General features: G+C 42.3%; 3 protein-coding genes across 3 annotated transcripts; 1 reads left to right on the top strand and 2 right to left on the bottom strand.

Moving 5' to 3' along the window:
* Window positions 1-11,990: 11,990 nt before the first annotated feature.
* LOC114570235 (phenylethanolamine N-methyltransferase) lies at window positions 11,991-23,275 on the bottom strand. The gene is made up of 3 exons (XM_028600481.1): window positions 23,238-23,275; window positions 21,621-21,863; window positions 11,991-12,803 (listed from the first exon to the last, which is right to left on the bottom strand). Exons 1-3 carry the CDS (start codon window positions 23,273-23,275, stop codon window positions 12,380-12,382), a joined length of 705 nt encoding a protein of 234 aa, XP_028456282.1. The 3' UTR covers window positions 11,991-12,379.
* Window positions 23,276-23,923: 648 nt separating this feature from the next.
* On the top strand, window positions 23,924-29,365 carry LOC114570236 (zinc finger protein 862). Its single transcript, XM_028600482.1, has 8 exons — window positions 23,924-23,961; window positions 26,345-26,659; window positions 26,759-26,985; window positions 27,202-27,566; window positions 27,661-27,817; window positions 27,934-28,059; window positions 28,153-28,455; window positions 28,689-29,365. Exons 1-8 carry the CDS (start codon window positions 23,924-23,926, stop codon window positions 28,988-28,990), a joined length of 1,833 nt encoding a protein of 610 aa, XP_028456283.1. The 3' UTR covers window positions 28,991-29,365.
* A 21,931-nt stretch (window positions 29,366-51,296) lies between these two features.
* On the bottom strand, window positions 51,297-57,463 carry LOC114569203 (phenylethanolamine N-methyltransferase). The gene is made up of 3 exons (XM_028599001.1): window positions 57,081-57,463; window positions 56,397-56,607; window positions 51,297-52,029 (listed from the first exon to the last, which is right to left on the bottom strand). The coding sequence occupies exons 1-3, from the start codon at window positions 57,253-57,255 to the stop codon at window positions 51,591-51,593; spliced, it is 825 nt and encodes a 274-aa protein (XP_028454802.1). The 5' UTR covers window positions 57,256-57,463; the 3' UTR covers window positions 51,297-51,590.
* Between the last annotated feature and the right edge of the window lie 14,626 nt (window positions 57,464-72,089).

The raw sequence follows: 72,089 nt of genomic DNA on the forward strand, positions 1-72,089 counted from the left end.
ACGCAAAGGTTGTGATTTATAAAAACAAACCTGATGGGAGAATATGCGGTCCTCCACGCAAACTCTGAAGACAATGGGAATTGGCGACGCAGATGGTGAGGTGGTGAACTGAAGTCAGACTGCAGAAAGTAAATGTGGGAATAATGATTACTCGTAATATTTTCAAGTATGATTCTGCAGGCAGTCTGCCCGCCCCAGACGGACAATTCACTGTCATTCATGAGCAAATGGCCATGATTCTCCTGGCTCTGACTCTTCCTTGTCGCCGGCAAGCACACAGCCGCCACAGTCTGGCAGCCTTGATTTTTACAACCCTCACAGGTCTTTCCTTTGCTCGCTGAACACAAGCGATGCACCGCACCGCACCTGTATGGTTGAAGGTGCACCCTTTTGGCGCCACGCCCACAGACGTGCCCATATCACTTTGGCCACAGAATCCTGCCGTCAGGCCGGACTTGCACCATTAATTGTGGGACATAAAGACAAGGTGGCTGGAGCAGGTGCCTTCTCTGTACTACAGGGAAAGGGGGTCATACGCTTATGGCCCCACCTCCAGTTAAACTGGATCAGACCAGTTACCAGAACTGGGCGAGGTAACCGTTACCTCCTCACTGTCACGTGCACTCTCACCACGTGGGATGAATACCTCAGCACCCAACTGCACAGCTGTGACAGCCGCGATTCTGCTCCTGAACTACATGTTCAGCCAGACCGACTCAACATGCGGTCCTCACGCCCCCCCCCCAAGAGGATAAAAACACAAACCAGTTGAGTCATAGGGATAGCGGCATGCCTCACCTCACTCTGTTGACATGCACTCCCATCCTAAACTTTTCCAAACAGTAATCAAACTACCTCAAAACTCCAGTAGTAAAATAATTTTAAAGTTCCATTCTGCTCCTCAAAAACACTGTGCGTGATTTCAGGTGTCACAGAAACACAACCCAGGTGCGAGTAGCGAGATTTAATGCGAAGCATCGGTAGAGAAGGAAGCTCTTCGGTCAACTAACTCAAGCCTTAAAAGGATGCCAGCCGGCCTGGTTTCCAGGGACCTCATTGTAGACCCATAAATCTGCTACTAACCGTATTGTAAAATCTTCACAGGTACCCCTGACATATAGTCTTGGCAGTGCAATTCCAAATTTCTGTAGCTCATAAGAACGAGAGATAGGACTCATTTTTGACCTATGCATCAGAAAATACAATGTATACAGACTAGAGTCTGTATTGAGTGTTTGTTTTGACAGAAAACATACCAGTCCACATGTACAAGCACACAGTCACATGTACATACACTGGCTAACTCCTAATTCTGTTCTGGAGTGAACCTCTTAACCCTTAACTACTTCACTTTTCTTTCCTATCTTCCTTAATTTTTGTTTCACTATATTTTGGGTTAATGTCACATTGAAACAGCAGCAATGATTGTACAAGGGATAATTCAATTGTCATTGTGATGTTTTGCTTAAACATTATGTGTTTAGCTACAGTTAGAAGTCATTTTAACCCTTTCTCCCATGAACTGTACGGTCCTTGGTTGCTCCAAAGATCGGGAATCAACTACTCTTCAGAGCAAAAAGGGGGACTGTTGGGACCGAGAAAGTAAGAATTAAACTGATCTTAAACAAAGGAGCACATGTGCTCAGAGACAAAGAGGCTGAGACAAAAGACAGGCCTACTTGCAGAGCTCCAGCCTGGAGAGTTCACACCCCTACGCGAAAGTCCGAGCCAAGGGGGAAGGAGCCTCACAACTGGCCAGAAGTCCCAGAACTACCAGCATGTAGTTCAAGAACACTCAAAAATCCCATTGGCATGGGCCTTATCCGGTGCGGCAAAATTATAAAACTGTTGAGCACCCAAAAACTCATGTTTTCCGTCTGCAACAGCCGTTGCTACAGGGAGTGCGCAAGCGCTTGTGCTGAAATTTCCATTTTCTGGAAAAAGTGGATTTCATTTCTTTGTCCAAGGAGCACCGTGGAACCTATGAAAAACGCACCAGTGTTTTTCATATCTGCAGGAGAAGGACAAACAACGTTTTTCTTCTCAAAGTCGACAGAGCTCCCCTCCTTCTGCCCTTGTTGGAGGGAAAGTTTATCTGTGGCCGCTGACAAGTGACACGGACCGTTTCTGTTTTACCGTGGAAATCTATGGACAGACACAAACGGACTGAACACACAGTAAGAAGGCTTAAGGTTTTCTGGGCAGAGGAATAGTGTATTTTATTAATGTGTAAAGGCTAATGTTGCCATTGTTTACCATTAATATGTTTGATTAATAATGTGCTACACTACTGGTGCGCGTCTGATTATTAATCTGTGATCAGGACCGAATGTCCCATTAATTTCTGTGAATTTATTCTGATCACGGTGCATTTGTTGATATGTTGTGTTGAATATGTAGCTTGTTCAGACTGCAAATGCAACTCTGCTTCTCCCGCTGCTGAGGGGTTTAGTTACTGTTCCGCGAGATAATAATCTTCGTCGGTCCGTCTGTTCACAGCCGTGAGGCGGCAAGAACGCCACCCAGCAGTCTACGTAGACCGGCAGAGCAATGTTATCTCCGTGGAGAATCAGTTGTTTAGCACACCGGAGTGGTTATAATGAACGTGCCCTCAGTCAGACGAAATTCTCAGAGTCTGCCCTAATTTCACGTTGGGCCAGACCTGAGTGACTGAGCGGGCTGGTCATTATTGATAACTAAGATCTAAGTGTGTCTCTTTCTTTTCTTTCTTCTTTCACTAACTGCTCACACACACACGTACGAACAACTGCGCTCCTCTTTTTGTCAGCAAAACGTTAATTGGAGAGCTAACTGGCTAGCTTAGCCACGTGGTGTTACACCACAGCCCAATACCGCCCTCTTGAGGCTAAATAGCTTTTGTTCAGCTACCACATAGCCTGGCTCGAACAAGCTAATGGCTAGCTAACAGCTAATCTGGGATGTAGCCTAGCGACCCCCGGGTTTCGCGACCCTTCCTCCTCGCTCTCTCTCTCTCTCTCTCTCTCTCTCTCTCTCTCTCTCACACACACGCACGCACACACACACACACACACACACACACACACACACACACACACACACACACACACACACAAACACAGTGTCTCATCACATGCTGGTTTGTTTCTGCTTTGTTTTGGTTGTAGTTTAAAAAAGGTATATTGGTTTTAATTGATCAAAGGATTATTGATTGGCCATTGATCATTTTGAAGTTATTAAATTCTACTATATTTTAAATAGCAGTTGTCTGTGATTGTTTTGTGTAAGTTGTTGTAATAATTGCTGGTTGACCACAGGTAGTGCTCTAATATATCCTTCCTTTCTGTTCCTTTAAAGAATACCAGATAGATAAACCAAGTTAAGATCTGTATTTTAAAGGGACCACCTAATGAGACTGTTTCACAGTTTGATTATTGGTCCCTGACTTCCAGGGTGCTGCCCTGTTTTGATTGTTAATCATTTTGGTGGAGTTATGAACACACATTCATAACTTTATTAATATTGATAAAACATCTTTGATAATTAGACAATAATTTAATCTGTACCCTACGAATTCCCAACACGAGGCTTTCATTTCACCTCATCTCCTCCCATGTGCGGGGCAAGATTAGAAATTGGAGCACCCAAGTCCACCCAACCCCTCGTTCCTACTGTTCCCCCAGATTTGTTCCCTCTGAGTAGCATGACCTAGCCCAGGTGTTCAGTAAAGATCAGGCCCTGTCCTTACCGACACCACTACCCCTACGACTGCTCCTGAGCCCTCCTCCCAGACACACCTCTCCCATCAAGCCATCTGTTCAATCTGTGGCGTCCAGAGAGGCTATGTAGCAGTACATCAAAGACTCCCTAACAGCCGGTATTATTCGTCCCTTCTAGGCGCTGGTTTCTTTTTTGTTACCAAAAATGATAAAACCCTTCAACGTATCAATTACCGGGGGCTCAACTCCATAACCATCAAAGATAAGTATCCGCTCCCCCTAATGGATTCTGTTTTTGATTCCGTCTCCCGGTCTACCATTTTTACTAAGTTAGATATTAGAAAATCCTACCATCTGGTGCAGATCCGAATGGAAAATGGCCTTTAATACCCCATTGGGACACTACAAATAGTTGGTGATGCCCTTCGGCCCCACAAATGCCCCCACTGTTTTCAAGCCCTCATTAATGAAATCCTCTGCGATTTTTTACATTGATTCATATTCGTTTACCTTGACGACACCCTGATCTTCTCCCGTGACCCAGTCCAACACACCGAACACGTCTGTTTAGTGCTGCAGCGGCTTCTGGAGAACAGGCTGTTCGTTAAAGCAGAAAAATGTGAGTTCCACATCCAGTCCATGCAATTTCTTGGTTTTATCATTGAGAGCGGCCGGCTCCATGCTGACCTGGCCAAGATCCAAGCTGAAGTTGACTGTAGTAGACTGTAGTTGTAGTTTATCCGCAACTACAGTTCCCTGGCTGCTCCCCTCACCCGTCTCACCTCCGCTTCGGTCCCCTTTGCCTGGTCTCCAGAGGCCGCTGCAGCCTTCTTCCTCCTCAAGACCCGGTTCACCTCTGCCCCCATCCTCACCAACCCTGACCCCTCCCTTCAGTTAGTGGTGGAGGCGGATGGCTCGGACGTGGGCGTTGGCGACACCCTATCTCAATACTCCCCCTCAGACCAAAAGCTCCATCCCTGTGCCTTCTTCTCCCGCTGCCTGACTCCCACAGAGTGGAACTACAGAAAAACTGGCCCTGGAGGAGTGGAGGCAGTGGTTGGAGGGTTCTGACCATCCCTTCCTGGTATGCACTGACCACAATAACTTATCCTACATCCAGAACACCCAGAGACCCAATTCCCGCCAGGCTAGGTGGGCCCTGTTTTTCAACCGATTCAACTTTACCCTGTCCTACCAGCTTGAATCCTTCAACACCAAGCCCGACGCCCTATCCCGTCTTCATTCTCCCGATGACCCAGATGACCAGCCAGACACCATCTTACCCCGTTCCTGCCTTGACGCTTCCGCCGTCCGCCGTGCCCAGTCCACAAACCCCGACCCTGTTACCGGTCCCCCCAATCGCCTTTACACCACTCCAAGTGTCCGCTCCCAAGTCCTCCAGTGGGCGCACACCTCGAAGTTCAGCTGCCACCCAGGAATGGCCCGAACCCTGTTCCTGCTCCGACAAAGGTTCTGGTGGCCCCCAATGGAAAAGGACTGCTGGGACTTTGTGGCAACGTGTGAGGTGTGCGCCCGTGCCAAGGCTTCCCATCAACCGCCCGCCGGTCTGCTCCGCCCCCTCCCCGTGCCCGGTTGGCCTTGGTCCCACATTGCCTTGGACTTTGTCACTGGTCTGCCCAACTCCAATGGCAATACGGTCATCCTCACCATCGTGGACCGGTTTTCCAAGTCTGTCCACTTCATCCCCCTGCCCAGGCTGCCTACATCCTTGGAGACTGCCCGCCTGCTCGTCTACCACGTCTTCCGCCACCATGGCATTCCCCTGGATATTGTCTCCGACCGGGGTCCCCAGTTCTCTCGGTGCCACCGCCAGCTTATCCTCTGGTTACCACCCCGAGACAAACGGGCAGACCGAGCGGGCAAACCAGGACCTGAGGTGTACTTCGTGGATTTCCTACCTCCCTTGGGTCGAGCACGCCCACAACTCCCTCATCGGTTGAGGTGGCAGTCCCTTCCGTCCAGATGCATCTCCGGCGGTGTCTATGAGTGTGGAGGGAGGCTAGGGCAGCTCTGCAATGCACTGCCACCTGAAACAAACACCTGGAAGATCGCCATTGAATGCCTGCCCCCGCCTACCGGCCAGCTCTCCTCCTGTGACCTCTCTCTCCAGTGCACGTCCAAGAAACTCCCTCCCCCCTCCCCCCCGGTTCATGGGTTGTTATCCCATTGAGGCTGTTCTCAACCCCACTGCCGTCAGACTCAAACTTCCGTCCCACATGAAGATCCACTCAGTATTCTATGTCTTCCAGCTCATCCAGTCCCCCTCATTGGTGTTCCCTGCTCCATCCTGCCCCCGCTTCCACTTCCAGCCTTTCCCTCCTCATCATCTCTGCCTCCCCTAACTCCAGTGCCTCCTCCTCGGACTTCTTGGTCCCAGTTTCCCCACTCCCCTGGAGCTCCCTCTCCATCTCAATCTCAGCCCTCGTGTCCCCGCTCCAGTCTCTGGCGTCCACCTCTCCACATCCCTGCTCCTGCTCCCCTGTGCATTATCCCAATACACCTTTTTCCTCTGAGCCTTGCATTTGGGTCTGTTCTGTCCTGTCCTTAACAGGTTTCATATTATGAACAGGCTTTTTTGTAACACGGCGATTGGCAAGCATGATCTGTTTGTGACGGCAGAGATGATCGGTGGGGACTGAAAGAAGACCTATACAATATATATGATGAATGTAAAGGATCATTATTGACCTTGTATATGAATGTTTTTTTTGTTGTGGTTGCTAATCAAAAAATTATAATGGGTTGTTGTTAGTATTTGTGTGATTGTATGTCTCTAAAAGAATAAAAAGAAATATGACTGGAGCATTTTACAGTCCTACAGATTAGGAATGTAAAATGCTCCAGTCATATTTCTTTTCTAAGAAAAGAAAGACAAAAGGCTTTATTTTAGTTAACACATGGTCAACATGTAATTTGCACGTATGACAAATGTGTTTGGATATTGCAAATGAAAGCAGACCTATATGATCTTTGTTCTTGTCCATTACACTGCATGAAAAGTGGGATTTTCGTCAGTATGCGGCACTGTAGATTGTCGTGGAACTTCAGGTTTACAGCTGTACACGGCAATTTACAGGCAACACCGAAAACTGCCGTAAATTGTCAGAAATTGACGTGGGCCTTGCTTGGCAGTTGTCCCCCCATGTCCAACCCCCCTCCCTCTAATTCTAAGGGAGGCTTTAACATGTAAATGAAAATGCTGTGAGCTATACAAATGCAAATCAGGGTAGCAGCAGGGGGTGTTTTACCCCAGGTGACATTTTTCTAAAAGGTATTACCTTAATTTTAAGAAAATCTCTTAAAATAGATCAGACTCAGTATAGCCTAATTGTAGACTCTTCAATTTTAGCTTGAATTGATTTATTTAATGAAAGTATGCTAGATTAATTACTGTGTATGTCATTAGGAATGACCAATGTTATGTAAAAAAGATACACAAAATAATTTATTTCAACAATTAGTTTTAATCAGGCTTTGCCACAAAGGTAAAATGTGCATTCCATGCAAACAACATTACAGTCTCCTAGGCAAGGCAAGGCAAGGCAGCTTTATTTATATAGCACATTTCAGCAACAGGGCAATTCAAAGTGCTTTACATAAAACATTAAAGAGCAGTTAGAAAACAATTAAAAAACAATAATAAACAAATTAAAAACATTAAAAGACAAGAATAAAATTGATAGTGCAGTATAAGAATAAAAGTTACAGTGCAGTATAAGAAATTAAAGTTAATAAAATAGATTATTTAAAGAAAAGCAACATCAAAAAGATAGGTCTTTAGCTTAGATTTAAAAGAACTGAGAGTTGCAGTGGACCTACAGGTTTCTGGGAGTTTGTTCCAGATATGTGGAGCATAAAAACTGAACGCTGCTTCCCCCTGTTTAGTTCTGACTCTGGGGACAACAAGTAGACCTGTCCCAGACCACCTGAGAGGTCTGGGTGGGTCACAGTGTAGTAGCAGATCAGAAATGTATTTTGGCCCTAAACCGTTTAGTGATTTATAAACCAGTAAAAGTATTTTGAAATCAATTCTTTGAGGCACTGGAAGCCAGTGTAGAGACTTCAGTACTGGAGTGATGTGATCCACTTTCTTGGTTTTAGTGAGGACTCGAGCAGCAGCGTTTTGAATCAGCTGCAGCTGTCTGATTGATTTTTTAGGGAGACCTGTAAAGACACCGTTACAGTAGTCAAGTCTACTGAAGATAAAAGCATGGACAAGTTTTTCCAGATCTTGCTGAGACATAAGCCCTTTAACCCTTGATATATTTTTAAGGTGATAATAGGCTGATTTTTTAATTATGTTAATGTGGCTTTTAAAATTTAGGTCTGAGTCCATGACTACACCAAGATTTCTTGCTTTGTCTGTTGTTTTTAACATTGTCGTTTGAAGCTGGGCGCTGACTTTCAATCGTTCCTCTTTTGCTCCAAAAACAACCACCTCCGTTTTTTCTTCATTTAATTTAAGAAAGTTCTGGCACATCCAATCATTAATCTGTTCAATGCACATATTTAATTGTTGTATTGGGCTATAGTTCCCTGGCGATAAGGTTATGTAAATTTGTGTGTCATCCGCATAACTATGGTAACTTATTTTGTTGTTTTCCATAATCTGAGACAGTGGAAGCATGTAGATGTTGAAGCGCCTTCAGAGCTCAACCACTGTACATAGTGACATGACTACAGTCTTTGGTCTTGCTCATCCAACATTGTCTGGTGGAATGGAGTCAGAGACACCACAGTACAGGTTTTTTAAGACACCAAAACACTGTGCTTCACATAAAGCATATCAGCTGTGTCATTGCATGACAAGGTCCCGCCCATTTGTCTTCTTAAAATACTGGTAAATTCAGCACCATATTCACATGTTCGTGGCATATGAAGGTGTTGGCTCTGCTGAAATGGCCTCATAATCTAATTCAATTGTCCTATTGTTATTAAGCTTTTCCAGTATTCCATTAAAACTCACTGTAATTCACCTCGACACCAGTGTGTGCGCTGTTCGCGCCCTAATGGTTAATCTGCCTCTCTTTGTCCTTCTCTACTCTGCCCCGCCCCCTACCCCCGCCCTCACTGCTACCATTTGAAAAAAAGCGGCAGGAGATGAGTCCGAGAGTTAGAGCAAAATCTTCCAAAATATGGGAATGCAATATTTCATGCCAACTGGTAAAAGAGTTGTCTGTACAACGTAAGTATATGATTATTAATGAAACTGTACTGTTTATTAACTCTTGATCGTACAATGACTGTATTTGGATGTTAAACAGACTACTTAGATTTGGCAGTAATGTTTTAAACCCCACCAAGTTTAAACGCGAGCAGCACAGAGCTGTGTGTCTGGGCAGCCATGCTGCTTTCAGCGCCATTCATTACAGAGCTAAGCGGGTGAGTTGTTTTATAAAAGTTTTTTTTTTTTTATCTTGTAATTTCTAAGCAGTATGCCGTCTTCACAACTGTAGCAGGCGCCACGAACCGGAGCAAGGGTAAGATTTAAAGAATATGCTTTAATTGAATGAACTTCATTACTTCTTCTGTATAAGGACATAGATACTTTAATAGATACCGATCTTAACCGTACATTTTTTATTTTTTTTTTACAGACTAACCTCGCCTCATAACGAGGCCGTGACCTATATTTGCTCGGAGCTGTCTGCAAGTCCGGATTTACATGACGCTGATAATGACTTTTTTTTTTTTTTTTTTTTTTAATCATACCACTCTCATTTAATTGTTTTCCAGCTGCCTGTAAGACATATTACGAATAAACAGCACGTTCCTGGCAAATCATTTTAATTAGGATAACCATGACATGAATATACAACATAGCTTATATGAAACATATATATATATATATATATATATATATATATATATATATATATATATACATACATATATCATTTTATTATTATAATAATAATAATGGCCCAGGTTGACCAATAGCCTAACCCATGACAGACCTGTCAACTAATCACGAGAGATTTTTCTTGTTTAAAAGTAGGGGTTTCATCCAATAGCGAGTGAGGAAATTCCATCCAGGCCAGACGTTCTCTGGCCAGGCGCCTATTCATATTCTAATTAGATCCATTAACACCTCTGCGGGGGCTCTCCACATACGTCATGGTTCGTTTCCAACAATTTGTGGCACAGACGAACGTGACGTTTGCAGCCTGTAATTTGTCGATAACTGCCAAAAAATTAGGGGGATTTCCGGGCGTTAACAGGCATTTATGGGGATGGAAATCCCACTTTTCATGCAGTGTTACAGACTATATATGTGTTATTTACCACAGCTATTAGCAACAAGTATTAGCGAAATCAGAAAACATTTACACATTTTTGCCTTGACATTTTAGGAGCACCTCAAGATGGCAGAGTAATGACACCTGGTGTTCAGTACTTCTAATTACACAGTCATATTCTCAGATGGAATCTAAATTTAAAATAAAGCTATTTTTTCAGCTGTGTTATAAAATTTATACTGCTTCCAACAATAAGTTTTAATCAATATAATGCTATTATGCAATATAAGTCTGAGATAAGAAATACAAATTGTTTCAGCATCCTTATTCACAGTGGCGCAAAAGGTGGGTATGCGCTATATGCGGCGCATAGGGGCGCAGCACCGTGTGGGCGCCAAAGCGATGGTAAAAAAACAAAAAAAATATATATATATTTGTTTTGGTGTTTTCTATATGTAGCTGCTTTTGTGCGTTTCTAAATGTTCTTATATAACATTGTAGAGGACTAATAGGCTTGAGTAGGCGCCCTGTCTCATAAGATTCCATCATAGATGAGAAGAGGGAGCGGGGGACACTCCCGTTTATTTATGTCAATGGGCGCTCCCTACTATGGCCACGCCAAGACCCGGGCTATTGAAGGGCGGGTCCGGTCTTGGCCTCGCCATAGTAGGATTCGTAATATCGCGAGTGGAGGCGCCGTGAGCGCTGAGCGAACAGGTACAGTAGTGAGTTGTCGTCTGTGGAAAAGATGGATAAAGCAAAAAAGCTGTCGGGGGCTAAAAATAGAAAAAGAAAGAGGGAAAAGGAGATGACATGTCAATGGATGCAACAGCAGTTAAATAAGTGGATGGTGAAAGGCAACAGGTAGGATTTAAAGTGTGACGTCTGTGCTTGGAGGCATGCAAATATTCATGTTAACAGACTAGCTAGCGTTAGCTAACACTGGGAATGTAGCAGCCAAATGGGAGTTTACAACCTTTATATATGTCAATGTTTACAACTAGCTTAGAATATGCAGAATTGAGGTTGCTGAGCTGAAAACTGGAAAATATAAGGTAGCATGTACAATAAATGACAAGAATCTGGAAAACATAACTTCCATGGTAAACTATAACTTTAGTTTACCATGGAATAATTAATATATTTTGTGTTACCATTAGCTGTCAGACATACAGGCTAGGCCTATACATCTGTACATTTGTTGGGTGACATGGAAGCTGTAATTACAGGGTCACATCTCTCTCTCTTTCTCTCTCTTTCTCTCTCTCTCTCTCTCTGTCTCTCTCTCTCTTTCTCTATTTAAAGGTCTCTGTGCTAAGTGGCTCTCCATATTTGTACTTTTTAAAATCCAAAAAAACAGCAGCACAACTTTACTGCATACTAGTTGTCTTATCAGCTGCCATCACTAGGCTGATTTAAGAATTGAATTGAGGCTGCTATATTTAACAGTGAGTTCATTTCATTCAGGTGTGAGGATGGTCAAACAGGAAAGACAGGGGAAGGCAACAGGTAGGTCTAACATTAGGTGGAAGTGTAGGGGGAGCCACTAACAGATTAATTTCTTAATATTATGGAAAAACTAATACATAATGTTTGTTTGACAATGTGTCTTAGTGGAGAAGAGCACAGGCAGGGAGTGAATGAGACAGACATGAAGTCGGCGATGGCTAGAGATGAGCCCAGTGATGAAATCAGGAAAGAGTTCAATTAGTTAGACTACACAAAAATAAATGTCCACTATGGTTTGAAGTTCTGTTGACCAACCTATTCACTGTGTCCTTTTTGGGGAAAAAAATAGTGCAGACAGAGATGGAAAATATAACAATTAGCCTATGTCTGACATTGGGGACATAGTAAACATATCAGAATGGTGGGCACACTTATTTATTTATTTATATGTTTTTTGTGGGGGGGCGCCAAAATTGTTGTTGCATACCCCTCTGACACTGGGTAGTTGCGCCCCTGCTTATTCATATTATCAGAAGGTACAAAACAACACGCAACTCAAAAAAATGGCAGCGTGACATTCTTGATGCTGTAGTTTCTGTATTTGAACTGCAGGGGGCAATGTGTAATTACATTTCTAACAGAAAGAAAAAGGAAACATCTCCTTATTCACCCTCACAAAAGACATTCACTGGACCAAGGAAATGAAATAAAACATTTAATTTACATGTTTTTTTGTCTATGCATTCTTTTCCATTTATAGTCAGTTTGAAAACAATTCAAATGATGGATGATCAGAATCAACCTCTCCTCCCCAAAAAAACAAATATGTGTGAGTATTAGTATTAACATCACCAGTAGCCCATTTTCTCATTGACTAATGTGCTAAACCTTGCATTAACCTCGGCATAATATAATATATACCTGGATACTTACTTTCTCACTTTCAATAGCCTTTATCCTCTTTTCTCACACTTACTTCCTCAATGCTTTTACAAAAAACACCCCAGACTCCAGACAGTCCTGAGGCAATGTGTAAACCTCCAGCCTGATCAGGGTATAGCCACTCTCCTTCAAACTAGCACAGACCTGGACCTCATTCACTGGGACCGTAGGGATCTTTACCCCAGGCCCCCCAAAATAATAACTCATTCCCAGAGTTCCGATGAGCAGGAGGTGGCCACCGGGCCGCAGGAGCCTCCCAATGTTGCCCAGGGCCCTATTGAAGGCAGCCAGGTCAGGGCTGGCACTCTCCAGACAGTAGGAGGACACGAGACAGTCGGCCCCTGCTACAGGAAGGACGTCAAGGGCCAGAGGCTGAGGGCGGTGCACGTCAATGGGGACAATGTCCACGATGACCTGACGTAGCCTGGCAGCCTTCTCGGTCCATGCTGAGGGCCTGTTAGAGACAATGAATCACCAAATTAGATAAAAACAGCTATTGTAAATGCACACAGCATTTATCTGCACTAGTTATGTAATTCATACTGTGTGTTGACTTAGAAGCACACCACATTGCATGATAGTGATTTAGGTGTTCATTAGCTATGGACATGACATTGAAGGTCTGTTGGTCACTCGGTCCACCACTTTGGTCTTGATTGAAATATCTTAGCAATTCTTGCATGATTTGCCATGGAATTTTGTTCAGACATACATGGCCCCAGAGGATGAATGATGAGAGCTGTATGATCCCCTGACCTCTCATCCAATGCTACCAGCAGTACAAAGCTTTCACTTATACTGTGAAATATTCCTACATCTACAGGATGAACTGGTCCAACATTTGGTACGACATTCATGGTTCCCAAGTCATGTATCCTAATGATTTCCTACTCGGACTTGTCATCTACAGTAGCACCAGGTCAAACTTACGTCTTTAACTTACTGCTTTATGACCAAATACAAAACTAACTAGAACTGCAAGCAGTTATGAACGGGGCCCAAGCCTCCGATGCCGCCCGCCCCCGACGCCGCCCGCCTCCATAGCCGCCAGCCTCCGACGCCGCCGGCCTCCGACGCCGCCAGCCTCCGATGACGGTCGTCCACGACGCCCCCGGGAGCCGTGCCAGTCGCGCCCGAAGAAGCGCGAAGCTGCGCCGATGCGGGACCCGAAGCGTTGAGTAGGGGGGGAACACGTCGGTGAATATCGAGAGGTTTAATGCACGAGGTCTACTCTGCTTTTCACGTCGTTTAAAAAAACGTAAAGTAGTCAAAAGTTGTTCGCATTTCAGAACCTTAGGAAACGGACAGCGGCCGACACGAGCGCGCGCGCCTATTAAGTCGATAATAAAGCCGTAAAGTAGGCTTTCGACTCAGTAGGCTTTCAAATCACGGTGTATCAATCTTGGATATACAGTAACAGTATGGATCAATTTAAAAATAACCGAAAAACTCTGGACTTCAAGGCTGGACGCAAAACCTTCTGCAAGGGCTAGGAAGACAAAGAAAACACCAGCAGAAAGGGGCAACTGTTAGCTTTTAGCTCCAAAAGACCCTACACTTCGACTATTTATGATTATGAAGTTATGAAGTTAGTATTAAGAAGTGCCGTTTGGCGTTGCATACGACATGCTCGACCTCTGAAGGGATTAAAAGGCCCAAACTGGTATATGCAAACATATGTTGACTATAATACCCCTAATGGCCGATCTTCGCCAAATTTGGTACAGCGCCTCGGAACGCCATGCCGGGCGAGCACCACAAATTTTGTGTTGATTGGTTTTACTCTGGCAGAGATATTGCAATTGCAAATTTCCCATTTAAATGCATTGAGTTAGTGGGCGAAACAAATAAACGTTGCTTATAGCGCCCCCTAAAAGCCGATATTCGCCAAATTTGGTAGAGCGCCTCAGAACGCCATCCCGAAAGAGCACCACAAATTTTGTGTTGATTGCTTCTATTGTGGCAGAGATATTGCAATAGCAAATTTCCCATTGAAATGTATTGAGAAAATTGGCGGGAAAACAAATAAACGTTGCTTATAGCGCCCCCTAAAGGCCGATCTTCGCCAAATTTGGTAAACAGTATCGTAGTGGAATGGTGAACAAGGATCTCAAGTCATTTGGTGATAACTTTAAATTTAACCGAGATATGATATGATACGTGTGTCGTAGCTAACTAGGACAATTTGTTTGGTTGTCAAATTGGCATACTTCAACGTAGCAAAACGATTTCCATAATTTTTCATCAGGTCCATCTGGAGATGCTAACTACCAGGTTTCGTGCAGATCGGTCGCACGGCCTAGGACGAGTTCGCGAAAGTTGGTTTTGCACGTTGTGCGATACTGCGAAAAAACGTTTGCGCGCAAATGGGCGGGGCCTATATCAGGCAATTCAGCTTGATTCAAGGAATACGTGGATGTAAGAATTTCTAATGTTTGATGTGTATTGTGGGAGTTAATGACAAAAAACCATTACAGCGCCACCTAGTGGTCCACATGTGTAATTTTTGGTAGGTGTGATCCACGGCCCATTGTCCATCTACCCTGTAAATTTGATGTTGTTCACATTAGTGTAAGTGGCGAATCTAGAGTTGGGTCACATTGGGTCCCATAGGCCACGCCCACTTTGACCCCTCGGTACTCCATTCTAGGAATGGCCTCAGGATTGGCCACAGATGGTACGCATCAAATTTCGTATAAATCGGATGAGCCGTTCATGAGATATAAACTTTTTGTAGTTGTAGCGCCCCCTAGCGACCAATTTTCGCAAAACGCATGGGGTCCCTCCCGAGGGGCATGGCAAAGCATAATCTAAGGTTTGGGGTTGATAGCTTTTATTTTGGCTGAGATACGGGAAAGTTAATGTTTTCATAGTTAGCTACGCAAATTTGTTTGTGCGTTATATGCGCAATTTTTATCGTATCAAATTTCTTTCCATAAATTTTAGTCAGGTCCGTCTGGAGATGCCACGGTCCAAGTTTCGTGCAGATCGGTCGCACGGTCTAGGAGGAGTTCGAAAAAGTAGGTTTTTGATAAATCGCGATTTTTAAGGCATAAAAGTCTAGGCGGAAATGGGCGTGGCCTATATCACGTGATTCAGTTGGATCCAGGGAACGCGTTGATGTATTGTTTTTGAATGTCGGGTGTACGGTTTGGGAGTTATGGGGCCAAACGCGTTTTTGTGTGCTGTAGCGCCACCTAGTGGTGGAAATGGGTCAATTTTTGCGCCTGAGGTCCTTGCGGGGTTTTGGACCAGTCCTGAAAATGGCAACTCCCCACCACGTATGGTTTAGGCTGCAGTCAGAGTTTTAGGCGGAGAAGAATAATAAGTAAGAAGAAGAAGAAGAAGAAGAAAAATCCTTAGAAAAAACAATAGGGTTCCACAGCCCTGCTGTGCGAACGGCGTAGCTATTGCTACACGCCGTTTCTTCCACAGCCCTGCTGTGCGAACGGCGTAGCTATTGCTACACGCCGTTTCTTCCAGACTCGGGCTTGGACCCCTAATAAAAGCTGCAAGCAGCGTTGGATGGGCCCTTGCGCCTTTGCGCACGTCAGGGTTACTGGTGGCCGCCGCTCCTTGCAACCATGCATTTGTGCTCACTCAGACACTGCAAATCATCAGCAATGAAAAGGGAACTCCCTGCTGAGTTCAATGATATCTCACAAAAGAATCTAAGTCTTACAGTTAATTAGCTGTGAAATGGGGCATGGCCAAAGCATAGGGGGCGGGCCAAACCATCAACAATGAAGAAGGAAGTCTCTGCTGAGTTCAATGACACACTCACACAAGACTCTACCTTAAACGGTTCAAATGTTATAAAAGGGGACGTGGCCCGAGTATATGGGCATGGTTAAAGTATAGGGGCCAGCTCAGTATAACAAGTAGACCACACATTCTAAGTTTCATGTAAATCTGATGATGTTTGTCAAGGCCGATTTCCTGTTGCCAGCAGGGAGCGCTATGACCAAAAGTCATATTGGTATAGGCCTGTATATGTCCTCAGGCCTGGACTCTTGTTGATTGTGGGAAATTTCAAGCAGATATGACAATGTACACTGTAGTTACAGCCACTTTCTCGTTCATTGCTAAACACTCAAAATGGCCGCCACGCCCACACCGTTTGACGAAAATATTTGATGTCCATCTGATGAAATATCTAGGAGGAGTTTATTAAAGAATAGCACCTTGACTTTTAGGCCTACGTCTTGTTGCCACTAGGGGGCGCTATGACTTTGACCCAATAATATCGGCGTATATATGTCATCAGAGTTGGACTCTTATGAATCATGAAAAGTTTCAAACTAATTGGACAATGTACACTACTGGACAAAAGTTTTAGAACATCCCAATTTTTCCAGGTTTTTATTGAAATTCATGCAGTTTTATTGAAATTCATGCAGTTCAATGTAACAACTCTCTTATTGTACTCTGAAATGAAAGAATAGAACACATGAACAATTTAAGTTAAAAAAGAAATCATGGAATCAATTTATAAACCAAAATGTATTCTAAATGTTTGACTCATCAAAGTAGCCCCCTTTTGCAGATATAACAGCTGAACACACTCGTGGCATTCTTTCTACAATGGAAATCAAATATTCTTCAGAAAGTTGTTCCCAACTCTGTTGCAGAAGTTCCCATAAATGTGTGGCACTTGTAGGTTGCTTTGCTTTAAATTTTCTGTCCAGTTCATCCCAAACCAGTTCAATGGGGTTTAAGTCTGGTGACTGTGCTGGCCACTCTATGTTTTTAAGCTTGCCATCTTGTTCTTTTTTGCTAAGGTAGTTCTGGCATAGCTTGGACTTATGTTCTGAGTCATTATCTTGCTGTAGGATGAACGCCTGACCAACTAGGCGCATACCAGAGGGTACTGCATGGCGCTGCAAAATGCTGTGGTAGCCATTTTGGTTCAGGGTTCCTTTCAATCTGTACAAATCACCGACCGTGGATCCAGCAAAACAGCCCCAGACCATCACGCTTCCTCCTCCATGTTTGACAGTTGATGTCACACACTGAGGAGCCATCCTTTGGCCTAATCAACGGCGTACAAAAATCCTGCGTGATGAACCGAAGATTTCAAATTTTGATTCATCAGTCCATAGCACCCTCTTCCAGTGTTCCATAATCCATTGACAGTGTTTCTTGGCCCTGGCAAGCCTCTTTTTTTTATTCTTACGTCTTAGCAAGGGCTTGCTTGCTGCAACTCGACCTATCAAACCTACAGCTTGAAGTCTTCTCTGTACAGTTGAAACTGAGACTTGCTTATTACGACCACTATTAAGCTGTGCTTGAAGCTGTTGTCCTGTTAGCCGCCTATCACACAAGCTGTTGACTCTCAGAAACTTGACTTTCTTCGCAATTTCTCTGTAGGAAAGACCAACATTCTTAAGTGTTATAATGGTCTCTCTTCCATTGTTAATTGCCTTTTTCCCGCCATTTTTATAGCAACACACTACTTTCTGCAGTACAATACTGTTCAAATAATGCTCACGAGGGTACGGTACCACAGTGTGTTTCAACAATACTTGTATACAAACAGAGAGGGTTGTAAGTAATCCAGACAAGTTGGAACACCTGTGGGAATTGGTAGCACCAACTTTCAAAGCTTGATCAACCTCCATTGCTGCAGAACAGCTTTACATTGTTTACCCATTTCTTGTTCCTTTTTGTAAAATACTGAAATGTACATTATTTTTCATTTTTGGGTAACCTTACTTTTTTTTTTTAAACCTCAGGCAGTTCACCACTTACCTTTTGTATCATTTCAAGCTATTCATTGGATTTGAACTGCTAAAATTTCAATAAAAACTAAAAAAATTGGGGTGTTCTAGAACTTTTGACCAGTATTGTACATTCAAGTTACACCCACTTCCTGTTTCGATGGCGAAACGCACAAAATGGTCGCCCTGCCACGGCCATGCCCTATGACGAGAAGTTGTTCTTTTATATATATATATAATAACTTTTCATCTCTAAGGTCTTAAAATGACACGCACCAAATTTGAAGCTGATCGGATTAAATCTCTAGGAGGAGTTCATTAAAGTATGACATGTGGAAATGGGCAAAATCGCACTAATTTTGAACTTTCAATTCAAAATGGCGGACTTCCTGTTAGATTTAGGGTATGGCTCCAATGAGCTTTTTTGTACGTCTCGACATGCTACATATGTGTACTAAGTTTCGTTAGTCTGCATTAAACATACTGCAGGGGCTAAATTCTTTTAAAATTTGTAGGGGGCGTTAGCGAGCCATTTTTTTGTGCCTATTCCCGAAACCCTTAAAATACGTACATTTTCACCAGGCTTGATGGTGAGTTTTTGAATATGTTAAGCCCCGCAAAAATGCATTTGTTGTAATAATAATAATAAATATTAAAGCTGCAAGCAGCGTTGGACAGGCCCTCGCTTCTGAGCCGTCGGGGTTACTGGCGGACGCTGCTCCTTGTGACCGTGCATTTGCTCAGCACTCAGACACTGCAAATCCTCAGCAATGAAAAGGGAACTCCATGCTGAGTTCAATGATACCTCACACAAGGGTCTACATCAAACAGGTCATAAGTTATAAAAAGGGGCAAGGTTTAAGCATAGGGGTTGGGCCAAACCATCGACAATGAAGAAGGAACTTTCTGCTGAGTTCAATGACACCTCACACTAGGGCTGGGCGATATATCGATATTAAAAATATATCGATATATTTTTAAATGAGATATGGAATTAGACCATATCGCATATATCGATATAGTTCAAATGTGATCCTTGCTCCCATAGATATATACACAGATGTCGCCTTGAGGTTCTAAACATACGTCAAAACCGCCGCCATCTTGGAACAGGGGTGCGAAGCATTCAGATCAACGCTAAAGATGCCGGACTTTTGTACTGCTTAATTATGTTTGATAGAGGAAATGAAAAGAACAAACAGCAATGAATAACATTTAACAGGTGACAATGTGTTTTATGATTATGTATGCCGCCTTGACCAGCAACCTGAGCTCCGGCGGCAGCGGGAGGCGGAGAGCTCCGTGGCCGGCCGCAGCGTCTCTTCCCGGGAAAAACACAGCTTTGCCTCGCTGCTGCGGGTCCCCGCTGATCCAAATCGGACCAGCCAAAGACAGAGTGGTGATCGGTAGGATCTTACACGTAGTCCAGGACGACCTGTATGTCGATATCGGCGGAAAGTTCCACTAAGTTTGCCGCGGCAGGCGGACGGAGAGAAGCTACAGCGGGGCAGCAGAGACCGTCTGCAGCTGCAGGATCTGGAGCTCAGTGCCCGTTAAAATGACATGTAACGCATAAATACATACAGAAATAAATAGTGGAGGAATGAGCCTGGACATTTCAGTCTGTTTTAAACTTCACCTTGAAGCAGAAACTCTTAGTTCAGAAGGGTGAAGTTTCCGTTTGGACTCAGATCTGTGAACCGATCATAATAAATATTCTTTGTATTAACACATTAATTAGTTTCTTTGTTTTGTAGTCGATAGTTCATCTTTTAGTTTACTTAAGTGGAAGCAGTATCAAGTGGAAGAATGGGACTATAAACCTAGGCTTACAGGCATGAGGCATTACATTTTGAACAAAGTAGATTATATTAATATCAAAAGCTTAATTGACCTTTGGAACGAATCACAAATATGGAGCTTTGATTTCAAAAAAGGTACTCCTGTTATACAGTATTTAGGTTTACATTTTATTGTTATTTGAACAGCTGAGCATTTAATCATGAACCAGGTGAAGAAACCGGTTTATTATTTATTTGATTTTGCAACTGTCTCTATGAAACTACTTGTGACATGTCATATTTGATTTTGGCTTTGACTGAACATTTGCTCTCACTTTGCGGAAAAAAATATCGGGATATATATCGTATATCGATATTCAGCCAAAATATATCGGGATATGACTTTTGGTCCATATCGCCCAGCCCTACCTCACACAAGACTCTACCTTAAACGGTTCAAATGTTATGAAAGGGGCATGGCCTGAGTGGTGGAAATTTCGGGCAGATATGACAATGTACAGTAAAGTTACAAATTCTTTGTTCATCAATAAATGCTCAAAATGGCGGTCATGCCCATAACGTCTGACAAAATGTTTTTCTTTTAACATACTTTTCATCTTTAATGTGTTGAGATGGTACAGACCAAATATGAAGTCCATCGGATGAAATGTCTAGAAGGAGTTCATTAAAGTATAGCACCTTGACTTTTAGGCCTACTTCTTGTTGCCAACAAGGGGTGCTATGACTTTGAGTAAATATCCTTTAGATTTTGTCAGGGTTGGACTGTTATGAATCCTGAAAAGTTTCGAGCCAATTGGACAATGTACGCTCAAGTTACACCCACTTCCTGTTTTGATGGCGAAATGCACAAAATGGCCGCCCGGTAACGGCCAGTCCCTATGACGAAAAGCTTTCCTTTTAATAACTTTTTATCTTTAACACCTTAAGATGGCACAGACCAAATTTGAAGTTGATAGGATTAAATCTCTAGGAGGAGTTTGTTAAAGTACGACGTGGAAATGGCCAAAATCGCACTAATCTCAAACTTTCAATTGAAAATGGCAGACTTCCTGTTGGGTTAGGGTATTGCTCCAATGACAATGTCTTTTGTACGTCCTGATATGCTACATATGTGTACCACGTTTCCTGAGTCTACGTTAAGCTAGCGAGCCCCCTAACCCTAGCCATTTTTGGGCGCCTATTCCCAAAACCCTTACAGTACGTAAATCTTCACCAGAATTGATGCGAACGCCAATTTTGGTGAGTTTTTGAATATGTTAAGCCCCTCAAAAAGGCGATTCATTTGACAGACGAAGGAATAGTAATTCCTTCAGTTTCAATAGGGCCTTCGCTGCTGACGGCGCTTGGGCCCTAACAATATTGTCGTCAGCCTCAGCTGTACTTTGCACTTGTATTATTGTCACAGAAGGCACAGTACAAGGATGATTCATAGCTCAAAAAGAATACAATGTGACAGAAGACAGAAGAAGATGACAAATTCATTTTTAGAATTGTGAAGCCAATTATGAGGGGAAATGATGTTACCACAAGGAGGGAGAAAGTAAAAAAAGGAACTCTAGAATGCTATGTAAAAATCTATGTAAAGTGATATGAGTAGCATTCTTATTTTTTCTCTATAGAACACCATACATTACAAATATAAACCATTTCCTGATGATGATACTAGTTAAACATTGATTCATTCGCAGTGAGTAATATTTCAAGATATCTCAATGCTTTAAAACTGAGTTTATAGGGATCTGGTCTTACGGTCGTCCCTCCAGCTTGCAGACATGCTGCAGGAATGGTGTCCAGTCCAGGCTGCAGCCTCCCTCGTCCTGGAGCCAGCTCCTCAGCTTCTGCCTGTTGACCTCCAGGAAATCTGTGAGGAGCACCTTGTTGAAAACCTCACAGCCACTCATCACCTGGTACAAGGTGGGACCCGAACCTATGTCCACTAGCAGCTCACCACTCACATCGCCTGGAAAGGTAAGAGAGAAGTACAGTACGACTCTGAGAAAGAGCTAATTGAGAGTTCCTTACCAAAATGCCTTGATTAATATGCAGATTCTATTCAGATATCGCAACAGAGTTATTGTATGATCATAGCTTCCGAATACTAATAAAATGAAAATGATTTTAGGGAAGAGTGCTTGGATTATAAAGAAAGATTGCAAAGAGGAAGAGAAAGGACAGGCAAATATATTATGTGAAAACATCAAAAGGTATTTGGTAATAGCATCTGTTAGGTCTAATAACACTGTTGTCCTTTATTCTACTTCATCACCTTCATTCTTCAACATTTCATTAAAGTTAAATAAAAACATGTAAAAAAAATCCTTCACACTGTTATAACTAGGGACAGTGTCACATACTGTACTCTGGAATCACTTGTTGCACCAATGTTCTGAGATTATATCAAATTTCTGAATGAAGAACTTTGAAGATCAAATTTTTGATGGCACCAAATTGAAAATAAATACATTTATTTGACATGTTATACAGTTGTCCCTTTAATTCAGCCTGACATGTTTGGTATGTTTGGAAATCTTGAGTTCTAGAAAAAGTAAGATATTTGGGTTTGAATAGTGTTTGGACCCACCTTAAATCTATATAATAAATAGAATAAAGGTATATTCACCGACTTTTGTGTGTTTTCAAATTATTAGTGTTGAATTAAACATACACATATATTATTATTGCAACCAATGACCTTATCTATCTATCTATAATTGCAGGAATGTCTGTCTGGGTGTGAACCATTAGTCCGATGGATTTCAATCTTGACAGGTGTCTTGCTATGGGCACCGCTAAGTGCAGTGCCAAGTTTGATGTTGTTTGGATAAGAAATGCAAAAGATATCGTTAAATATATAGGTACAAGAAGCACACATTGGCTTTTGCCGCTCTAGCCGCTGGCTACTCCCCCCTCTCACATTGAGTGAGCAGTGAGCAAGACCAGAGACAGAGAGAGAGAGCAGCGGAGCTTTGGCAGCAAAAATGTGTCCAAAGTAGCACTACTTTGGACTGTCTTTGACTTCAATAAACAACAAACGACAATTCCCCAATTTAAGGACGTTTCAGAATCCCACACATGCAAAGCACAACCAGCTACAACAAGTGCAGACACAGGGTGATGTTACTTATAGGCAGGCTATCTATCTTATAAAGCCAGACATATCTGTATGTGTGTCCGTGTTTGGGGGGGAAGGTAACCTGCACGTCAGCGCCTCTGACTCTTTTCCTGCTATTGTATTAAAATGCTGTGAGCTAGCAGAACATAATTTAGACTAATCTCAGAGATTATTTGTTTAGAGCGCTGTGCAATGCAAGAAAATCTCAGAGCTGATCCGGACAGATATCCTACATCATATTTCGTCAGACTCACCGGCAAATCAAATCCCCTACTTCACCGTTAGCCGTCATGCCACTAAACCTGTATTGAAATGAACACCTCTGCTGAAATTCCTTAATGATCCGACAAGAGACATCACTCTCTCTCTTTTCTCTATCTCTCTCTGTGCGCACACGCGACCTGACGGAGCACCAAGACCGGCAGCTAGCGGTACACTATATCCAATGTATGCATTGACGACATCCACCACCAGTGCAGAGATTTCTTAATTTCCCACGAAGCTGATCGCGGTTGATACCCCAGAATCGGTTACTGCGCTAAATACAGAGCACCACGTGTTGCCGTTCGTGGTGCTCCGGTGCTCCGTCAGGTCAGCGGTAGTTGGTGGTAGTTACCCAGAACACACAGAACATGTAATGTAATGTAACAAATGCTTTCCTGCATACCTCGGTTGTAACGAGTGGTTATTTGAGTCAAAGTTGATCTTCTATCAGCTGGAATCAGTTGGCCCATTCTCCTCTGACCTTTATCATCAACAAAGCATTTTTGCCGCCCCAGGACTTCAGCATAATGGATATTTCTTTTTCAGACCATTCTTTGTAAACCCTATAAATGTTTTTGCGTGAAAATCCCAGTAACTGAGCAGATTGTGAAATACTTAACATGTGAAATACTCATGCTCCCTTGCAAGCCCCAGTTAGGGCCTCTATGGCTGGGCGATGACCTCCAGGGCCCTCAGCCTCACCTGCAAGCCCCAGTAAGTTGCTCTAAGCCTGGGTTAACATGCTCCACGACCCTCATGCTTTGGGTTAAGGAAAAGAAGTATAGGGAAAGCAAACGTGACTCACAGGAAATAGCCCCAGTCTCTGAAGAGGACTAGATAAAGAGGAGGACCCCTTTCTCAGTTAAACATGGATGTGTCTTGGTGACACTCTGGGCTACCTGTTCCATCTCCTTATTAGTGACATAGACTTTATACTGCACAATTTCCTGCACCAAACTGACCACAAAGAATGGCTGACTTCAATTTAAGATCTGGAATAAGTACAGTGCCATTTTCAATATAAGCTAAACTTGCCTGCTGAAGTTTTATTTCAGAATTGTAGGAGAAGCCAAGTGGACTGTGACCTTGTAGACCCATTCAATGACAGTACATCTGTATCTACAGATCCACCTGAAAGGGACGAAGAGTCACAGGAAGGACTGAATGCTTGTGGATTTAAGGCTGGATTGAGAACAGTAGACCATGATGCACAGTGGTGGCCCTTGACGTATCAATTACTTTAAGAGTACCTCTGTCTTGTACTTCTGACATTGAGGTAAGGTTAAGGAACTCATTTCCGAACAAGGAATCCATAAACTGAAGTCTAAAATTGCCCTAAGATTCACACTGTTTCGTCACATTAGTCCCTTTCCGACCAGAAGGATTTTTGCAGTTCTTAGAACATAACGTTCCTAGAACCCTTTTTTTCTTATGTTCCGACTGGACCAATTTGGGGATTATTAAGTTCCTCTGACTGCAGTTCCTGTAACTCTTTCAGCTCCTACTTCAGGGCAGGTTCTTTCCCTTTTCCGCATCTTTTTAATATTGTATTCAGGGCTCGACATTAAGGCTTGTCCGCTTGTCCTGGACAAGTGGATTTTTTCTCGGGCAAGTGGATGAGAAATTTACTTGTCCCACTGGACAAGTTAAAACTCTAACAAAATAAAATGCCACTCATTACGTCAATTTTACCGATTTGAAATGAATAAATCCCCCATAATCCGTCGAACCAGCGTCCAACTCGCCCGCAGTTTAAACATACATGTTTACATTTCTACCTGCCTCAGAAGAACCGAGAAGAACAGTGGTAGAGACGGTGTTTCTTCAGGACAAGTGCCAGGGAAAGCACCAAACACAAAAAACCTTACAACAGCACCATACGAATTTAAAAGGGAAAGGAAATTTATCAACAGCTGGAAAGATGAATTTGACTGGGTCCGTTACGAAGGAGGAGAAATGTTCTGCGTCGTCTGCCGGGGGCAGCCCAACGTGGCTGACAAGTAAGTGACGTTAGCTAGCTAACATCGGCAGTTCTGTACCTAGCAAGCATTAGCAGCATATTCAACGGTAAAGCAGCTACACTTTTTAAAGGATCTCTTGTTAAATCAGCCTCTGCCGGGTAGAAAGTGAAATTGTAGAAAAAAAGCCTACTGAAGTTCAGTTAGCCATTGTCGTTAGCGATGCTAGCTAACGTTAGTTTGCTAGCTGTATATAACATTTCAGTGGATCTTGCAGCAGTTTGATTTACTGAAAATGATTAAGAAATGTTATATTCTACTAACCATTTGCCTACTTTAGCAAGTCACAGTATTTCCAAGCCCTGATAGTGTAACTGAGACGACACCGTAAATAATTCCTCTTTCAAGTAATAAGCCCCGGTCAAGTTTTGAGCATTACATTAGCTGCACGGTCTGTATGTTACCAAGAGATCTTGGGATGAAGCTGCAATAACTACATAACAGAAAGTGTTTTATTCTGCAGAAATTGTCTAAATGTTTTAGGGTGACCAGACGTCCTGGTTTGACCGGAATAGTCCCGATTTTAAGTTGCTCACTAAAATGTCCCGGTTTACACCAACCACTATGAAATTGTCCCGGTTAAACGGTCAAAATGCTGACAGCTAAATGGTGTAAAAGTGTGATTGTATTGTAGAGGATTCCAATAGCAGGACTTACAACAGTCTGCCGCTAAAGCTATGAGCTAAAAGACACAAACTAGCACTGGCTCACTGCTGTTGTCGGAAAAACAACACAGACGTGAATAAAGGTTGCACTGGTAAAACTCGTGGTGCACAGTAATTGTAAAATACCCTTTTCTCATCTGTTTTTGTTGTTTAACAGCAATTTACTGGTGAAATAAGTTATTTGTTAAAAGTTTTTGTTATTACATTTTTAATAAATCATTTAAATTCCCCTCTTTTTTTGTGCTGTTCCGAAAATTGATCCTATTTGTGACTCATAACCGTGAATGAGCACTACGGTCACGTGCAAAGTGTCCCGGTTTTAGTCCCGGGAAATCTGGTCACCCTATTTATGTAACAAATAACATTTTTAATAACACCTCAATTGTAACTTACATTATTTGTATAATATTACAGCTCATCTTCGTTGGTCAAAGGGACAAGTGCCTTCAGACATGACACACTGCTGTCCCACGGGATCAGCAAACGTCACCAGCACTGTGCTGTTGCTGAGAAAGCAAAAGGTCCTCATGCAAAAGTGCCAACTGTGGTCCAAGCAGTACAAAAAATGGACCCGGCCTTTTTTAATAAAATGAAGAATGTTATGCATACAGCCTATTACATTGCAAAAGAGGAGCAACCCTTCACTCAATTTCCTGAACTTCATGGGCTCATCAACAGGACCGGTGGGACACTCCCAGACAGCTACAATTCAGACAAAGCTTGTGCTCGGTATGTCACACACCGACCAAATAAACACAAATACAATAGCCGAACAATGTTTTCTTGTGTGCAGTACCCAAAGTCTTAACATAATGTTGTTCTTTGTAGCTTCATTTGTAACATATATGATGTGGAGAGGGAAAAGCTAATGGAGAAGTTGAGGAATGCCAAACACTTCTCCATCATGATTGATGGGGCAACAGATGGTGGCAACATTGAAAATGAAGCTGTCTATGTCCGCTTCATGGCAGACGAAGGTCCAGTAAATGCTTTCCTCTCCATTCAGGCTGTTAAGCAAGGAAATGCTTCTGGGATCCTGGATGCCATATATGCAGGTAATGTGGAATGGTTGTATGGTAGATTAACTGTGTTTTCACTTCAAATATCATTATGATATTGGAATGCACAAATTAATTGACAAGTGAGACTAATTTGGCTGCAACTCCCTTCATCCAGGGGTTTGTTTTTGCAATGCAATATCTATGCTTTCATGTTTACATTTTAATGTATGGTGCTCAACTGACTTCTCTTTTCTGTGTTTTTCTTCAAAGCATTTGAAGAAGCTGGCATTGATGACTGGAAGGATCAGCTAGTGGGATTTGGCAGTGATGGAGCAGCAGTCAATGTCGGATGCAGGAATGGGGTGGCAGCGCAGCTTCTGAGGGACATCCCATACCTCATCTCCATACACTGCATAGCTCATCGCCTGGAGCTGGGTGTGACTAAAGCAATTAAAGAAAATACCAACATGGTCCAGCTTCAGAATACACTGAAGAACCTATATGACCAGTACCACTACTCCCCCAAGGCTCTCAGGGAGCTTCACCAGATTGCTGAGGCCCTGGAGGAAATGGTACTGAAGCCGTCCAACCTCCATGGTGCCCGATGGCTACCATATGTGCATCGTGCAACAAAGGTCAGTGCTAAATTAAATACAGCTTTTTAAGCAGATATTATTAATGAGTGATGCCAAATGGATATTATGTAATAATAATTCTCTTTTTTTGTAGATTGTCTGTGATAGTTACTCTGTCCTCCTGCCTCATTTTGAGGATCTGGCAAGCATGAAAAGGAGCGCCAAACCATCACCAGCTGTTGTTGGAAGAGCGAAACAAGTCACTGGGTATCTCAAGAACCTGCACCATTTAATCTTTCTACACTTCATGTGTGACACACTTGATCATCTTGCTCTTTTGAGCAAAGAGTTCCAGAAAGACAACAACACGGTGTGTCAAGCGGTGGAAAGCTTGGAGACGTGTTACTGGAACCTGACTGCACTCAAGACAGAAATGGGTCCACAGATGTACAAGTCTACGAGGCAGTGAAGACCAATGGAGAATACAGAGGAGTGCAGTTCCAGGTTCGACATGGAGTTCCGAGCTTGGAAGCAGAACGAGCTGCAGTGATTGGTAAGGAGTGTTAGTCACATTATGTAGATTTCCACTGTATTTTAATGTAGTGGCAATAGTGTAACTCAAGTGATTATGTTTTGACCCAAACAGATGCCATCATCTTTCACTTAGAGGAAAAGCTGAGGGACCTTCAAAAGGGCAGTCCAGTCAGTAAATTTAAGGCCTTTGATCCCTCTTGCTGGCCCAAATGGGATAGGTCAGACGGCAGTGCTCAATTCAGGGAGAGTGGTCAGGAGGATCTGAGGGCACTGACTAGGCACTTCAGTGTCCTCCTGTGTAGGGAGGGCATAAGCACAGAAGATGTCATGTCCAACTTTCAAGACTACAAGGTCTTTGCCCAGGGGAGAACATCTGTTCCAATGAGGGACACATTCTTAAATATTCTGAAGTCAGGTGTGTGTACTACTGTAAGAATTTGATACAAATTCTGAATGATTACTGTAGAAGTTCCTTTTTAGTAGCCTTTTCTATATGTAACACCTCCTGGTGGCAGGGGTGTATCAACAGTTAAAGTATCTTAAAACAGGATAAGCGAGACAAGGACAACGTGGTGCCATTCAGTACAGTTGCTGTCATCAGAATAAGAGACCGATAAAATATAACCTTATATTTTCTTATCTTTTCAGATGAGAGATGTGAACGGTTCAGGAGTTTGGTCACACTCCTGAGAATTTACTTGGTCCTGCCAGTCAGCACAGCTGTGTGTGAGAGAGGGTTCTCAACCATGAAACGGATCAAGTCCGACTGGAGGACCAGCCTCAGCTCAGTCCAGCTTCAGAGGCTGATTTTTTTGTCAGTGGAGGGCCCAAAGTTGCAAGACTTTGATGCTGGATTGGTGGTGGAGAGGTGGTGGACCTGCAGCCAAAGGCAGCGCCGCCCAGGATTTAACCCCTGGGAATCAAGGCATCGGTCCGAAGATACAGAGTAGGGTGGGCCATGCCTTCGCCATCCTAGGAAAATAAATATTGCAGGCCTAGTTAACAGGTTTTACTGACTCGATATCGGTGTAAACGTTAAAGCTACTTTCATATATGTTTCATAAGTGTTCTGCTACGATGTGGATTAAGTTTAGCCTGTGTTACGACGTGACATTTATTTGGAGAAAGAGAGATATTATTGCCTTGATAATGTTGCTGTTGTTGTGTTTCTTACTGCATAGCTGATAAATGTGCAGATTTTTTAATATTACTTGTGCAGCAATGTGTTGATATTCAGGTTGCATTATTATTTGCTTATATATTTCAGAACCACATCTAAACTTCACATGTAATGTAAAATACAACTTCATAGTTAACGTCATGTTCGAGTTGTAAATAAATCTTCCTGCATCTCAAAGATCTCCAGTTCAAGTTCTTACCTGACACACAGCGGGCAAGTGTTTCAGTGGCCAGTTTTCAATAGGTTTTACAAGCCTATTGCCTATATTTTTGTAATATAATAAACACTGTTACTGGTTAGTTCGAATTTTGCATTTTTTTATAAAATTATAAATCTTTACCCGGACAAGTGACTTTTGTGCATGGACAAGTGAAACGTAAATTTACTTGTCCGAAGGACAAGTGCCTCAAAAAGTTAATGTCAAGCCCTGGTATTAACTTCACTGTTTAGCATGCCTTCTACTTTTGTAAACAGGTCTTAAAGGTCCAATATGTAATATTTGTACTGTAATAAATCCAAAAATGACACCAATGCCTCATCAGATATTAAGGAAACATGTTAAACTGAAATACTATCTTTTCTGACAACAATGCTAATGTCAGTATTTTTTCTTTTTGAAATTTACATTCCGTGACGGAATTTATGTTTATGTTTTGATCTGTGTGTTGTTATCAACGGCCCAGTTTGACAGGCAGGCCGGGTTGCCAGATATACCTGTAAAAACGAAAACCCAGCGCGCTACAGCTGTAACGGTAGTACAGCCATGAAAGCAGCAAACAAACCAACAGGATCAACGGAGATAGATTCTACATGACATAAAAAAAGAAAACAGCATGTTTCTAAGAGTTGCGTGACCAGAGACGTAACAACCCCCTGGTAAATATTGGAGATGTATTTGAAAGATGGAGACAGCTTAGATCCCAAAAGGACGCAGAGTTGGCTTATTTTCTCCTGAACAGGTAAGCATTAGCTTCAGGCTAATTTATCACAGCTACTAGGGATGGGCATTTTTTGTCATTTCAACATTTGTGTACTCACATTGAATTATATAGCTAGAGTACCCGAGTTGGTTACTCGCAAAAACAATTGAGACAGCCGGTAAAGTGATCCCGACTGGTCCTGGCTAACGCCGCCATGCTAACCCTGCTAACGTTACCGGGAGGACCAGGCAAATTGGAAAGAGAGGACTGTGAGTTTGCAGTGTGTTTAGCGATTGTTGCCGTAATTCTAAGCCAATGAAGTGTGTTCTGTCGGCAAGGTAGTGGTATTTTTAGCGTTTCGTATTGTAATTCTAAGCCGAGGAAGTGTGCCTGACTGGCGTGTGGAGAGGACAGTGAGGTTGTTGTGTTTTTAGCGGTTCATACTGTAATTTTAAGCCGAAAAAGTGTGTCTGTCAGTTGGTTACAGAGCTCCGCGTGAGCACGGGCTTTTATGACAATATAGCCAGCATCTACCGTTACCTACTCCGCTGTGCTGTGGAGTAATGTCTGGCTATGTGAGACTAGCATCTACCGTTAGCTACTCCGCTGTGTTGTGGAGTAATGTCTGGCTATGTGAGACTAGCATCTAACGTTAGCTACTCCGCTGTGCTGTGGAGTAATGTCTGGCTATGTGAGACTAGCATCTAACGTTAGCTACTCCGCTGTGCTGTGGAGTAACGTCTGGCTATGTGAGACTAGCATCTAACGTTAGCTACTCTGCTGTGCTGTGGAGTAACATCTGGCTATGTGAGAAAAGCGTCTAGCAACATTGTTGTGAATGCTGCGGTCTCAGCCTGGCAATCTCCGTGAACTTTGAGTCTGGGCAGGAGGGGGCGGGGGAAACGACTCTCCAGTATTTTGAATTGGTAGTGCAGTAACTATTTTAACCGCTAGCTGCCAGTATTACATACAATATTACATATTGCACCTTTAAGTGTTTTACTTTGATATACAGTAAATTAAATATTTAATAGAAAAGTGGGTTACTACAGATATTTGTAAATATGAAGGTAGGCCTATCAGCTTGATTAAAAAGAGCAGCAGCAGGTTAAATGGCTGTGGCAGAGTGCTATAATAACAAAAGCTCTTTTGTGTTCACACAGTCATCTAATCACACCTGTTGACATTATTGTGATTATTTTGTGTTATTATCACAAAAGTTCTACAATGGCATTCAGACAACTTTGTTTGAACTCCCTTACCCCTCCAGTTCCTATGGCCACTTGCCCAGTGCAAATGCAAATGGCAAACCTGTTTTTTGGGGAGAGTAGTTAGTAGAACTGAGAAGTGGACTGTTCCTATAACTACGTTCCTGTAACTACTTGGTAGGAAAGAGGCTATTGGGGGAGAGTCAACCTCTGAGAGCTGCCTTCAGTCAAGTGGATCTTAAGGATCACAGGAGTCCCCATCTTCACAGCCATTTACTCTGCACAGACACACAAACAAAAAAATAGACTTCAGACATTCATCCATAAATTTGAGGTTTCAAATTCAGTGGTAAAAGACAACTTTTCACCTATTTAATGCAGCATTTATGTACATTTAGAAAAGTTTAATATGGAATAGAATAGAAAAAGAAGAAAAGGAACAAAAATATAACCAGCCATAATACAGAGGTATGAAAAATTACATTTCATATTTAAAAGACCTATAAGCCGGATTTGCTTGAGCTGTAAGCTTAGATTTTTTAAATCAGACATGCTACCTCTGATGCAGTATAACCTGTAAGTAGTAATGTAGACAAAAAAGTAAATTAAAAGTTTGGGTTAGAATTTAGACCTTATGAATTAAAATGTGAACTATCCCTTATACTGCTTATTATTTATAAAATGGAATTTCAGATATGTTTAGGATCTGCGGACACCCTGTGATATAAGAAATATAGTAGGTTAGAACAACTATTGCATTAGATATGCAGGAAGAATATAAGAAGCTCGGGTTAGGGGATAAATATGAATATGTGAGTATGTTCTAGTTTCTTCTCTCCTCTGGGACAGTAAACTATCTTTGAGTTGTGGACAAAACAAGACATTTGAGGACATCATCTTGGGCTTTTGGGTAACACTGATCCACATTTTTTGAAATTTTCTGACATTTTAGAGAACAAACAACAAATCCATTCATCCAGGAAATAATCCACAGATTAATTGACAGTGAAAATAATTGTTGTGCGTCGGGCTGAACAACACCCCTCAGCTGTGATAACATCTCAACATACCTCTCCTTTCGTGAGCTGTTTCCTAATCGTCTCATTTTGTCATTGTTGTATGTTTCTGTTTCCTGTTTTATTTTGGTAGTCTTGTTTTTTTCTCTCTTGTCATGTCTTGTTTTACTTCGTGTATGGTGTTTTCCCCGCCTTTTGTGATTGTCTGCTCCACCCTGTCTTTCACCTTGCCCTGCAGTTGCCCTGCCCTTGTGTCACCTGTCCCTTGTTAACCCTCGTTTACTTTTGTATTTAGTCTTTGTGTGTTCCGTGTCTTGTGTCAGATTGTTGTACTGTTGGTGGGTGAGTTGCGGTTTTTATGTCTCTAGTTTCCCCTGGGATTTTGGAACTCGTTGTATTGCTCTGCCAGTTTCTGGACACCGTTTTGTTGTAGTTTTTTGTTAATAAATTCTCAACTCTAAACTGAACTGCATTGGGTTCCAAGCTTCGCTACTTACCTCTCTAACAGATTGTGACAGATCGTGACAGAACAATCTGACCAAGAATGGACCCAGCAGTGTTTAAGTTTAAACCATTCTTTCACCCTATGGACACTGATGGTGAGCTGATGTTGGGATTTTTTCGTGGTTTGCATGAAAAAAAAATATAGAGGTTCGCTGGCAGGCTACTGAGAGCGAGTTTGGCCTTCTAGTCTCCAAGCCTGTCAGCCGTCTGGCCCAGCTGACCCGTCGCCTGTCTCCTTCCCAGCTGCCCCTTCACCTGCTCGGCCTCCAGAGGGGCTCCGCCTTCCCTGACCTGCTCAGCACCAAAGGGAGGGATTTTGCTGTTGCTGCCGGCCGCCAGGGGGGTCCTGCCTTCGCCTTCGTCGTTGGGCGCCTGAGGGTCTTCATCGTCCTGTTTGGCCGCCAGAGTGGTTTCGCCTTCGCCAACCGCCTGCAGAGGGGTTTCGCCATCACAGACAGCCTCCTAGGAGTCCTAAACGTCCTCCTCGGCCGCCTGAGGGGCTCTGCCTTCGGCGACCTGCTCGGCCTCCAGACGATCTCCGCCTTCGCTGTCCTGCTTGACCTCCTGTTAGTCTTCGCGGTCCTGTCCGCCCTCTCAAGTGACTCATCCTTCGCCGTCCTGTTCGGCCTCCTCGGGGGGCTTCACCGTCGTGTCACTGGTCTGGTCTACAGAGGGTTTTCACTGTTTTGCTCGGCCACCAGAGGGGTGCCACCTTCGCTGCTATTCGCAGCCCTGGAACCCGTGCTTAACTGGCCGCAGCACTTCAGTTCCCAAGCCCCATTGACTCTTTTCCTCCCTACGCCCTTCAAGGGTTGACTTATGTTTGACACAAAAAGGGGGGCCAGGAATGAGATTGGCTAAATGTAAAAAATATATGCACTGCAGCAAAACATGGACAAGTACTTATAAAGACTCTCTGGTAAACGATAAGGAGATGATGAATCTTGACTAAATGTCACAACTGCCAAAACAAGCAGCATTAAATAGATGCCCAATCACAAAAGTCAAAGCAGCAAGTTGACCGATTTCTAGATTCACAAAGCTTCACAAAACAACTTCCGATGGTTTAATCCTGTATAGAAAAATTGGTGAAACCAAGGACACACCTATTTTATCACTACAGATGCAGCATTTCAATAAGTCCCGTTATAAGTCCGTCCTTCATTGGTTTTAACAAGACTTTGAGTGTACTGTACGTACAGGTCTTGCTGTCATATATCTCCATCTATTTTAGGCAGGATTGCTGTTGAAGAATATGAGTTATGGGAAGTTCTCTGCTAAGCCCCACTCTTCATCAAGTTCTCTGATTTATGTGGACATTTTTTTATGACCAATCTTGCTCATTTATAACAGAAATGTGTATGGCTCTATACCAATTTGTATTTTGTGTTCATAGAATCACAATCCACAAAGTTCTATTCATTTTACTGTTCATCACATTATGCAAAAAAAAAACATTGTGGCAGAAGTTGTAGAACACATTGAGCTAGACATGTTTGAGAAATATCAAGTCAATTGGACTCACTGTGTAAGGGACGTGGCCTTTCAAAATGTTGGCCTAAGTTAGAGCGCCACCATCAGTCCAAATGGAATAATTTTATGGGAAGTATTAGCACATTACCATCAATTATGCTGAAAATGTTCATGTCTCTAGCTCCTTCCGGCCTGCAGTAACTTCAGAAAAGGCATAATTTTGCATATAATGCTAAATAGGCCACGCCCACATGCATCAATCAATACAACACTTCAGATCTAACTTAATATTCGCCCCAAGACCATATGTACCAATTTTGTTGTAATTCTGTCCACCAAGTTTTGCAGTACGTATTTGCGGTATTTTTGGTGCCTCCTATTGGCTGACTTCAAAATCGTTGTATAGGCCCATTCCTTATGTCGGTTGGAGATATGTTAGAATTCTTATGATAACTAGTCAAATTAGTGAGTTATGGCCAATTTACTGCTAAGCTCCACCCTTGGAGAAATTATTTAATTGATCGGGTCTATGGATTTGACCAATCTTGCTCATTTGTAGCGGAAATGTGTATCCCAGTCCCGCAAGACTGCATATTTTATTTGGTGTTGACAGAATCAAAAGTTCTATTCATGTTACTGTTTTTCATATTATGCAAATAAACAAAAAATCCATCATGGTGGACCAAAGAGAAGGGAGGTCCCTCCCCTTCTGGTGGATCTCCATGGGAGCTTAATTAGGAAGAAATAATAACGGTAATGAACGAGGAAAGACATCCTTTTTTTATGCCGTTTGAATTGAGCCATGAATTACACATAATGATGTTTGTCAGTTTAAAAGATAATTTTGCAAGTCAAGAAAGTCTCAGTTACTGTTGGAGTATAAGACTGTGAAAATGCTTAATTATAAAGACTACACGGAGCTAAGCCAGGTAGCGAGGCATCCATGCATCAAGCTAATTGACATAAATTGTGCGAGACGAGAGATGTAGTTCACCGAACAACAAAACTAAGTGGTCATACGACAAACCTACGACACACTGAGACTTTCTTCAGTTAAAAAAAAAAATCTTTTCAACTGAGGTACATCATATTTGTAATCCATGGCTCAATTTAATTGGGATCAAAAAATAATTAACCTCTCGCCGTTCACTACCATGTATATTTTTTCCGAATTAAGGTCCCACGAGGTCCCCCGGAAGTGGAGGGACTTCGTCTCTCTATAGACTTTATATAATGAATGGACAGAGCATCCGGATTGGTGAAGTGATGCAAATGAGAAAGTGCCTTAAACCTGTATTGTATCTGAATTTCAGCAGGGGGCGACACATGCGGTTGCAAAAAAGGGTTTGGTTTCTATAGAAGTCTATGAGAAAATAAGCCTACTTCTCACTTGATTTATTACCATCAGTGAGCTACAGACAGCCCAACCGTGTTTTTTAACAATGCACATCTCAAGACTGTTCTCCCCCATTTACATGAACATGTAAACTTTCCTACAAGAGAAAATAACACCCTGGACTTTGTTTACACCTCACACAAAGGTGCATACTAGTACATCGGCCGCTGTGACCACAAGGGCCGATGTATTGCTTATATTTTTTATCTTTTTTTGAATACATTTCTTATGTTTTCTATTATACTTGTTATATGTGTCCTTATTGCACTGTGGGTCAGAGAGAAACATATTTTCAATTGCTCTGTATGTCTGGCACATGCTGCAGAATTACCAATGAAGTTGACTTGACATGAAAAGAGAGCCAATCAAGTCTGGACAAACTCATTTATGAAACGTGCGTACGACCTAAAACAGGCGTAGGACGGGCTACGCCGATTCCTATACAAAGCTCGGCATTTATCAATTTGAAGGTGAGCGTAGGCTGCGATATCTCACGTCTGGTCTGAACTCGTTTACGCAAGTTTCTGAGTCAGCGTGGCCTTGCGGTGCAGAATATAATCAGTTTAACAGGAGAAGGAGAAGTCATCAGTTGATCACTTATCAGCAATGGCAGATCTGGCTCTTTTAGAAGACCTCTGCACCGGTACAACAGTGCACATGTATGCGCACGGGCCACAGTGGAGCGCCCCATCGGATTGATTAAGGGCAAATGACTCTGTCTTGCAGCAGCCGGGGGGGGACCCTACTATAAACAGCAGAAAAAGTCTGCAACATTGTTTTAGCTTGTGGGGGTCTGCACAACATCACGCAGGAAAACACGGTGCCATAAATATAGTGATGGAGCCAGATGACCCGATGCCCAGAGAGCAGTGTCCAGCACAGCCCCAACTGGGGGCTATACTAAGGAGACAGGATATTATTCCTCACTTTTAAAAGGTAGCCTATAGTGTTATGTTTGGCAATGATATTCAATACAAGAAGCATGACGATGCACAACATTTGTATTTATTCTTCAGGTTTTTGTTATTCTTTTAAAGTGTCATTAATGGCCACAAGTGAATGACTTATTTCTGCCATTGACCAAGTTATTTCGGCTTGTTTTTCCATCCCCTTTGCTGTAAGGAGACAGGGTCGGAGTGGTGGTGGTCCAGCACGGGGGGGCGGAGGACACGCACTCTCCCTCACAGCTGTTGCCTTGTTCTGACTCATGAAAAAAACACGATTAAAATAAAAGACACTGCATAAACTCCGCTACCGTGTGTTTATTTAAATATAGGTACAACATGTAGGCCTAAACGATTGCAATATAAGCCTGTATATTACTATTAGGAATATAGCAACAAATTTCCCTTTGGGGACAATAAAGTATATCTTATCTTTTCTTATAATTTCTTACCCGTTGCTTTCATTTCCCCACAGCTCTGTTTAAATTATGCATCTCTTGTCGCTTTCATGGCACTGAATAGTATGATCAGTTAACAGAGCTGGATCTTCTAAAGCCATCTCTTTTGCTTGCTGTCTAAATTTGAACAATAACCTTTATAACCCTAATTTTATGTTAGCTAACGTATTATACAAACATCTGTGTTAGTTCTACATAAAGCTTCACCATGCTATTGTCCTGACCTTATGATATTTTTATTCTTTACTTTATAAAGGACAACATACATTAATGAACATTTCTGTAAATGTGCCAGTGTTAGCCAGCTGGCTAATTCAACTGTAAGCCTTTGGCCAGATGATTTTAGACCATATTCAATTCAATTTCAATTAAATTCAATAAAATTTTATTTATAGTATCAAATCATAACACAAGTTATCTCGAGACACTTTACAGATAGAGTAGGTCTAGACCACACTCTGTCATTTACAAAGCCCCAACAATTACAATAATTCCCTCAAGCGCAAGCAGTGGCGAGGATAAACTCCCTCTTGGGAAGAAACCTCGGACAGACCCAGGCTCTTGGTAGGCGGTGTCTGACGGTGCCGGTTGGGGATGCGAGGAGGCAGTAATAGTCACATTAATAATGGAACAGTGACTTCAAATGGTAGTCGTAGTATTTCATGTCATATCAGTGCGCTGCAGGGCATTACAGGATGTAGCGTGGCCCCGCAGAGCATGGATGGGCGTAACAGGAAGCTGCAGGGTTCAGCAGGAAGTAGCAGGGTTCAGTAGGAAGCAGCAGGGTTCAGCAGGAAGCAGCAGGGTTCAGCAGAAAGCAGCAGGGTTCAGCAGGAAGCTGCAGGGTTCAGCAGGAAGCAGCAGGGTTCAGCAGAAAGCAGCAGGGTTCAGCAGGAAGCTGCAGGGTTCAGCAGGAAGCAGCAGCAGGGTTCAGCAGGAAGCAGCATGACATTGCAGGGCGTGCAGGGAGTGCAGCAGGACCACGGCGACAGCTGGAACCAGGATCTTGGTGCCAACATTCTCTAAGGAAATACGCTGGGTGAAAAGACATAAGGACTCCGGGGGGGGAGTAAACTCCCCAGAAGCTAGGATTAGTAATAAGCATTTCTGGGACGGGATGCACACAAATAGTAATAGAAAGGGAGAGGAGAGAGCAGCTCAGTGTGTCAAAGGAAGGAAGGAAGTCCCCCGGCAGTCTAAAACTATAACAGCGTAACTAAGAGAGACAGGACATAAGGAGAGGTGGCCTGTTCGGACTTGGAACTCTCCCCTGCCGGATCGGGCTGTGCTGGCCTGCCTCCCTCTACTTTTGTTATATTATTAATCTAATGACTATGAAGAGAAGCATGTGGGCCTGGTTAGGCGGACAACCATATGACAATACCAAGTGTTTTACTAAAAATGTGCTCTGTTTGCAAAGCCAGAACACATTGAATAGGCTAACTTGCATATACCAGCGTTAAAAATAAGCAGACATGAACTGACAAAATGGTTTTAGAATCAGTTTAGTAGGGCTGTCCTCGACTAAAGAAATTCTTAGTCGACTAACACTTATACGATTTTGTCGACTAATCGATTAGTTGATTTAATTGACAGAGCTGTGTGCTTTGAGAGGTGGTTAAGACTAGAAATGTCATGACATCATGGCAGCCTGTGCTGATTGCTGTGGGCGTGGCTTAGCTGGCAGGTGGCTCCAGGTGAAGCTCATTCCCTCATCAACCTCCTGCAGTATTTAAGGCTGGCTCTGTGATCCACTCGTCACCAGATTGTACAGTCTACAAGCGTGGTATAGGTGGGTATCCTGTGACGTCACACATTAAAGACGGCGCCATCTTTAGGACCACCCAGGGACCGGAAGTAAACAGTAAACAGTAAATATGCCTTCTATCTGCTGTGCCGTGGGCTGTGATAACAGCAAGTCAAAAAAATCGGGACATACGTTTTATAATATTCCTAAAAATACTGAAAGGAGACATAAATGGTTAGTTGCCATTAAAAGGGATCAGTGGACTCCCACAGAACACTCCAGACTGTGCAATGAACACTTTATTTCGGGTAAGTTAACTCCTTAACCGACGTTAGCTAGCTAGCTATGTTAGCAACCCTACCATAAGATAAGTTGACATGTCACACAACAATGTTGATGATGACAGTGATTCACAAAGTAAGCTCAGTCACAATTATTGCATCTCTGCTCATCAATGTTGCATTATTTGATTTTCGGTCAAGTAACGTTACTTATTTCTAGAGCTAAAGTTACAGGGAGGCTACACCAGGCACGTAACTGAAGTAACTGAAGTGTTCGTTCACGCGTTGCGCCTGCTGTAACCTTCTGCTATGATCAGTGAACTGGCTACACCAGATGTGATGGGCGCTTATGTTAAAAAATAAATAAAATAAACTAGTTTTCTAAAACTATTATTTGCGTGTCATGAACGGAGCGTTTCACTTACTGGTGTAGCCTTCCTGTTAGTGTCACACACTGTTCATTAATGTGTCACTATATCTCATTCTACCCCTGTAGGTCAGAAGAGCGAGAATCCATTAAACCCGACTATGTGCCAAGTTTGTTTGCTTATCTCACACCTGAGCAACGCAAAAGAAAAATAAATGGTTACAGCAAATTTGAGCAAATGCAAGCTGTCAAAAGAAAGAGAAGGGCGCATGATGTTGGACCGGTGGCCCCCTGTGATACCACCAGCCATATGCGGATGGATGACTGTGGAGACACCTCAGCTCAGGAGGGTAGAGGTCAGACAGCTGATCACAGCTACTGTAATTCTGCAGTCTATGCTGAGAGCAGTGTACCATGCTCCAATGAAGCCTGCAAAGAAACTGTGAGGAGACTGACAGAAGAGTGTACTGCACTGAGGTCAGAGGTTTATCAACTCAGGGAAAAGGTTAGCAAGTTATCCTTTAGTCAGGAAACCTTCAAGGACAATGATGACATGGTGCAGGACTTAACTGGCCTTCCATCCTTTGCCAAGCTGATGGTTGTCTTCACTTTTGTGTCAGCATTCCTCAAGGTGGGACCTGGATTGAATCCCTTTCAAAGCTTTTTAATGACTCTAATGAGACTGAATTTACCACTGCACTTCTTTTCATATATATTTCATGTGTCAAAGCCTACTGCGGGCCGGATTTTTAACAGTACTTTAAATGTCTTGCATGATAGGTTGTTTAGATTTATACTGTGGCCCAGTAATTAAAATTAGTTTACCCATGTGTTTCAAAAATAGTAGTTACAGAAATTGTACATCCATAATAGACTGCTTTGAAATTTTCATTGAAAGACCTAAAAACTTGAGAGCCCGAGCACACACATACTCACAATATAAGCACCACAATACTGCCAAGTACTTGATATCAATTACTCCACAGGGAGTCATATCATTTTTGTCTCGTGGCTGGGGAGGGCGAGCAAGTGACAGGCACATTACAGAGAACTGTGGCTACCTGGGAAATCTGTTACCTGGTGATTTGGTCCTAGCAGATCGAGGGTTCTCAGTAGGAGATGCTGTGGGATTGTACAGTGCTCATCTCAAAATACCTGCCTTTACTAGAGGGAAAAAGCAACTGCATCCAAGTGAACTTGAGTATTCAAGGGGGCTAGCAGCTGTTCGAATTCATGTTGAACGAGTGATTGGTCTTGTGAGGAATAAGTACACCATTTTACAAAGCACAATACCCATTTCTCTCTGCCTGACCGCAACTCCAGGAGAGCTTACATCTCTTGACAAAATTGTCAGAGTGTGCTGTGCTCTGTGCAACGTTTGCCAATCTGTTGTGCCCTCGCAATAGCATGGCATGGGGGTCAGTAACATTGTTTTCTTTAGTGTCACAATGTTAAACAATTGTGTACAAATGTAATATATTTTTGAATCTGTTTTTTCATACAAGGCTGTTACTGACAAGCCAGACCCACATCAAGATGTAGGGTCTGGAAACTCACCATTGACGGGGCTCGATCAGAGGGGCGGGATAAATGGTTGTCTTTCAAATTCCCTCTGCAAGCAGTAGGGTATAACCAGGCAGAGCAACGAAGAAGGTAGCGGAGCTAGTTGATGGATTCAACTTTTGCCGTATCCGGTCGGCAAAACTCAGAACACATCTTCCTTTTTTTAAGAATGACTTCAGTGCCGTTCTTTGTTCTTTTCTCAAAGAAAAGCTGAACTCCAAGTCTTCCAGAAGACCTCTGTTCACCAGCAGCAGCAGCAACAACCATAAGCCCCGCCCACCCACTCTATACACGATGTGATTGGCCTGACCAAGTCAATGGAGAGTGCCTAGATCCCCCTGGCTGCAAAATAAATTAAAATAGGGTGGTCTAGATTTCTAGACTACTGTTATGAGTTTCATGTAAAATTGTTTTGTGTTTGTCTTGTTTCTAAAACAAGTAGACTATCACAAATGTGTGTGTATATTGATATTGGCTGAAATTACTTTGGAAATAAATTGTTATTCATTCAATTACAACACTGTGATGTTTATTTTACATGGTCACATTGCAGTAACAATACATGTGCCATTTATACATTTTTCATTAGGCAGTGTTGTAATGTAACAAAATACAAATACTTCACTACTGTACTTAAGTAGAATTTTCACACACTTTTTTCTTCTCTCTCTCTCTCATACATATACATATATATACATATATATATACATATATACATATACATATATACGTATATTGCCACATATATATATATATATATATATATATATATATATATATATATATATATATATATATATATATATATATATATATATATATATATATATATATATATATATATACACACACACACACATTTAATATCAGAAAATTACTTTTGATACTTAAGTACAGTAAATAACAGACATTTTAAGACTTACTTTAAGTAATATTCTAAAAGGAAACTAACTTCTACCAAGTAATTTTCTGGTAAGATATATATATATATTTTTTTTTTATTTAACGTTTATTTAACCATGTAGGCTGTTGAGAACAGGTTCTCATTTGCAACGGTGACCTGGCTAAGAAAGCGTGAGGGTGCGAGACAACATACGGTTTCACATTTAATACAATACAATACAGGAGTACAAAATACAATAGGCTACATAAAAGCTACATAAAGTGCAGAATAAGGAGCCATTACAAGGCTGACACAAACGTGTGGTGAGTAAGCCGAAGGATATGTGAAAGTGATAAGCACATAACGCAGTATACATTTATAGACAGTCTGTATCAGTGCTTAAAAGGTCAAAATACAGATATTGCAAAATGTGGACTAGTTAGTGAATTAGAACTGTTACAATTATAACGCAATAAGCATACATAGACGGTCTGTAAGAAGCTAAAACGTAGTGAAGAGCCAAATATACAGTTAGTGTAGTTACTGATGTAGATCAGAGATAACACACTAAACCTGAAATGACTGTCTATAAGAATGTTGAATGTAGTAAAAAGTCAATATACAGATAGTGCAAGTATAACAGACAGAATTATACAATATACATAAGAGTCAAAAATATCAATCAGTGTTCAGAACAGTACGTGAGTGGTGCAAAAGGGCAGGTGCGGATGTGCATCGGAGCAAAAATACAGTGGGGCATGACAGCGATATTGTAATTAGGTTGTGCAAAAACAGATTGTGCAGGAACCAGATACTTGTACTTTTACTCAAGTATTGCTTTCAAGTATTTTATACAAGACAGTCAGCTCCCCTGTCACAGACTGATAATACTAAACTTGTTTTCTGCACTCCACACATTTCCATGTCTTAGGCACCCTGGTCAGCTTAAGGCAGGTCTTGTGAAAGTGCTTTCGCCTACAGTTTCCAGATGTGTAAATGATGACATCTGTGCCTGCAGGTTGACCACAGTAGCATCCCCCTTCAGGTGGCTGTTTTGTGGCTGTGTTGTATATGGGAGTAAAGCGTGGTGCTGTATACCATTTCCCCAGAAGCTCAGGTAGCACTCCAGTCTTGATGAAATTCACCACTTTGCCGTAAGCATCGTGGAAGAAGACAGGATCATATGGAATTCGCTGGGTGAAAACTTCCTGTGGTGTCCACACCATGAAATCACAGTAACTCACCTCTGCAATGTGCATTTGTGCCTGCACTTAATACATGTACTTATGGATATGTCTCAGTGCCATGACCCCATCCTCTCCTATGCCAAGACAGAATGAGGAATCCTTGCAGCTTTCAGTGAGGGAGCAGTTCCTGGTTTTGAAGGGGCATTTTATCTCTAAAACACCATCTCCATGGCAAGTGCAGGCTACCACACCATCAGGTGATGCTCCAATCCAGGGGAGTTCTGGGTTGATGATGAACCCTGATGCCCTCACCTGGAAGTCTTCATGGTGGTCTTGCATCATAGCAACATAGCTTTCCCTTGCTCTGTCCTCATTTTGTTGACCCCATCTGACAAAGATTGGAATGTAAGCATGCAGGTAAATATGGTGCAAAATGTGAGAGCTTGTAGAATACGATGTGAGAACTTGCAGAACAATAAATCTGTACTTCTAACTTCAAAATTTGCACTTGTAGAAATGTTTACACACCTGTCACAGAAAAAAAATATTCACAAATGTGTAGATTGTTATGTACATGAACACAACAGCTGCAAACAAGTAATGCAAAAGTCGAGGCACACAGATTTGCCACTTTGTGATGCAAGCTCTATTGACAGTGTTTTTATTTTCTTTTGTGTGACTTCAAATTCAGGTCACGTGTGAATATTTTAGTTCAAATTTTAACATACAAGTTCAGATTTTTGTTTTGCAAGTTCTCACATCGTATTCTACAAGCTCTCACATTAAAATGTCAACATGTCTATCATTTACCAGGTGTTGCATTATGACAATTAAAAAAAAAAGCATTGATTTACTGGCTTATAAACAGCGGCTTCACAAACTTGTAAGCACTATTGTATACAAGCTGTAAGCCTTAGAACAAACTAGACCAATTAATCTTGCTTTATGCATGGTTGTCTAGCACAGTAGGCCTATGAATAGCTCTCCTATGAAACTGTTCTGTTATCGATGTACCTTGTTGCCTCAGTGGAGAACCGAGAAGCACGGGGATAGCAAATTCTTTTCATCAAGGATGCAGGTGTGCCTGCTCTGGCTGCCTCACTGAAAACTGACACTGTGACTCTTCCTGCCCTCTGATCAAACCATACTCTAGATTTACTTTGCTCCCTGGTCTCCTCCTCAACTATCAAACACTGGGGGGAAAAGTTAGTGACACATTACTATTTAGAGATTAACCTACCACTGAAGAGTATAGATTGACTAAAACTGATTACATTCAAGAAAACCATCCATAGGAATACTTTCAAAATGGAAAGGCTAAATTTATTTCACCTGAACTGATACACTGAAATATTAAGAGTTGTACCAAAACAGCTTGATCATATTGCACTCCAATACAATTGAAGTAGGCCTATGGCAAACTAAAAGGAGAATGTTTATAATGTTTACCTGTTGCTTTGTTAGATGTAGATCATCAAAGACCTTGGTACTCTCAACCAGCAGCAAGGGAAAGTCCATCTCCAGCCAGGTGCTTGAGTACAATGTGGAAAGAGGAGCTGGCAAGTCCAGTTGCATCACCTTTGGGATGTACCTGTGAGAGAGAAACAGAAACAAGACATTTTAAGTGACAATATATAGTGTATAGACTATTTAAAGTGACCAAAGAACATATGTGCAGTTAAATATTCTAGTCCTATAGTAATTACTCATTATAATTAGCCCATGTTTTTGTTTTCCCCCTGTCATAACTGAGATGAGTTGTAAAGTATTATGTGCAAGCCGAGTATCTTACCTGTGGGAGTGGCCCTCAATGACAGAGAGGATGGCACTTTTCTTTGGTTTGGACTCCTGCAATTCACTATTATGAAGCGCCTCAAAGAATGCTTGTCAGTCTTTATCTGATGGTCTGATATCAGGACAACCAGGACCTTGATCTTCACAGCTTGAACATGGCTCTTGTTTATGAGAGAAACTGATGTTGCAGATCTCTTCATATGGTACCCCTCTGACAGAGTTCATACTTGTCTGAGCCCAAGCACAGGGCTTCTCGGTGCAAGCCTGCCCGTTTTTAATATCAGCAGCAGCCAACACAGAGTACAGAAGAGCTGCTGCATGAGAGCAGACCTCTCCTAGGCCTGCCTTACAGGTGCAATGAGCCATAAGTACTGTCCCATCCTCTTGGACTGTGATCCAAGGATGTGTTGGGGTCACAGAAAGGTTTTGGGAATGCTTAACCTTAAGTTTGAAACACAAATTGAGAATTAAAAATTTAGCAATACAGCCATATTAATCCATGATATTTAAATTCAACATATATAACATTATCTACGACTCATAGCTATTTTCTACATTATGTTTTCGCTAACAAACGTAAGGTCAGTTTTAAAAAACGAAATTCCATTGGCAATTGTTAATTATTATCCTAGCTAGCTTTGCTACCTATCTAGCACCACGTAGCAAGTTAGTAGCGTAGCTAGTAAAGTTAAATAAACAAATATCTTACCTTTCCTGTAAATAAGAAAAGTTTCTTCATCTCCAGATGATAAACTCGAGGATCATTCACCCATCCTGATTTAAAATAAATGTACGCTTCAGTGCTTTTGTATGCCTTAAGGGACTCCCCGGTGTAAGGAGAAGGATTGTGGACGAGGTAGATGTAAATGTCGCCAAAAGACATGTTTGGCAAGCTAACGACAGATTTCAGCGGGGTCAGTAGTTGATTTGGAAGTAAATACGGATCAAAACCCAAAATATCAATTTTATTGTAATAGCGTTGCTTTTCTTTATCAGAGAGATGAGCGATTTTCGTCTGAGTAACGTTAGCAGAACCCGTTTCTTTGGGGTTAACGTTTGCCATTTTCCCTGGAATCATAGACAGTAATATTAAGCCTGGAATCTATGCCTGGAATCGACGGTTGGTGGCGCTACGGTCCTAAAGATGGCGGCCACAACAAAAAGGTGACGTCATTGATACCCATGTATAGTGGCAATCCTAGTTCCTTGTATTTTCTTATTCGTGTTCTATATTTCACGCATTAAAACATTTACCTTTACTTTTTGTGTTGGCCGTCTGCTTTTGGGTCCCTCCTTCTGTGTCGTTCCATAACAAGAAAAGCACAATATAAATGTTAATTAACCATCTGTAAAACTGAGTTTCTCCACAATTAATCCTGCAAAAGCATCACTTTAAATCTTGTGTTTACCATAAATGTGCTCAGAAGCCATCCTTCCATCAAACTTCCCTTTCCCGAGCAACATTAACCAGCTCCGACTGGGGGATCCCGAGGCGTTCCCAGGCCAGGTTGGAGATATAATCCCTCCACCTAGTCCTGGGTCTTCCCCGAGGCCTCCTCCCAGCTGGACATGCCTGGAACACCTCTCTAGGGAGGCGCCCAGGGGGCATCCTTACCAGATGCCCGAACCACCTCAACTGGCTCCTTTCGACGCGAAGGAGCAGTGGCTCTACTCCGAGCTCCTCACGGATGACTGAGCTTCTCACCCTATCTCTAAGGGAGACGCCAGCCACCCTCCTGATGAAACCCATTTCGGCCGCTTGTACTCTGGATCTCGTTCTTCCAGTCATGACCCAGCCTTCATTACCATAGGTGAGGGTAGGAATGAAAACTGACCGGTAGATCGAGAGCTTTGCCTTCTTGCTCAGCTCTCTTTTCATCTGGCGGTGCGATAGATTGAATGTAATACCGCACCCGCTGCTTCCCGATTCTCCGACCAATCTCCCGCTCCATTGTCCCTCACTCGCGAACAAAACCCCAAGGTACTTGAACTCCTTCACTTGGGGTAAGGACTCATTCCCTACCTGGAGAAGGCATTCCATCGGTTTCCTGCTGAGAACCATGGCCTCTGATTTAGAGGTGCTGATCCTCATCCCAACCGCTTCACACTCGGCTGCGAACCGATCCAGTGAGTGCTGAAGGTCACAGGCCGATGATGCCATCAGGACCACATCATCTGCAAAGAGCAGCGATGAGATCCCCAGCCCACCGAACTGCAACCCCTCCCCAACCCGACTACGCCTCGATATCCTGTCCATAAATATTACAAACAGGATTGGTGACAAAGCGCAGCCCTGGCGGAGGCCAACCCTCACCTGAAACGAGTCCGACTTACTGCCGAGAACCCGGACACAGCTCTCACTTTGGTCGTACAGAGATTGGATGGCCCTGAGTAGAGACCCCCTCACCCCATACTCCCGCAGCACCTCCCACAGAATCTCCCGGGGGACCCGGTCATACGCCTTCTCCAAATCCACAAAACACATGGGCATACTCCCAGGCTCCCTCCAGGATCCTTGCGAGAGTGAAGAGCTGGTCCGTTGTTCCACGACCAGGACGGAATCATTGTTCCTCCTCAAACCGAGGTTCGACTATCGGCTGAACCCTCCTTTCCAGCACCTTGGAGTAGACTTTACCAGGGAGGCTGAGAAGTGTGATACCCCTGTAATTGGCACACACCCTCTGGTCCCCCTTTTTAAAAAGGGGAACCACCACCCCAGTCTGCCACTCCTTTGGCACTGTTCCAGACTTCCACGCAATGTTGAAGAGTCGTGTCAACCAGGACAGCCCCTCCACACCCAGAGCCTTGAGCATTTCTGGATGGATCTCATCAATCCCCGGGGCTTTGCCACTGTGTAGTTGTTTGACTACATCAGTGACTTCCGCCTGGAAATCGACGACAATCCCCGTTATCCTCCAGCTCTGCCTCTAACATAGAAGGCGTATTAGTCGGATTCAGGAGTTCCTCAAAGTGCTCCTTCCACCGCCCTATTACCTCCTCAGTTGAGGTCAACAGTGTCCCATCCTTACTGTACACAGCTTGGATGGTTCCCCGCTTCCCCCTTCTGAGGTGGCGAACAGTTTTCCAGAAGCACTTTGGTGCCGACCGAAAGTCCTTCTCCATGTCTTCTCCAAACTTCTCCCACACCCGCTGCTTTGCCTCTTTCACGGCAGAGGCTGCAGCCCTTCGGGCCCTTCGGTACCCTGCAACTGCCTCCGGAGTCCTCTGGGATAACATATCCCGGAAAGACTCCTTCAGTCGGACGGCTTCCCTGACCACCGGTGTCCACCACGGTGTTCGTGGGTTACCGCCCCTTGAGGCACCTAAGACCCTAAGACCACAGCTCCTCGCCGCAGCTTCAGCAATGGAAACTTGGAACATTGTCCATTCGGGTTCAATGCCCCCAGCCTCCACAGGGATGCACGAAGGTGTGAGTTGGAGCATATGCATATGCACAAACAACAGTCAGAGTTTTCCCCCCCACAACCCGCAGGCGTAGGGAGGCGACCCTCTCGTCCACCGGGGTAAACTCCAACGTAGCGGCGCTCAGCCGGGGGCTTGTGAGTATCCCCACACCTGCCCGGCGCCTCACACCCTGGGCAACTCCGGAGAAGAAAAGAGTCCAACCCCTATCCAGGAGTACGGTTCCAGAACCGAGACTGTGTGTAGAGGTAAGCCCCACCAGATCTAACCGGTAGAGCTCCACCTACCGCACCAGTTCCAGCTCCTTCCCCCACAGAGAGGTGACGTTCCACGTCCCCAGAGCCAGCGTCTGCTGCCCGGGTCTGGTCCGTCGAGGCCCCTAACCTTCACTGCCACCCATGTGGCAGCGCACCCGACCCCAGCGGTTCCTCCCACAGGTGGTGGGCCCATGGGCTCAGAAGTTTCTTGGAAATAAGTAATTAAGCATGAATAAGCATAAAAAATGACTAATTGACTAAAGAAATCTTAGTCGACTAAGACCAAAACGATCGGTTACCAGACATATACTATACAAACATCTTACCACTTGTATTTAAAATGTGATCATGCCATCGCAGGGAAAACTATGTCTTTCTATTAGGTAATTTCCTGTAATTTCCACATACTATGTTAAATGTTTGAATATAGGATAGTGTTGTTATATATGGGGTTACCGTTGCCATTGTCATTGAGGGAATCTCCAATGCGGATCTCAGCACCATTGATTCTTTCGGGGCAACAATCTCCTCTATTGGTGATGGTGACATTGTTGATCTGATATGTCTTCAGGATGTCCAGTCTCCACCATGGTTTTAAATCATTGTTTGTGTGGCTACAGGATCCCTCTACACAGTTGCTAGCATGATTTCCATCAATGGCCCTTTCAGGGATGCAATTCCCATGCACAGAGGACTGAATTGCAATTCCGCCTCTGGCAATATTAGGATCTGGACAGAGTGGTACAAAATGTGTCATTTAACATTAAACACACATTATACATTTTTCTCCACTCTCCATTGACTTGTATTGCGTGAAAGTGCCTCATCGTCAATTTTGTCTGGTAGCAAACAGAAAAATGCTTAAATAATGCTGTGTGGTAATATTCACAAAGCTTTTTTGGGGATTTCCTAGCAATTGCCCATGCAAGATTCCACTGGTGAACGATATATATCTATCTGTGAATCGCGTCCTGTACTTTCTAAGACGAGCCTATCCCATTTATAATATCTAAAAAGATGAATTTAAAATATGATAAAGCAGTCTCAGGGACAGGAATCAGAGATACATTTGTCTAATCACATAAATGGTGATCAGGTAAAAAAGCTTGCTCACAGAATTTTTTTAAAATGATTTTGCTTACGATATGTGGTTGTAATTTCTGAAGTTTTGTATCTTTCACTGCGGCGATTACGCAATTAACGCTGATGTCATTTGCAAATACAGCGGTAGCTTTATGTTTATGTGGAGCATTAATTATAAACAAGTCAAGAAGAGTGATTCTGTAATGAAACATTATCTAACAAGTGTAGCGAAGAGGCTCTGTTGTAAACGTTAACATTGCTCGGTTAGCACAATGACATCATGTTAGAAAGCACATCTCAAACGATTTGTCATAAACTAAGTAACAATGGTGCTAGCCACGATGCTAATGGCATTGATAACTAAGCCAAACAGTGCTGTCACTACTATTTTAGTGTAGTTAAAAGCAACCTGTTTCTTACAGAAAGTCAGTACAGAACTCTTTTCAGTTTGCTTTCCTCAACAAGACATTTGCATCCAAGGTCAAGGAAATCAGAGTATGGCTCATACATGTTTTGAGCGCAGTCACAGCCCCAGCAGACCATATTAAATCATATCAGACTAATCCAACGAATCACAAAAATTCAGCACAGTTTTTACTGTTTCATATTATGAACAGGTTTTTTTGTAACACGGCGATTAGCAAGCATGATCTGTTTGTGACGGCAGAGATGATCAGTTGGGACTGAAAGAAGACCTATTTCTTTTAAACAATATATATGATGAGTGTAAAGGTTCATTATTGATTTTTGTTTTGGTTTCCAATCAAACTATTAAAATGGGTTTTTGTTGGTATTTGTGTGATTGTATGTCTATAAAAGGAGTCTTTAGGAATGTAAAATGCTCCAGTCATATTCCTTTTCTAAGAAAAGAAAGACAAAAGGCTTTATTTGGCATTTTAGTTACCACATGGAGTCAGCATGGAATTTGGACGTGTGACAGATGTGTTTGGATATTTCAAATGAAAGCAGACATTGAGATATATTAAATGAAGACCCTGAATTCCTTTTTGCACTTTTATGATCTTTGTTCTTGTCCATTACAGACTATATATGTGTTCTTTACCACAGCTATTAGCAACAAGTATTAGCGAAATCAGAAAACATTTACACATTTTTGGGTTGATATTTGAGGAGCAACTCAAGATGGCAGAGTAATGACACCGGGTGTTCAGTACTTCTAATTACACAATCATATTCTCAGATGCATATCTAAATTTGATAACTTAAAATAAAGCAATAGTTTTAGCTGTATTATCAAATGTATAATGCTTCTACTAATCTCTGCCCCCATCTTTTTTAATATCAACAATAAGTTTGGATCAATATAATGCTGTTATGCAATATAAGTCTGAGATAAGAAAACATGAAATACAAATTGTTTTAGCATCCTCATTCATATTATCAGAAATTACAAAACAACTTGTAACTCATCATCAAAAAAATGGAAGCGTTACATTCTTGATGCTATAGTTGCTGTGTTTGAACTGCAGGGTGCAATGTGTAATTACATTTCTAACAGAAAGAAAAAGGAAACATCTCCTTATTCACCCTCACAAAAGACATTCACTGGAATTCACAAGGAAATGAAGTGTAATATTTTATTTACATGTTTTATTGTCTTTGCATTTTTTGCCATTTAGAGTCAGTTTGAAAACAATTTAAATGACTGAAGATCAGAATCAAAGCAACCTCTCATCCCCAAAAAAACATATATGTGTGAGTATTATTATTAGCTTCACCAGTGGCCCATTTTCTCTCTCTTCATTGTCTAATGTGATAAACCTTGCATTTACTAATATTAAATATTTTCATCTGGATACTTTCTCACTTCCATCTTTAATAGCTTTTTTTCCCCTTTTCTCACACTTACTTCTTAATTGCCTTTACAAAAAACACCCCAGACTCATCATCAAACTTCAGGTTCATGTCCTGAGGCAATGTGTAAACCTCCAGTCTGATCAGGGTGTAGCCGTTCTCCTTCAAACTAGCACAGACCTGGGCCTCATTCACTGGGACCGTAGGGATCTTTACCCCAGGCCCCCCAAAATAATAACTCATTCCCAGAGTTCCGATGAGCAGGAGGTGGCCACCGGGCCGCAGGAGCCTCCCAATGTTGCCCAGGGCCCTGGTGAAAGCAGCCAGGTCAGGGCTGGCACTCTCCAGACAGTAGCAGGACAAGAGACAGTCTGCCCCTGCTGCAGGAAGGACGTCAAGGGCCAGAGGCTGAGGGCGGTGCACGTCAACGTGGACAATGTCCATGATGACCTGACGTAGCCTGGAAGCCTTCTCTGTCCATGCTGAGGGCCTGTTACAGACAATGAATCACCAAATTAGATAAAAACAGCTATTGTAAATGCACACAGCATTTATCTGCACTAATTATGTAATTCATACTGTGTGTTGACTCAGAAGCACACTGCACTGCATGATAGTGATTTATGTGTTCATTAGCTATGGGCATAGCTCTAGGGATGACATTGAAGGTCTATTGGTCTATACTCACAAGCCCCCGGCTGAGCGCCGCTACATTGGAGTTTACCCCGGTGGACGAGAGGGTCACCTCCCTACGCCTGCGGGTTGTGGGGGGGAAAACTCTGACTGTTGTTTGTGCATATGCACCAAACAAGAGTTCGGAGTATTCGGCCTTCTTGGAGACCTTGAGTGGAGTCCTGCATGGGGCTCCAGTGGGGGACTCCATTGTTTTGCTGGGGGACTTCAACGCGCAGGTGGGCAATGATGGAGACACCTGGAGAGGCGTGATTGGGAGGAACGGCCTCCCTGATCTAAACCAGAGTGGTTGTTTGTTGTTGGACTTCTGTGCTAGTCATGGATTGTCTATAACAAACACCATGTTCGAACATAGGGATGCTCATAAGTGTACGTGGTACCAGAGCACCCTAGGCCAAAGGTCAATGATCGATTTTATAATCGTTTCATCTGATCTGAGGCCGTATGTTTCGGACACTCGGGTGAAGAGAGGGGCGGAGCTGTCAACCGATCACCATCTGGTGGTGAGTTGGGTCAGGGGGTGGGGGAAGACTCTGGACAGACCTGGTAAGCCCAAATGGGTGGTGCGGGTAAATTGGGAACGTCTGGAGGAGGCCCCTGTCAGACAGACTTTCAACTTACACCTCCGGCGGAGCTTTTTGTGCATCCCTGTGGAGGCTGGGGGCATTGAACCCGAGTGGACAATGTTCAAAGTTTCCATTGCTGAAGCTGCGGCAAGGAGCTGTGGTCTTAGGGTCTTAGGTGCCTCAAGGGGCGGTAACCCACGAACACCGTGGTGGACACCGGTGGTCAGGGAAGCCGTCCGACTGAAGGAGTCTTTCCGGGATATGTCATCCCAGAGGACTCCGGAGGCAGTTGCAGGGTACCGAAGGGCCCAAAGGGCTGCAGCCTCTGCCGTGAAAGAGGCAAAGCAGCGGGTGTGGGAGAAGTTTGGAGAAGACATGGAGAACTTGACACGCCTCTTCAACATTGCGTGGAAGTCTGGGACAGTGCCAAAGGAGTGGCAGACCGGTCGGAGAATCGGCGCAGCGGGTGCGGTATTACATTCAATTTATCGCACCGTTGTTACGAAAAGAGAGCTGAGCCAGAAGGCAAAGCTCTCGATCTACCGGTCAGTTTTCGTTTATACCCTCACCTATGGTCATGAAGGCTGGGTCATGACCGAAAGAACGAGATCCAGGGTACAAGCGGCCGAAATGGGTTTCCTCAGGAGGGTGGCTGGCGTCTCCCTTAGAGATAGGGTGAGAAGCTCAGTCATCCGTGAGGAGCTCGGAGTAGAGCCGCTGCTCCTTCGCGTCGAAAGGAGCCAGTTGAGGTGGTTCGGGCATCTGGTAAGGATGCCCCCTGGGTGCCTCCCTAGGGAGTTGTTCCAGGCACGTACAGCTGGGAGGAGGCCTCGGGGAAGACCCAGGACTAGGTGGAGGGATTATATCTCCAACCTGGCCTGGGAACGCCTCGGGATCCTCCAGTCAGAGCTGGTTAATGTGGCTTGGGAAAGGGAAGTTTGGGGTCCCCTGCTGGAGCTGCTCCCCCCGCGACCCGACATCGGATAAGCGGATGAAGATGGATGGATTGATGGATGGATGGATCAAATCATAACAGAGTTATCTCGAGACACTTTACAGATAGAGTAGGTCTAGACCACACTCTATAAATTCCAAAACCCCAACAATTACAGTAATTCCCTCATGAGAAAGTATTAGCAGTGGCTATTGCGACAGTGGCGAGGAGAAACTCCCTTTTAGGAAGAAACCTCGGCAGACCCAGACTCTTGGTAGGCGGACATTCATGGTTCCCAAATCATGTATTCTACTGACTTCCTACTCTGACTTTTCATCTACAGTAGCACTAGGTCAAAAATCTAAATGTGTCCATAACTTACTGCTTTATGACCAAATACTTACAAAACTACTACTTTGCACTTTTATTATTGTCACAGTAGGCACAGTACAAGGATGACTCATAGCTCAAAAATAGGGCCAGAATAAAACGTGTGATCTTGTGACCCTTGAAAGAAGAAGATGACAATTATAATTGTGAAACAAATTCTAAGGTGAAATGGTGTTACCACAAGGAGGGAGAAAGTAGAAAAAGGAACTCTAAAATGCTATGTAAAAATTAATGTTAAGTGAAAAGTGTAGCATTCTTATATTCTCTCTATAGAACACCATACATTACAAATATAAACCATTTCCTGATGATGATACTAGTTAAACATTGATTCATTTGTAGTGAGTGATATTTCAAGATATCTCAAGTCTTTAAAGGGGTGATAGAATGATTATATAGGGTATTTCACACTGTTCCTTAAGGTCTCCGAATGGGGCATGTAACATTAGTTGGGCTGAAAATGGCCTGGTTGATATTTTATTGGCCCTTATGCATCCCTGTGTTTTGGTCCTATTTGTAACAAGAGCTTTTCTTCCAAAAATGATATGCTCATGAAAATTTTATTGAGCTGCGCGCTGATTAGTTGAGCGAATCCCCCATACACACACATTAGAGACGCACGCTGATTGGTTGAGCAAATCCCCCATACACACACATTAGAGAAGCGACAGAATCTCATATTCCAAACACTGCAATGTTTCATTACCAAATTCACTTCTGAGACTTTTTTATGCAAGAAATCAACTATATAAAGCTCAAATATGGGCCGTTTTACAAAAATGTATGGCTAATTGCAAATTTGGTAAGACGTGTCGGACTTTAGGAACTCCACACAGTCTGACGAGAAAGCGGCGGCCTGCTGGGCTCCATACCCAGCACAAACTCACCCTTTGTGGATACTGCACTACCGGGGCTCCGCGGCCGGCTGCCGGCATAACTATAATATATTTACAGTTTGAATTTCATCACGGCACATATATCACAGCTACCTTACAAAGCTAACAGTTTCGGCATAACTATAGTAACTATATTTACAGTTTGAATTTCGTCACGGCACTTATATCACAGCTATCCCAAGGTCTTACAAAGCTAACAATGGTGATTTCAATTTAATGAATTTTTGTGAACACTAGCTAGGGGTTTTGTTAGCTGCGACTGTCCCTTCAATCCTATGTGTACAGATTGCGGCTAGTTAGCTTCATTTTCGGCGTAATTTGAGTATATTTACAATTGGAATTTCGTCACGCCACTTATACAACATCTACCTAAAGGTCTTATAAAGCTAACAATGGTGTCCGATTTCAATTTTATATTTTTTTGTGAATTTCAGAGGAATTCTAAGAGGAGGCTCGCTAGCTCTCATTGATAGAGCTAGCTCCATCCAGCCGCAAGCTCTATCAATGAGACTCGCGGACAAGAGGCGTTTATTTCACCGATCGTTTGTTTAGATAACTCAACACATTATAATTACACACATAATAAGATTAACTGGATTCTGTGGTAAGAGATTGCTGGCATAACAAGGTCGCTGACCGCGCTCTCACTCACACACATGGGGCATTATGCTTAATGGAAGAGGGGAGATGCAGGCCCTGGAGCTCTGTCCAGGCAGCGACATTTTGTAGTCCATTAACCCACAAAACGGTGACTTTGCGCGGGTATGAAGTGACGTGAGCTGCCAGCCTGACGGAGCTCAATCTACCTCACAGCAGGCTGGGGTCTGTGAAGGCGGCGAGGCAGCTACACAGGCGAGGCAGCTACACAGGCAGCACCAGCCGCTGAACTCCGACACACAGTCGGACAAAATTTGCAATTAGACATACATTTTCGTAAAACGGCCCATATTTGACCTCTACATAGTTGATTTCTCGCATAAAAAAATCTCAGAAGTGAATTGAATGGTAAAATAGCAGATAAACAATGTATACAATTTCTGAGATCTGCCCGACCTAGAGTCAGAAGATCACCTGATCTCAGGTCAGTTGTGTAGCCTATGCAAATGTTGGGGCGTGACAAAGACAGAGATTAGAGCCAAATGAGGAGGAGCCGCCGAGTTGACGTCAACTCGGTGGCTCGTTGAGATTTGCCCGTTTTCAGAGGCAGTTTCAAATTGTGAGATTTGCAGAGGAAAGAGGTGTCAATGGGTTTTAGAGGTTCTATGTATGTCTTATTTACCCACTAAACTTACTACTCATTATTGAACTATGACAAGGCAAAATCGGTTTTGCATTCTATCACCCCTTTAAAACTGAGTTTATAGGGATCTGGTCTTACGGTCGTCCCTCCAGCTTGCAGACGTGCTGCAGGAATGGTGTCCAGTCCAGGCTGCAGCCTCCCTCGTCCTGGAGCCAGCTCCTCAGCTCCTGCCTGTTGACCTCCAGGAAATCTGTGAGGAGCACCTTGTTGAAAACCTCACAGCCACTCATCACCTGGTACAAGGTGGGACCCGAACCTATGTCCACCAGCAGCTCACCACTCACATCGCCTGGAAAGGTAAGAGAGAAGTACAGTACGACTCTGAGAAAGTGCTAATTGAGAGTTCTTTACCAAAATGCCTTGATAAATACGCAGCTTTTATTTAGCAGTATGCATTTAAAGTTAAATAAAATTTGTTTAAATAATCCTTCCTTATATAATAAATACAATAAAGGTGTATTCACCGACTTTTGCTTGTTTTAAGAAAAAAGAGTGAGAATAAAGGACAAGAAACAAAGTATTTGACTCCAAAAATGCCCAACATCTGAAACATTTGCCTCTGACAGAAATCAAATTATTAGTGTTGAATTAAACATACACATATGTTTTTATTGCAACCAATGACCTGTTTGAATAAACACCAGCAACATAAGAGATTATCATCATAATCCGGCAATATGTTTAAGTCAATTTAAAGCTTTTTATTAAGCATAAACTGTTTTTGAAATTAAGTTTACATGACCCACCACCCCGTCTCCTTACCTTCAGTAAAAGCTCTATGCAGGCATGCCAGTGTCCAAGGGTCAAGGCTGTCCTTTCTTTCCAAATCAGCCTGTTGTGGAGAGTAGTTATTCTGCAGATACGTTGCAGGATCAAATCCCTGGTAGCAGGCTGCCATGGCTGCCACTCCATTCTCTGCTCCCTTTTCCTCCATCATTCGGTTGTCTCTGGTACTCTACCTTACACCTCTGTTTATTGGTCAGCCTTCAGGTGCACCGTCAACCACCTTATATACCTATCTATCTAGGTGTGTCTGTTTCATTTTGTGTCTGTGCTTTTGTGCTTTGGAAAAAGCAGTCCATCTGGTATAGCAGTACCAAAGATGCCTATGTGTTTATTGCTGATAACTTTTATTTTCATTTTCATTTCTGCTGTTCTTGAAACATTTGTTCTACATGCATGTTTATGGTTTCTTTTGAAAGGTAACACTCTGTGGCTTCTTTCCCAACATTTAGAATTACTGTAAGTGCTATTGGCCTTGAGTAATAGAAGTTTGAATATACTGGAAAATATTTTTTATGTCCGTCTGCATTATTTTTTATTTAAAAATGCCTTTAGATCACTACTGCTGGGACCTATTAGTCTGAAAACACAATGGAGCTATAGCAAGAAGTCGTACATAGTCCCATTTGAAATTTCATATCAATATCTCATAAAATGAATATTTTACACCCGTTTTTGTATGGGTATATCCATCCATCTTCGTCCGCTTATCCAGTGTCGGGTCGCGGGGGGAGCAGCTCCAGCATATATATATATATATAGGGTATATGTCTAGGCATATACGAAAATGGACATGTTGGTGACCCTAAAAGGACTCTTGGTAATGTGGTCACATACCTAGACTAAAAAGACTGCTACCAATGAACATTTGACATTACAGTCATCATTCAGGGCTCTAATGAAAGGTTACATTAAGAGCTATCCTATCCCATATCCACAATCACTATCAGTATTTCTGACACAGAGTAACAGAAGCATAAACACAATAAATTGCAGTTTTGTAACTTTGTGTGTAAAACAAGTTGTAAGGTGGAAAAGTAGTGTATAAAAGGTAACAAAATATTTACAGCTGTTAACATATCTAAATACACATATTTACAATTATGTATGTACAGGTTATCTGCTACATGCGACAAAGCACAAAGAATGTTTGAAGACACAAAAAGGACCTTTTGGTAAAAAAATGTCAAATAAGTGCTATGGTGAAAAAGTAGTGCAAAAAAAAGTATTACTATATAACTATTTACACATCTAAATCCACATATTTACAGGTTATTGGCAACATGCCAGATATTGTAAAAATCGCAAGTGACAAAGCACAAAGGATATTTGAAGACCCATAAAGGAACCGTTGGTAAAACAAATTAAAACAAGTGCTATGCTGAAAAAGTATTCCGGGTACTACTATATAACTTTTTACATAACCTACATACACATATATATCTATAAATTGCAGGAACCCAGCTAGTTTCTTCTACAGGAGTCCCTCATCTCGTCGTAGAGCGGCTTTATCTTACCCAGACGGTCGTAGGCTCCTGTGCCTCTCCTTTAATCATTAGCAGCATCCCCCACAGAACTGCTGAGTTGAAGGGACTGGGAGATCCTGAGGAACTTTTTACCAGTCATTACCCGTCTGGTTCAGTATAGTTTTTATTTGAGTTGCGACATGCAAAGGCCAGTAAAATGTTTATGAATATGTAGCGAATCTGTTGACGTGGGTAGGTTGATAGGTTTACACGGCATCTGGACAGGCTCGGAAACCAGTAGGTGTAAAAACCAGAAGGCACATAACACCGGCAAAAAAAATATATGCAAACAAGATTTACTCCAGGAAATACTGTAAAATACTGCCGCGAAATTTAAAAACAGCTGTCCATGGATATATTTTAATGGCATAATATGTTTGGACTAAATAGTTTACGGGATTTGATCGTCTGGACCTTTGTCAATGTAACAAGACCGTTTTTGTCAGAGTAACAAGACCGTTTTTGTCAGAATATCATGGATCTGTGGATTACAATGAGGCTTCAAAGGTGAGTTACCTCAATTTTCAACATGGCATCATGACTTTGCGTAAATATACACGCCACTTTCATAAAGCAAAATGGTGTGTTATTGTATGTATTTTCAGCTATCCACGTGTATGCCTACGCTGTATACAGCTGATGTAAACATACCCACCACGTGGCCTCGCCACGTTGCGTGTTATTGCGAGAACGTGACGTACTATCGCGAGAACGTCACACGCCTCCAAACCAAAAAATGGTTGGGTTTAGGAAAAGAACACAGGGAAAGGCTTTAGTAACAAAACAGTGACAAAAACACGGTTAGGAGCACAATAAATGGTTGGGTTTAGGAAAGAAACATTGGGTAAGGCTTATTAAAACAAAAAATAAAAAACGGCTGAAACGGCTTAAAAATCACCGCACGCTGGACGCAAACCCGACTCTCCAGGGTGAAAGTCCTGTGTTTTACCCGTCCGCCACCCCAACCTACCCAACCTACTTACTCAATCCCCAGTTCCTTTATACTACTCGCTACGGCGGAAATTGACTCGCAATGTAGGTCAATGGCGGCCGATTTGCGTTGATATACATGCAAAAATGCGATTATGCGTCTTGATAACACGCAAAAACGGAATACAAATTGGCGTGACATACATACGCCAATTCATGAGATCAGTCTGCAATTTTGTAGTTGTTTGTTACTCGGACAGAGGCGGTGATTGTACCTGCTGTTGTTATCGTGTCTTGGAATAGTTTGTATCAGTGAAATCGAAAGAGTTGTAGCTTTCCAAAGATGTGTGGCATGAGTAACTACTTAAACATAGGCGTTGTATACATAGCATCACTCTACGCTTTATCGAAGAGGAGAGTTTTAAGTTTACTTTTAAATGTGGTGACAGTTTCTGCCCCCTGAACCCAGACTGGGATCTGGTTCCACAGCAGAGGAGCCTGATAGCTAAAGGCTCTAGCTCCCATTCTATTTTTAGAGACTCTAGGAACCGCAAGTAACTCTGCATTCTGGGAGGGAAGTGTTCTCGTGGGACAATAGGGTACTAAGAGGTCTTCTAGGTATGATGGTGCTTGACCATTTAGAGCTTTGTAGGTCAGGAGGAGGATTTTAAGTTCAATCCTGGATTTTACAGGAAGCCAATGCAGAGAAGCTAATACAGGAGAAATATGATCTCTTTTCTTAGTTCTTGTCAGAACACGCACTGCAGCATTCTGGATCAGCTGGAGAGTCTTAACGGTATTATTTGAGCATCCTGATAATAAGGAATTACAATAGTCCAGCTTAGAAGTAACAAATGCATGGACTAGTTTTTCAGCATCGTTTTGAGACAGGATGTTCCTAATTTTGGCAATGTTTTGAAAGGTAGAAAAAGGCTGTTCTTAAGGTTTGTTTTAAGTTGGCATTAAAGAATACAGTATATCCTGTTTAAAAAGAACTCCTTAATTTCTGACAGTACTGCTGGAGGCAAGGGCAATACCATCCAGAGTAGCTATATCTTTGGATAATGAGGTTCGGGGGTGTTTAGGCCCAGCACAATAACTTCAGTTTTGTGCTGAACATCAGAAAATTGTAGGTCATCCATGATTTTATATATTTGATGCATGCATGAAGTTTGGCTAATTGACTGGTTTTGTCTGGGTTAATTGATAGGAAAGCTGAACAAATGTATATTGTAAACACGAAATTCTTTGTTGGATGCAAATTTTCATTTGTGCATACAAATCAAGGATTTCTTTAGCCACCCTGTCCATCAGGAACAGAACATCAAGAATACAAATACTCTTATGAATGCATTATAATTAATTAAAAAAAAGGAAATATTACAGCATGAGAATACAAAACTGAAATGACATTTAGTGCTTTTATGCCAAACGGAAGAACTTTGAAGTTAAATTTCAACCACTTAACCTTTTGAAACCATTTCCATCCACTTAACATTGAAAGTTAATTGAGTGTTTCCTAGTAATATTGCCTAGAGGAAGCATATATAAGGTGAATAGAATTTGTCTAAGCACTGAGCCTTGTGGAACGCCATGGCTAACTTTAGCATGCCTGGAGGAATTTTTGTTAACATTAACAAATTGAGATCAATCAGATAAATAGGACCTAAACCAGCTTAGTGCGATTCCTTTAATTCCAACTAAGTGTTCCAGTCTCTGTAACAGGATGGTATGGTCAGTAGTGTCAAATGCAGCACTAAGATCTAGTAAGACAAGTACGGAGACAAGTCCTTTGACTGAAGCAGTTAGGTCGTTAGTAATTTTCACCAGTGCCGTCTCTGAGCTATGATACTTTCTAAATCCTGATTGAAAGTCTTCAAATAAACTATTGCTAGGTAGAAAATCACATAACTGATTAGCATCTACCTTCTCAAGGATCTTGGAGAGAAAGGGAAGGTTAGATATAGGTCTATAGTTTGCTAAGACCTCAGGATCTAGGGTGGGTCTTTTCAGAAGAGGTTTTATCACTGCTACTTTAAATGACTACGGTACATAACCTGTTAATAAAGACATATTGATCATATCTAGTAATGAAGTGTTAACCATGGGTAACGCTTCTTTAAGTAGCCTAGTTGGGATGGGGTCTAAGAGACAGGTAGATGGCTTAGCTGAAGAGACCTTTACCATTAACTGTTGAAGGTATATAATATAAAAGCAGTCTAAGTATATGTCAGGTCTAGTAGTTCTTTCTAGCAGTCCTGCGTTTAAAGGTGAACCGTTAGAAGTTGAGGGCAAAAGGTGATGAATTTTATCTCTAATTGTTTTAATTTTATTGTTAAAGAAGCTCATGAAGTCACTACTCAGAGTTAGAGGAATAGATGGCTCAGTAGAGCTGTGGCTATCTGTCAGCCTGGCTACAGTGCTGAAAAGAAACCTCGGGTTGTTCTTATTTTCTTCCATTAGTGATGAGTAATAGTCTGATCTGGCACTCCTGAGGGCTTTTCTATAGGTTTTCAGTCTGTCTTGCCGATCTAAATGAGATTCTTCCAGTTTGGTGGAACGCCATTTACTTTCAAGTTTTCGCGAGATTTGTTTTAATTTGCGAGTTTGGGAGTTATACCAAGGTGCTAATTTCCTTTGCTTCATCATCTTATTTTTTAGGGGAGTAACAGAGTTTAAAGTCATCCATAGGCAGGTCGTAGCACCGTCTACGAATTTATCAATTTGGGAGGGACTAAAGTTAACATAAAGGTCCTCTGTTATTAAAGCACAACATTGAGTCAAATGCTGTTGGAATATATTCCTTAAATTTAGCTATAGCACTGTCAGGCATCTGGTGTAGAAGCTTTTATCTAATTTTGTATAGTCGGGTAGTAAAAATTAAAAGGTTATTAAAAAATTATCTGATAATAAAGGATTCTGCAAAATCTATGGCAGAAATACTATTACATCTATTGCAGAAATACTATTAAATCTTCAATTTCAATGCCATATGCTAGCAAGGTTGTGGGAATGTGACCATTTCACGAACTACCGTGAGATCAGGTTGATTAAAAAAAGCAGCAGGTTAATGGCTGTGGTATCATAACAAAACGTGGTGGTTAGATGGGAGTGTTATAATAACAAAAGCTCTTTTGTGTTCACACAGTCATCTAATCACACCTGTTGACATTCTTGCAATTTCTTTTTGTGTTATCATCACAAAAGTTCTACACTGGCATTCAGACAACTTTGTCTGAACTCCCTTACCCCTCCTACCAGTTCCTATGGCCACTTGGCTAGTGCAAATGCAAATGGAAAACCGGTTTTTGGGGAGAGTATAGTAGAACTGTTTAGAAGTGGACTGTTCCTATAACTACGTTCCTGTAACTACTTGGTAGGAAAGAGGCTAATCTCCATAAGTTCATCAACAGATGCAGGGAGTCCATGGGGGAGAGTCAACCTCTGAGAGCTGCCTTCAGTCAAGTGGATCTTAAGGATCACAGGAGTCCCCATCTTCACAGCCATTTACTCTGCACAGACACACAAACAAAAAAATAGACTTCAGACATTCATCCATAAATTTGAGGTTTCATATTCAGTGGTAAAAGACAACTTTTCACTTATTTAATGCAGCATTTATGTACATTTAGAAAAGTTTAATATAGAATAGGATAGAAATAGAAGAAAAGGAACAAAAATATAACCAGCCAGAATACAGGGTGACTGCAGAGGTATAAAAAATTACATTTCATATTTAGATTTAGATTTTTTTAACTATATTTCACATTACTTTTTCACAATTCAACCAACTGCAGGTCAATATAAAGGTTGGTAATACATTTCTGGTCCACGTCAGAAGTCAGTGTTAGGTAGCAATATGGTGGGTTGTTACTATATGATTGTATTAAACTGTTATTTAACTTAGACAGCAAGATGCTGGTATTCATTTAACTACGACTCATAAAACTGGGGACTGGTCCATGGATTTTTTGGAGTTTCTTTCTGAAGATCAGTATGTGAGCTGGCGCATTTTCCCAGAGGATAAGTGCAGCATGTCAATAAAAAGCAGGATTGGCTTTAGCTTAGTTTTTTTTTTTTAAATCAGACATGCTACCTCTGATGCAGTTGAACCTGTAACTAGTAATGTTGACAAAAGAAATTAATTAAAAGTTTGGGTTCGAATTTAGACCTTGTACTGCTTATTATTTATAAAATGGAATTTCAGAAATGTTTAGGATCTGCGGACACCCTGTGATATAAGAAATATAGTAGGTTAGAACAACTATTGCATTAGATAGATATGCAGGAAGAATATAAGAAGCTAGCTCATCTTGTATTACCTTAGTCTCCCTAGGTTACTAGGGAGACTAAATCAGGTGAGTATTGTGAACGTCACTTCCGTTTCCGCCTGACTTCCTGTTTCTTGTTGCAGACGACAATGGCAGACGCTTAACGTCTTGCGATTTAAAGTCCTCCACAACGAAATACAGTCACTAATTACACCGTTTCGCTGTATTTTAACCGGACCTGTCTGGCCACAGTTTCTCCGTTGTTTGCAAAACTTCCCTCCGCTCCGTTAGCTAACGTTTAGGTATTTGTTGTGCTAACGGCTACTTAGCCTGCCCGCTAGCGGGAGTTAAAGCGAACCACTCAGGATTTTGCCTCCTGGGAAATCTATTGTATATTTTGGAAGCAGTAACGGGCTATCCACAGCTTGCTAAACACAAGCAGGAGCACTTGCATTGTATTTCGACTTGTGAAGGTTTTTAGGTTTTAGGAGAAGGCCTCCATCAACGTTGCTACTAGCTAAACTAGCAAGCTACACGATGCCCCCCCTCAGCTGTTCACCTGGCTGTGACTCGTGCCTCCTGTTCAGCCAGAAGATAGTGGAACTTGAAGCCAGAATATTGTCTCTCCACCAGATCAAGGCAAGTGAACAGTTCCTCGACTCCATTATCATTGGAAGTTCCCCCCACACACACACTGATGGATGTTTTGATTCCACTGTGCCCTGCAATACTCTCACCCCACCACGCACTAATACAACCTCTGTCCCTGTTGTCTCTCCTCGGCTTCTGCCGAGGACCCAGCCAGCTCTGCTGACCAGCTCCACTCCACACCAGCCTGAGCCATGGCGTGTAAGCAAGCACCAGAGCAGGCGGTCAGGACAACGCTCAGCCCCAGCCCAACCCCTACAACTAGAAAACCGCTACAGCATTCTGACAAACGACGAGGAGTTCCCTTCTCTTCACGTCCCCACGCAGCTCATCCTGGTCCATCCACACAGTCGACGCGCCCATTGAGGGCGGACTCTCCCCCCTCGGACTCATCAATCTCCACGCTGGTCATCGGAAGCTCCATGGTCAGGGACCTCCACATTCCCCCCTTCACCTAGCGGTCCCTCCAAGGTCTACTGCTTCCCCGGTGCCAAGGTCCGTGACATCCAGCACAAACTTCCCGGCATCCTCGCCCGCCACGCCAAGGTCGACAACATCATCGTGCATGTGGGCACAAACGACATCAGAGAGAGACGGTCGATAGCACTCCAGGAAGACTTCACCACTCTCATCACCATCCTGATGGGCACAGGTAAGCGGATTGTCATCTCTGGGTCTCTACCTACTTACAGGAAGGGTGCGGAGAGATGGTCCAGACTGTTCTGGCTCCACACCTGGCTGGAACCACTCTGCACTTCCCTGAGCATTCCCTATGTCGACAACTTCAACTTGTTCTGGGAGATGCCCAACCTGCTGAAGCGTGATGGTCTCCACCCAAACCGACACGGAGCCAGGCTGCTATCTGACAACATAACGACCACACTGACAGAAGGCAAGTATTGACATTATGTTGAAAATATCACAGATTCATGTCCCCCAGGTATTGATCCTGATAGCACTATACAAGTGGATGAATCTGAAAATGTTTTCTGTAGGATAACATGTAGTACTAGTATTATTCCAGTAACGTGTAGTACTAGTACTATTCCAGTAATTATCAACAACAGACCACACAAAGTGGTGAATAGAGGGGCAATACTTAACAACCTAATTGGAATTAAAACTACCACTGCAATGATAGAAAAGGATAGGAAAATTAGATGTGGATTACTAAATATCAGATCTTTGTCTTCTAAAGCAGTACTTGTAAATGAATTGATATCTGATAATCAAATTGATCTATTCTGTCTTACTGAAACCTGGCTGGGCCATGAAGAATATGTTAGTCTAAATGAAGCCACCCCTCCCAGTCATATTAATACTCAAATTCCTAGAGGCTCAGGCCGAGGAGGGGGAGTTGCAGCCATATTTGATTCAAGCCTGTTAATTAACCCTAAACCAAAACTAAATTATAACTCTTTCGAAAGCCTTATTCTTAATCTTCAACATTCAACACGGAAATCAGTACAGCCAATTATATTTGTTGTTGTCTACCGAGCTCCAGGTCCGTATTCTGAATTTTTATCTGAATTCTCAGAGTTTTTATCATGTGTAGTCCTTAAATCAGACAAAGTACTTATTGTAGGTGATTTTAATATCCATGTGGACGTTGACAGCAATAGCCTTACTACTGCTTTCAACTCATTACTGGATTCAATTGGTTTCAGTCAGAGTGTGCACAAGGCGACGCACTGTTTTAACCCCACCCTCGACCTTGTGCTGGCATATGGTATTGAAATTGAGGATTTAATAATATTTCCGCAGAATCTGGTATTATCAGATCATTTTTTAATTACTTTTGAATTCTTGTTACCTGACCATACTAAACCAGATAGCAGCTTCTACACTAGATGCCTACCTGACAGTGCTATAGCTAAATTTAAGGAAAATATTCCTACAGCATTCCAGTCTATGTCGTGCCTTAACATAACAGAGGACCTCTATGTTAACCTCAGTCCCTCTCAAATTGATACATTTGTAGATGGTGCTACGACTTGCCTACGGACGACCTTAGACTCTGTCGCTCCTCTCACAAAGAAGACAATAAAGCAAAGGAAATTAGCTCCTTGGTATAACTCCCAAACTCGCAAATTAAAACAAATCTCACGAAACATCGAAAGTAAGTGGCGCTCCACCAAAGTGGAGGAATCCCGTTTGGAATGGCAAGACAGTCTGAAAACCTATAGGAAGGCCCTAAGAAAGGCCAGATCAGACTATTACTCATCATTAATAGAAGAAAACAAGAACAACCCAAGGTTTCTTTTCAGCACTGTAGCCAGGCTGACAGATAGTCACAGCTCTACTGAGCCATCTATTCCTCTAGCTCTGAGTAGTGATGACTTCATGAGCTTCTTTAATGATAAAATTATAACAATTAGAGATAAAATTCATCATCTTTTGCCCTTAACTTCTAACAGTTCATCTTTAAATGCAGGACCGCTAGAAAGAACGACGACTCCCGACATATACTTGGACTGCTTTTATCCTATAGACCTTCAACAATTAATGTTAAAGATATCCTCAGCTAAGCTGTCTACCTGTCTCTTAGACCCCATCCCAACGAGGCTACTCAAAGAAGCGTTACCCGTGGTAAACACTTCATTACTAGATATGATCAACATGTCTTTACTAACAGGTTATGTACCGCAGTCATTTAAAATTGCTGTGATAAAACCTCTTCTGAAAAAACCCACCCTAGATCCTGAGGTCTTAGCAAACTATAGACCTATATCTAACCTTCCCTTTCTATCCAAGATCCTTGAGAAGGTGGTTGCTAATCAGTTATGTAATTTTCTACATAGCAACAGTCTATTTGATGATTTTCAATCAGGATTTAGAAAGAATCATAGCACAGAGACGGCACTGGTGAAAATTACTAATGACCTTCTAACAGCTGCAGACAAAGGATTTGTCTCCATTCTTGTTCTAGTAGATCTTAGTGCTGCATTTGACACTATTGACCATACCATCCTGTTACAGAGACTGGAACACTTAGTTGGCATTAAGGGAATCGCACTAAGCTGGTTTAAGTCCTATTTCTCTGAACGATCCCAATTTGTTAATGTTAATGATAAACCCTCCAAGCACGCTAAAGTTAGCCATGGCGTTCCTCAAGGCTCAGTGCTTGGACCAATTCTATTTTCCTTATATATGCTTCCTATAGGTAATATTATTAGGAAACACTCGATTAACTATCACTGTTACGCAGACGATACCCAATTATATCTGTCAATTAAGCCAGATGAATGTGGTCAGTTAGCAAGACTTCAAACGTGTATTGAGGATATAAAATCCTGGATGACCCACAATTTCCTGATGATAAACTCAGACAAAACTGAAGTTATTGTGATAGGACCAACGCACCGCCGAACTTCTTTTTCGAAAGATATAGTTACTCTGGATGGTATTACCCTGGCCTCCAGCACTGCTGTCAGAAATCTAGGAGTTATTTTTGATCAGGATATATCCTTCAACGCCCACTTAAAACAAACCTCAAGAATAGCCTTTTTCCATCTTCGTAACATTGCCAAAATTAGGAATATCCTGTCTCAAAACGATGCTGAAAAACTAGTCCATGCATTTGTTACTTCTAGACTAGATTACTGCAATTCCTTATTATCAGGTTGCCCAAATAAGTCCATTAAGACTCTCCAACTGATCCAGAATGCTGCAGCACGTGTTCTGACGAGAACTAAGAGAAGAGATCATATTTCTCCTGTATTAGCTTCTCTGCATTGGCTTCCAGTGAAATATAGGATTGAATTTAAAATCCTCCTCCTGACTTACAAAGCTCTAAATGGTCAAGCACCATCATACTTAGAAGAGCTCATAGTACCTTATTGTCCCACTAGAGCACTGCGCTCCCAGAATGCGGGGCTACTTATGGTTCCTAGAGTCTCTGAAAGTAGACTGGGGGCCAGGGCCTTCAGCTATCAGGCTCCAGTATTGTGGAACCAGCTCCCAGTCTGGGTTCGAGGAGCAGACACCGTCACCACATTTAAGAGTAAACTGAAAACCCTCCTCTTTGATAAAGCTTATAGTTAAGGAGTGAGGAGTTGCAGTGTCCGCCTAACCCGGCCCACCTGCTTCTCCTCGTAGTCATCAGTTTTATATACTGTATAATTAATAATCTAGCGAGAGTAGAGGGAGGCAGGCCAGTACAGCCCGATCCGGTTGGGGAGAGTTCTAGCCCGACCAAGCACCTCTCTTTAACCTGCCTCTCTTTAAGTTATGCTATTACAATTCTAGACTGCCGGGGAGGCTGTTCCTCCCTAAGACACACTGAGCTGCTCTCTCATCTCTACTTGTTACTTTTGTATGCATCCTGTCCCAGAAATGCTTGTTACTAATCTAGCTCTGGGGAGTTTACTCCCCGGAGTCCTTATGTTTCTTCTTCGCAGAGCTATGCTCTGCGATTCTCTGCATTTCCCGGCCGCATCCTGCTGCGTCCTGCTGCATCCGCAGCCTCCACCCGTGCTCTGCAGCGCCACGTTACATCCCGCAACGCCCTGCTGTGATGTTCCTATGCACAGAGTAGTCAGGATCCGGTATAGGAGACTGCACTACTCAGTATGACACGATGTGCCCTGCTATGACATGAACTTCCACGATAACCTTCAAAGTCACTGTGACTTCTAATGTGACTGTTATCACCACTGTTCATCACGCCCCCAACCGGCCCGTCAGACACCGCCTACCAAGAGTCTGGGTCTGCCGAGGTTTCTTCCTAAAAGGGAGTTTTTTCTTGCCACTGTCGCAATAGCCACTGCTAATGCTTGCTCTTGAGGGAATTACTGTAATTGTTGGGGTTTTGGAATTTATAGAGTGTGGTCTAGACCTACTCTATCTGTAAAGTGTCTCGAGATAACTTTTGTTATGATTTGATACTATAAATAAAATTGAATTGAATTGAATTACCTGACATCTCCACATTCCCACCGCCTAGCCCTATAACATATATCAAGCTCAACATCACTGCCAGTCCTTTTTCTTATCATTTAAGCTCAGATCTACAATTCAGATATAAACAAAAAACCTAAATTCACAACACAATGGAAATCTCACTTCCGAATTGATAGGTCTTTAAATACAAGAAATAACACTAAACAACAACTTGGTGTTTTAATGTTTCTGATACTGTTAAAGGCTTGTTTAAAATGTCAATGTCTGTGGGAAGAGGTCCATTTTCATTTATAAACAATTGAGAAAAAAACATAGATGTTTCCATCTGTAACTTTCAATTATTTTTGGAAATATACATTAAAAAAGCAAAGCAAAAGAAAAGAAATATGACAGCACGTACCACTAAAGCCTTTGATTGTGTATGCTGTTTAAAATGATATGATAACCAAAGAGCTCCCATTAATGTTATAAACTGTGCCTTAGTTAGTACCTTAGTTGCCCCAGAGCCCATCTATGGAGAGTCTGTTCACTCCCTATTAAGCCCTGGTTCCACTGGGGGTGATCGCGGTCCAGTGCAAAATGAATGGGACTCTATGGAGCTAGACGGGTAAATTTGTCTCTTTTGGCTGATTGCCGTTGAGAAATCTCAGATTTGATTGTAGTTTTTGCAATTTCAACATGGGTTATAGTTCGAAAGATGAATGAATGAGTACTTATGTCCTTTTGATTTCTTACAGGGAGTCGTTGTTGCTCATAAGACGCTAGCATTCTGCTAATGAATGCTGATTGGTCAGTGAAGGACTGATTACGACCACAGATCCCGCTCGATGGCATCAGAAGCAGAACCAGATTATCAGAGTGAACATTTCGGCGTGGTCTTTAAAACATTAGCAAACCTCTTTCTAGAAGGTGTATTGACAGGGAGAGCATAACCTGTCAGCTGTGTTGTATTGACAGGGAGAGTCTAATCTACAGCTGTGTTGTATTGACAGGGCGAGTCTAACCTGTCAGCTGTGTTGTTGATGCCTCAAGAGAAAAAGTGACTCAGAGCTTGCTGTAAAGCCGTATCTCTGGCCGCACCATGTGTATGACGTCATTGACATTTTAAAAGGTGTTTTAGAACAAAAGAAATGACTTTAAAAAAATGTAACACCCAGCATTGTGTATTTTCTTTGCCTCCCCTTCTGAATGCAACATTCAAATTACGTGCATTTAATACAGACACACCCCATTCACAACACACACACACTGTATTACTTGCACAGTCTGCAACTGAATAACTTTTCAGTATACAATACTGTATGTATACAAATCCAAATCTACACAAAACCCTAAAATCAATTAGTAAGCTGACATCAAATGTGGCATTTAGGAAACCTTTATTGCAACCTTGGCACGGTAAGATGTCCAGACTAGCAACAGTCATTTTCATTTTTGGCGTCCTGCTCCTCCCATCGTCGGCCAGGAAATACTTTTTTTTACTAAAGCATTATATGAAATCAGATGTATTACCTACCACCATTTAGTTGTTTTGTGTTATTTAAGATATTTATAAAATATCTGATCATGCCAGAGTAATTATTCCACTCATTTTTTAAACAATGCAATTATCTGTTTCAGCCCCCCCCGCCACACAGCCAAACTCATGGGTCAGACCCATCTGAAAAATATGCACCAAACAGGCCACTTTGAAATTTGAATACAAATACAAAAGTTGGGTGACCCCCTCTGGACTGAAAAATGTTAGATGACCCTCCCCTCAACAAAGAATAAAAAGACATGACCCTCCCCTATTTTCCTCCGGTGGTCCATTCCATAAATACCAAACGGTCCCTAACAGAGTATTTTTACAGTTTGGTATTAGTAACTACAGTAATACTTCTATCTCCTCTGCGGATATTCGGCATGCACAAGAATGCAGGTCTGTTTAAACAGTCGCACATCCCAAAACTGGTTCTGTCATGTGTTCACTGCAGCTCAGAAATATTGCAAAAATAAGATCTACATTCACATCTTCATTCTTTCTCTTCAGGCTGTGCGCACCCACTCCATCTACATTCTCTCATAGTACAGGCATTATGCAACATGACCCCAAACAAACTGAAACCGAAACTCTTTCAGCGGATCTAGTCTCATAAAAGTTTCCTCTGTACCAAATAAAAGGTCCTAAGTTATTGAAGTGATTGAAAGTATTGAAAAAATACTGAAATCGTTGATTCCCTGATTTCCCATTGCAGCCCATGTTAAAGAGCCACTACAGGTGATCAGGGAAATATATATACAACTAACAAATAACATGAAACTTCCCCATTTGATTATTTACATTAAGACAATAATCTTTAAAGTTTTCTGAACTTTTATATTTACTTATACAAAATAGGCTTTGTCAGTTTTTCTGTTGGATTAGTGGGAGATTCACCTTTTTCTCACAAAATGCTATACTATCATGTCACAGATGGATGCAAAAAATAATATTCTTTCCAACGAAGATAAGACATAAATAATTCTCTTCGGCAATAAAAAAGGAAGGCTGAGCGAATATTTCGGTGCGATCTTTAAAACATTAGCAAACCTCTTTCTAGAAGGTGTGTTAACAGGGCGATCCTAATCTGTCAACTGTGTTGACGTGTGTTGCCAGGGAGATCCTAATCTGTCAGCTGTGTTGACGTGTGTTGCCAGGGAGATCCTAATCTGAGGCCCGTTCCAGAAAG

The sequence above is a fragment of the Perca flavescens genome, chromosome 15 (assembly GCF_004354835.1).
Source record: "Perca flavescens isolate YP-PL-M2 chromosome 15, PFLA_1.0, whole genome shotgun sequence".
Classification (NCBI taxonomy): Eukaryota; Metazoa; Chordata; class Actinopteri; order Perciformes; family Percidae; genus Perca; species Perca flavescens.

Coding starts and splice junctions, on each gene's coding strand:
- LOC114570235 (XM_028600481.1), bottom strand. CDS start 23,275: ATGACGGCTAACGGTGAAGTAGGGGATTTGATTTGCCG. Junction 21,864..23,237: donor GTAGGGGATTTGATTTGCCG/GTGAGTCTGACG, acceptor GCTCTTTCTCAG/AGTCGTACTGTACTTCTCTC. Junction 12,804..21,620: donor TGCAAGCTGGAGGGACGACC/GTAAGACCAGAT, acceptor TGTCTCTAACAG/GCCCTCAGCATGGACCGAGA.
- LOC114570236 (XM_028600482.1), top strand. CDS start 23,924: ATGACCTCCAGGGCCCTCAGCCTCACCTGCAAGCCCCA. Junction 27,818..27,933: donor AATCTTTCTACACTTCATGT/GTGACACACTTG, acceptor ACTGCACTCAAG/ACAGAAATGGGTCCACAGAT. Junction 28,456..28,688: donor CTTAAATATTCTGAAGTCAG/GTGTGTGTACTA, acceptor TTATCTTTTCAG/ATGAGAGATGTGAACGGTTC.
- LOC114569203 (XM_028599001.1), bottom strand. CDS start 57,255: ATGATGGAGGAAAAGGGAGCAGAGAATGGAGTGGCAGCCATGGCAGCC. Junction 56,608..57,080: donor GCATAGAGCTTTTACTGAAG/GTAAGGAGACGG, acceptor TTACCTTTCCAG/GCGATGTGAGTGGTGAGCTG. Junction 52,030..56,396: donor TGCAAGCTGGAGGGACGACC/GTAAGACCAGAT, acceptor TGTCTGTAACAG/GCCCTCAGCATGGACAGAGA.